Source organism: Helicoverpa zea, chromosome 5 (genome assembly GCF_022581195.2).
Source record: "Helicoverpa zea isolate HzStark_Cry1AcR chromosome 5, ilHelZeax1.1, whole genome shotgun sequence".
NCBI lineage: Eukaryota > Metazoa > Arthropoda > Insecta > Lepidoptera > Noctuidae > Helicoverpa > Helicoverpa zea.
Window position 1 is genome coordinate 5,386,357 of NC_061456.1, and position 72,089 is coordinate 5,458,445.

General features: G+C 35.1%; 2 protein-coding genes across 3 annotated transcripts; one reads left to right on the forward strand and one right to left on the reverse strand.

Moving 5' to 3' along the window:
* Nucleotides 1-11,855: 11,855 nt before the first annotated feature.
* LOC124630334 (elongation of very long chain fatty acids protein) lies at nt 11,856-41,878 on the forward strand. Its single transcript, XM_047164196.1, has 9 exons — nt 11,856-12,014; nt 26,435-26,580; nt 26,842-26,949; nt 27,027-27,107; nt 28,396-28,452; nt 30,761-30,866; nt 32,999-33,135; nt 33,937-34,092; nt 40,243-41,878. The coding sequence occupies exons 2-9, from the start codon at nt 26,440-26,442 to the stop codon at nt 40,387-40,389; spliced, it is 933 nt and encodes a 310-aa protein (XP_047020152.1). The 5' UTR covers nt 11,856-12,014; nt 26,435-26,439; the 3' UTR covers nt 40,390-41,878.
* A 2,888-nt stretch (nt 41,879-44,766) lies between these two features.
* LOC124630744 (mucin-2-like) lies at nt 44,767-52,703 on the reverse strand. Of its 2 annotated transcripts, XM_047164722.1 has the most exons (4): nt 52,614-52,679; nt 47,987-48,241; nt 46,021-47,132; nt 44,767-45,927 (listed from the first exon to the last, which is right to left on the reverse strand). In XM_047164722.1, the coding sequence occupies exons 1-4, from the start codon at nt 52,654-52,656 to the stop codon at nt 45,313-45,315; spliced, it is 2,025 nt and encodes a 674-aa protein (XP_047020678.1). In that variant the 5' UTR covers nt 52,657-52,679; the 3' UTR covers nt 44,767-45,312. The 2 variants fall into 2 exon arrangements, with proteins under 2 accessions (XP_047020678.1, XP_047020679.1); XM_047164723.1 differs by having other exon boundaries at nt 44,767-47,132; nt 52,614-52,703.
* Between the last annotated feature and the right edge of the window lie 19,386 nt (nt 52,704-72,089).

Genomic DNA, 72,089 nt, shown 5'->3' on the forward strand with positions numbered 1-72,089 from the left:
TATAAATATTTTTATTATACTTTCGTCAACGTAGATAACGTCCTTCATTAATGGGTAGGTATATTTTAGTTATTAAAAAATGCAGTTATACTTAAACGCATTTTCAGTCAGTATAATATAGAGGGATCTTTTTACCTGTATACCCATCTATCATCTTTTGAATCAACCGCAGTACTAACCAGTCATACATACACGCAGAGACCTCTAGTACCAGAAGATTTAATAGAGGAACTTGGAGTGTTTTTAGTTTTGCTTACAATATTACTTTTTACTATGGATATTCCAATTCGTATCCTTGCAACGCCATCTAGGATCGAGTAGTTAAAGTATTTAATTTTACTACGAAAGGTCAAAAGATGGCGCTATATGAACAGTCTGTTATATGCTAAAGTGCTGCTACTGCCTAACAGATGACGCTTAACGACCAGTTTCATGTATAAATAGTAAAATTTGCGAATAGGACTTGCGCTTGACCAGATTTATCTCCTGTTTTCTCAAATAGTTGTCATGGGTCTGGGGCTAGCTAGGTGCCTTTATACCTAATGTATACTCTTTTGCTGTGAGTACTTAGCTGATAATGTTTTACTTATAGATAATTTTTAGTTGCAGATTTTATTTTTTATTGTCAGGTACGGATTAAAAAAAATAAAGACTGTTTTATTTCTGTTGAGTATGTAGTTTAGGTACATACAATCTTCTACAGGTACATACAATGGTCTTGGTCAATAAATCAAAAATATCACCTCATCATTTTCTGGGAAAGGACGAGGAAAAGACATAGGTACCCAAATTATAGCTATAAAATTAGATGCCTTACGGCGATTACATCATTGTGTTTGACTAATTTGCTTAAGCACGGTAGGCATCGTTTCGGTATCCTCTAACTGCCTGGCATACCTTGTACAGTAATCGGTCACTTATAAAATTAAATAAGACACTGGAGTGCTTTAAAGTTACGGGTTATTGGAAAAAGCTCGATTTTCATTGTATTAAATCACTTGACAACAAAATAAATGTGTACACCTATATGGCTTTCAAGTCAAAGTGTAAGCTCTCTACTCTGTCGCAATACGTAAGCTCAGATGTATTTCGTTACTTTACAGGGTACTTTGTAAGAATACTATTGTTATGTATCATAGCTGGGTGATTCCGCGTGATGTGCTGGCTGCCTGTCGTCGCTTGAACCGTGAACAGTTGCGGGTAGTCCTACATAGTTAAGGGCAGTGTTGGGCTTGGAGCGGCGGGCGGTAGTGGATCTGAGTCGTGCAAGTGGGTGGACTATGACCTTTGATTTTCTATATAGGACTAAAGTCGAACTCAACGGACAAGCACCTTTATCAAATTAATATGTACCTACCTACCTACCCATGTACAGTTTCGATCTTCAACCTGTCAAACAAATCGCTATTTAGACGCGATGATGTCATCAAAATATTAGCCTGAACCGAATGTTTTACTGAACTTTGCTCCTCTAAAGTGAACTCATAAATATTAATGGTTACATAATCAAAACCTTTATCATCGTGATTTTGATTTTATTTAAGTACATTGCGATGATTTGGCACGTCTCGTGTTTATGTACGTGAATCGAACAGATTTCGAGTATGTACCTACACATATTATACACCTAATTAAGTAAATACATGACTTATCAAATCAATATTGATGGCAAGCCGATTACTTTTAAAAATAAAAAGGCTTCGATTAATACATAGTTTCGTAACAAGCAGGAGATGTTTGATGCAGTTGACCCTAGAACTAGGACGGTAAAGGGTGAAAATTAAGAATTAAGCTTTTCTTAAATTATGTGACATTAATAGATAAGAATGTGGTACCCAAGTAGGTAAGTGGGTGCGGTTTTAGTTTTGGATTATCTTTATTAATTTTAGTTAAGCTGTGCGTATAGGCAGGTAAATCGGTTATAAGTACCTATTTAAACCTATCTGGGACTTGTATGCGGTAAGTAGGTAAAATATACCGGCAAGATATGTAGTGAAAAAAGCTTTAAAAAATAACTATACCTAAGAAGAAACGTGGAAAGATAAGTTAGTAAGTATGGTTTACCTTACCTTATTCTACTAACACAAAGATGATGTTACGAAAATACCTACTTTTCAAATGACATAAAATATAGATTGAAAGCTTTTTAAACCTGTCTGTGGACCAGGTGGCAGTAAGTCACCGACCCAAGAACTTGCTAATCTGTATCACGCCGTGGACTTATCGATCGCGGACTTTCATCCTTATTTGAAGCAAAATTCCATCACTCATTGTGTACTCGTGAATTTTATCGAGTCATTTCAGTTCAAAAATGCATGGAATGTTGTCATTATCATTATCATCTCAAAGGAAAAAGTTACGACCCAATAACATATTTAAGTTTTCCTAATGTAACTTTACGTTTAATTTGAAACAGGAGGCAATAAATTCCTTAACAATAACTATTAAATACTCGAGTAGGGAAGTACCTTTATCATCATTTAAGATTGCGTATGAAAAGGCAAAGTTTCAGTGACGTAACGCCATTAAACATTACAATATACCTAATAAAGTAGGTACAATGTTTGTAAAGAGTGTGAATTTAACACCTGTCTCAGCAAATATGACCGATTGAGTTATATGGATGTGTTTAGTACTGGAACAAATTGAGGATCGGTAAAAGTGTGAAAATTATCCGATAAGACGTAGGTAAGCAGGTATGTAGGTATACCTACATGTTCCGCTAGACAGAAGTCTAAAATATCCGAACAATAATCTTTTCAACGATGTTTTATTCTAGTCATGAGTATGTCTGCAAACCCGCTTATAGAAAATCAATTTCCTTGATTTTCTTTGAATTTAATTTACTCAAAACTTTTTTTTAAGTAAAATTTTCTAATAATATTTATTTGAGTCTTATTAATTTTTGCAACTCAAATATTTATTTGAGTCTTATTAATTTTTGCAAAGCTAAATAAAAATTAGACCTCTTTGTTAACTCTCTTTTCATCACTTCCATTTTCAATAAGTTTTCAGTAGGTAACAATTCAAGGGGTACCACCTGACCTATCTTACACATATTAATCAAGATTTATTTCGTTCAATTTCTAGCTACGTCGTGGGACATATGCAAATTAGGTACATTAGATGAATGCGTGAGTGATATCGACGTGAAATGAAATGCGTGAATATCGGAGAACCATTCACCAATAAGCCTCATGACCTTGGTGAGAACACCGCGTGTGCCGACACGAGGACTTTGGGGTCAAGAATATAATATCTGTTACTGATCTGCTGAATCATTCAAACTTTTGACTCAATAAATTAGAATTACGTTGTCTTTCGTAGCTCGCCTCACCTTAACTTATTTTAAAAAATGTGCGTGTATTTTGTTACTTAGATACCTACTGTTTCTTTTATAATTCACTATTCCAATGAAAATAAATCTACTGTTTCGTGTGTGACGTTTTGTTAAGTGGAATAGTAGTTATCACACATGGAATAAAGTGACAGAAAGATACACAATTCTTATAGTACCTACCCAACAGGCAAGTCGTTTGTAAACTTGCTTACAGAACCTGACTAAACTACATAAGCGCCCGGTAAATTGTAGCTTCATCATCTTACATTTAGTATGAGTGAGAAACAGTAAAAAGTAAAAAAAAATACTTATATCCGCATTACCTACTCATGTTAAGCCTAAAAATGAAAACATAATTCGAGGCCTTCAAATGGAAGAGAATTCAAAATTGTGTAGTTTAAAGTATTAAACATTAATTCTAGAAAATGGTCCTAGCAAACCAGTAAACTCCAACTACGGAAAAACAAATTTAAAATTCATAAAGAGTCATTTTAGGCCGCTGTCTAAATTGATGTAATTTTAATCGGCTATATTATATGTTTAGTCTGTAAGCATTACCTCAAATATATGACTGAATCTATTAACAAAACAAATACCTGTACCTATTTCTTGTAAGTTCTGATCATGCGTTAAGTCTAGAAGTTTCTGCCATTGAGGTATCCGGTTTTCTTAAAGATCCCATCTTGAATACCGAAGTTTATTTCTAGCTGTATCTTGGTTGCGTTTCCTACTTAGCTTTAGAATCAAGGAGCCACCGTTACGGTACATGTGCAGTGAGCCAGTGATAGCATTTACATAAAATCAAGTTTTAGTTATGAGAACTTCAGTAATAGGGTTAAGAGTAATTTAAATAATAGCGGTTAAGCCAGTGAACATTGTGGTATTTTGGAAAAACTTGACATCTATCAAATATCAAAAGGTTTTTTTTGTTTTAAGTTGGCGGAAGAGCTGCAGCTAACTTTTATTTACTTTATTCCTTGGAATTTCGATATTTGATCATATAAGCTAAGTTTTAGTTGCACTCATTTCATTATCATAAGTAATTATTGCTCTACCAATTTAAAATAAATGACATAACTAGCCAAATAAACCTTAGGTCATAAAACTGAGATTTTTCCTAAACGAGGTAGGCGTGTATTTATAGTAGAGGTGACACAAATGCCCTTTCAGAATGTAAAGAGAATCATCATCTACCTAACCTTTTCCCAATTAAGTCTGGGTCGGCTTCCAGTCTAATTGGATACACCAGAGCACCAGTGTTTACATGGAGTTACTGCCTATTTGACTTCTTAAACCTATTTACCCGGTCAACACGATAGCCCTTGTTAAGACTGGTCAGACCTTATCTTTCAGTGAGACAATAAATATGGCTGACAATGATGTTTCCAAAAATCACGCCCCTTTTTGACATTACATTATGACCCTACTTAAAATGTGGGTGTATAAGCGTATTATACTTATTTTAGGGAAAACAGCCATGATATTATGCTTCTGTGCACCGATTTAAATATAAAAGGTCGAGATACCTTTCTCATTACCGTATTACTCATTCATAAGGGTTGGGCTATAGTACCTATGATTCAATACCACTACCGGTCGTTGAGTTTCTGAGAATTTCAGTGTCAAATGTATCGAAGTCGGTTATACATATTACGTACATAAGTTTTATTTTTATATCAGCAGCATATTTTGTGGGATTTGCCCGCGATCCTCCATTTACCATGACTCAATGTCAAAGTAGCTTCCTCAAGATTTTGATTATCACAGACATAAATCAAGTTTGAATCTTACTGATATTTCCAGGAAACCGAGACCACAGGAAACTTATATTATATCACCTTTTAACCTTCTTACCGAATGTACGCCTACTTAGTTCGAAGGAAGACTTTCATCAACATTCATTTCCATTTTACAGAACCAATGTTGGTAAACGCTCGCCTATGGCACGAATTTGCAATGTAACTCTTTGTGCGGGAGCTCGGACAATTTTGACATTTTCCATGATCCCTATAATAAATTAATTTAAGATATTTTTAATTTGAACGTTGTGCGCACCTGTAATTAACATATTTACGCAGGACTTATTACAATTGTAAACTTATATATGTGAAAGTATTTGTAAATAAGTTGTTGGTGTGCCTTGTAAATAAATAAATAAATCAAAAGTTGTTGTGCAGTACCTAAACAAAAAACCTTGAATTACAAAATAAAAGCGCTCATATTTTAAATTATTTGTAAGTAAATCTTCTTAAATTTAAACAAAAAAATACAGCAGAATAAAATACGGAAAAACATAAAAGGCCATACGGGTTAGTTTTGTGGTTATTCTAACAATCTTGTTATTCTTCCTACTCCTTAAAATGAGTTATGTATTTGATTTTCCAAAAAGTTAAGGAAGCCAGATTACCTAAAAGATTACTTAAACTACTAAATAGTTTGTACATAGTTATACTACAGCTCATGTACCTCACAAATAAACAAATATGGCTCAGGTTAGATTATATGTTGCTACATTACCTAAGTTCTAATAACAGATTAAAATATATTTAAGACATCGTTTTACAGGTGCTGAAAATAAGAAAAAAATACGCACTATGAAAGTAGGTATAATCGCAAAAAATAACCTCTTAGCAAAAGTAAAAAGATAATGACTTTCGACTTATCGTAAGTCACTTAGAAATATTTATAGACTCATTCAATAGTCGCATGCCATATGACATTTTTGCTTGTTTTCACTCTTTAATCACTGAACTTTGTACCTCAGGCTTAACAGGTCAAATCCTTGAGAATAAAGGTCAAAATTCAATATCGAATGTTGACATTGACCTTTGCCGTGTTTTGTACTTTAAAAATTAAACCTTATTGGAAAGGCTTGTGACTTACATTGTGCATCACTAACTGGTTTCGTCATGCAGGGGAGTGGTCATCGGGAAACTTTTACTAAAAGCCACTGAAGTTGCCCTTTTATAATCAGATAAATCTCTCTATTAAAATTACGGAAAAAGACGACCTACAAACTACAGAACAGAAACAAAACAGACATGAAAATACTCGTCTGCATTATACTGATTCTATTTATTTGTTACGTTTAAAGTTTGTCACTGTCTTTAATGCAGACTTTTTGGGTCTAACTTTCAGGAAAAAGCGGATTCAGGGCAGTCACACACAATATCGCCTTCCTATAAAAAATAATAATATCAGGAAAACAATTAGTTACAAATATAAATAGTTATACGAGTATTCTGGCAAGTGTCACAAGACGCAATAAACTCTAAGAAGAAGAAGATTCGAGTATTCTGGCCCTGATACACTAATTTCTCGAAAAGCTGCAATAGCTGCCCCAGTTATAATAGTTTGTGCTATTGCTCGGTATTATAAATAAAACTAAACCCCATTATGTTTCCTTTCATTTTCATTATGAACTTTCTTAGAATCGTTACCAAAATGTAGAAAACAAGAACAAAAAAGGCCAATGTGTGCGCTACGATCGATTCTCTACCTGGGTTTTGTTTACAAATGTGTTTTGTTTCAAATGTTCGATCATGTCCTATTTTTAAAAATCGGGTATCGAAAACCTGTCATTATTTATAACTAGCTTCCGCCAGCGGCTTCGCCCGCGTGGTGTGTTGATAAAAAGTAGCCTATGTGTTAATCCAGGGTATCACCTATCTACATACCAAATTTCAATCAAATCGGTCCAGCCGTTTTTGCGTGATTGAATAACAAACATACATCCATACATTCTCACAAACATTCACGTTTATAATATATGTAGGATGTAGGATGTAGGATGTAGGATGTAGGATGTAGGATATGTAGGATGTAGGATGTAGGATGTAGGATGTAGGATATGTAGGATGTAGGATGTAGGATTCAATCGATTAATCAAATCGAGACAATATAGATGTGTGGTATTCGGTCACCTTAGGTTGAATTGTCTGATTCCACAGAGAAGACGTAACGTGGGCTGTGGCTTTGCGTAGCAGGCCGTACGTAGCATATGATATGTGTATTATAGGTATTACTTCCTCTTCTTATCTTGTGAGAGAGACTAAAAAAAGACCTATATTTTTTTTTGTCATAATTATTAATATAACATTTTTTTTTTTTTTTTTTTATCTCCACAAATTACATAATAAATTACAAAAGATGAGTTGACAACAATTTGGTAGGTACAGTTGTAATTTGTAGGAGATCTGGAGTCTAAACTAAGCCGAAGCCTGTATCTTAGAACTCCAGGTCCCCCGTTACATGAAAATTTATTTTATCCTGATATGTCATGTAGCATCATCGGTTTGAATATCTAACTATATCAACGCAAACGCAAAACGCTTAGCAGTACCAAAGATTTTTTCATCCCACCATCTCGGAAAGAGTAGTTTTACCCTTTGATATCTGAGCGCAAAAGCCGTTTTTATCCTCTAGAGCGGCAAAGTGATTTGAATTTAGAACATCGTGTGCAATACTCCATTTGTGACAATCTTGATAAGACTTTTCAAAAAAAATCCACATTAAACAAATAAAATGCTGCTTAAATTAATTATTCAATTAATTAAGTAATTTTTATTATTGTTTTTACATAGATTTTTAACCTCGTTTCATTTTTAAACTGAGTTTTCAAATAAATGAACTTTAATAGGTACTTCTTTTTAATTTGATACTCATAGGTGTGCGCCATTTTGTTTTTTTGCATTTAAATAGTAATTTCCTCGATGAGGTGGGATGAAAAGTTACGTGTTGCACTCGAGTGCAAAGATTTTTCACCTTGTGCTCTTTTGATTCCCTCGCTATCGCTCAGGATTCTAATTATTGAAACACTCGCTACGCTCGTGTTTCAATTTTAGAATCCTTCGCTTGCTCGGTCATCAAAATTGAGCCCGCGGTTAAAAAGCAACTTTGCACTCTTGTATAACAAATAACTATTGTTTCCTCACTCAAAGATGAGAAAAACATTAAATAAAAGTAATGTAGTAGCGTTGAGTTCAACAGCTATTTTACGTTATATCTACTGATCACAGCATTTTTTATAACTTAATTAAAAAATCAAAATTAATCTAAATATCGTCCTATATAGATAATAATTAAATAAAATTATGCTTCTGAATATAAATATTTAAATACATTCGTACAAATGGATAGAACAGAATTAAAGAGTAGTAAAACGTTAGCGTAAAAGTTGGCAAACATTGTCTTTGAATTAAATTTAGTTCGAGGTCGACACCTAGCTATTTTTTATATCATGCATGGTTTCTAAGGTTATCGAAGTTCATGGTTTTTGGGTAACGGTATGTTAGTGAAGAAATTGTTTGTTTTGGTTGATTAATATTATAAAATGTAAGAAAAAAAAATATGATTAATTAGAGGTCCTAGAAATTAGTTTTTTGATCTGTTCTGTATGCATTTTTCAAAATAAATATTATAATCATGTGCAAACTGCATTCGAAAGACCAATGGCTGGCCTTTCAAAATTTTTGCGCCACAGCTGTAACTGATTACTATTCCTTTTTCATTTTTATAATGTCAATATGTATAAGTAAACTATAAAAAAGTTATAAAATAAAATGCAACCTTGCAGCATTACAAAACTTCTAATTGTTGTGAAAGCCTTTGTAATTATTATAGCGTATAGAAGTTTATTGCGAAGGTACCAGAGTCCATCTGTTTATAGGATTTTTTCAAAAGAATTATATTGTACTTGTTTTATGAGGCCTATTCTACCAGCTTTTGATCCAACTGAGAAGCGCTTCCTGTTAAGAAACATTACAAAATAAGTAATAATCTGATTATCATTTTATTGCACTTATATATTATCTATTTTTCTGGCCAACTAATATGTGGTTGTTGGTAAATAATAAAGAAATGGCTACAAAGGCTTTACATTCACGGATTGTTAGAGCCCACAGGTACTGCATACAATTGTTGACATTTACGACAAATTCACATAAACTGAACCAATTGCGATAATTTTGTATTAGAAATGTCAGATTTGATATTGCAGTTTGTGAAATAAAAACCACAAAATAGACCCGGTTTTCAAATAACGAATATTAAAATTAATTACTTTGGCTATTAAACGGTTCAATTTAAATACAGCAATAATTATTTTAAACGTAATCATCAATCTGAAAGGAGGACGATCGAGTCACTTTGAGTCACACACTTAACTGTGAATGAATTATTATTTTACGTTGTCCAGAAGATTTAAGAGTATTGTCCTTGTTTGAAGCAGATCGAGAAAATGTCAGCAATTTGTATCAAAAGAAAAAGGAACCAACATTCACGTCAGTGGAAATAAAATTGAAAGTGCGAAGGTAACCTTCCTCACTGTGGTAGCTGTCCAAGATGAAACTGTGACGTTTAAAATTTGAGAAATATTAAGAAATATTTTTTTTTATAAAGGCTAGGCGTGAGAGCAGCTGGTTCATTAAACATTCCGTATAAATTAACTATCAACAGCTTAGCATGGTAAGCATAAGCAGAGGTCTCATATAAAACTATTTGATAAAGCATATTTTAATTTCTACAGCTGACTGATATGACGGAATAAATTAGGTGAAATTAGGCCAAGTTCGTTCACAACGAGTTAATTCTACGGCCTATGCCTTCAGAGTGTACTAATACCCACTAATGACTGACATTGTCTTTGTGGTTTCATCGACGTATATATAGGTGCCGCTGCTAAATATCATTTTTTTTTCTAGTATTGATCCAGAAATCATTATTTTCTTGTGTTTTTAAAAGCTATACGTCATTAAACTTTAGAACCAGAGGTAGATACAAAAAACTCATTTACCTACTCAAATATAAACGACAAAATCCTCATGTCATAATATTTATTAATTTTATTTGTATAAGTAATAAGTTAACTATATAAAAATCTTTTGTTTTGAATGTTGTAAAAGCTGATTTCGCGTAAGTAAATACTTATTCATTAATGTTTCTCTTTTTAGATTCTTAGCTGAATACCAATAGGTAGATAATTATTTATACCTTACAGTAGTTTGTAAAAAAAGTAGCTCATCTCTCTACTTAGACGCGTATCTCGTTTCTCGAAGTATTTCGCTATTTAAATTCTAACTTTACGTTATAATGCGCAATGTTTTTGTTTATTAAGTTTGCACGGCAAAACGGCTAAACCGGAGCTATTACTTTTAACCTTTTGCTTTACTTTAAAAAATGATAACAAACAAGCTTACTGTTTATTTGGCGGTTATTTTGGGATCTTCTCGATTCATCCACACAACCTTTGTTAACATATTCATGTTTATCCGTAGAATTATGAGTTATCGAAACTTTACGAACATATTTCTGTTCCATTATTATTATTCCAATCTTATGTGTAGGTATTGTTGAACGTATGTGGTCGAGTCAGTAAGTATTAAAAAATGCACCCACTGTGGAATTTTACTAGACTAGGCAGGCGATGTCTTTAGCATTTATTTTTATCGCAAAAAAGCCCAAGTTGTTTACAACTTATTGGCGCTTCCAACATATAGTTTGTCGTTTCAGAGATTTTTCAAGAGTATAAAAATATTCAAAAGCTTATTCCCACGAAGTTAGTAATGAATAGTATGATCTCGAGTAAACACATAAATAACTATCGAACTAGATAATTGAAATAAATTAAAGAACATCGTCTTATGATATCAATTAGGTTAATGATTTTGAGACAATTGCTTCTGCGAGGCTCAAGAGGCCCATATAGCCGTAATAACTTCAGAACTTATTAACAATGTAGATGTCCTAAAAAGCTATTTATATTTTTGCAAAGGACATCAAATTAAAATTTTAAATCTAAATTGTCTTTCCAAGATTAGTATTTACAGTTTTGCAAAGTCTTGCCTAACAATACAAAACCTTAGTTAAGAGTAACAGAACTCTAGTTGTCAGCAAAACTTGATAAACCAGAACAGGGTTGCTTCGAAGTCATTGACTGGTTAGCATACCCAAGGTATAACTATTATGTCGCGCGAATAACTATTAAAGAGGCGGAGAATGGATGGTGTACTTTTAGTAATTGTATTTTAATTATCTGAAGAAACTGGCTCAGTATCCATCAATTGAACACAAAGAACAAATCACTGTTTACTTTTTTGTATCAAGCTCATACAGGTTTTTAAATAGAGATCGTTTAAGATATACTTAATGTGCACCGATACGGAAATTCTGCAATATTTTCATGTTGAACTTTTCAGGTTGTCAAACAAAGAAACTTCATTCAAGACACCCACACTTTGTCTCTGCACTAATAAAAAAAAACTGCTGTCAAACCAAGGACGTATGCGATGACAGTTGCATCAAACTATTTACTAAATAAATAAACGCGAATGTTATGAAATAATTCAAACGTAAATGCTACAGCCGACTGCACCGAAGAGGCTCTGTTATTGTTATCGATACCTTAGTTGATTGATGTTCACAGATAAAGCACGGCGGACATTGATGGTGCGAAGCCCTTATCTTGAAGTCTGTGACGTCAAGTAGTTCTGTGATATATACGGGCGGAATGAGCGCGCGCGAACATTACTAGTGTAAAAGTGCTCCGTGGATGCCCACTGGCCACGCGCTCGCAGTTCGCGCCGTACTCTTGCGCACGTTGCTTTGCTATAGATATACTGCATTGAATAACACCAGTGTCTTTAGTGAATACTTGTGCTGGAGCGATAGATAGCCGGTAAGTTGTGATTAGTATAACTAATACAAGCAACTATAAACTTAAATTCGTATTTCTCTCAGCAAATAAACTATGGGACAGAGAAAATTGCAGTTTTTTACCGATCCTAAAATTATGAAAGACCGGTAATAGGTTGTGAGAATTTTCCCGGTCATAAAATATTTTAACTAATAATAACAACGACCATTGAAAATGTCTACACCTTTTGCGGTTGCATGCGGCGTGAAAATGTAAAAACTGCTAGTTGCTAGTAAAATCAATGTTTGCACAAAACTAATAAGTAATTTCAATTTCTTGACCATATATATACTTACTTAAAGCCTTTTTAAATAACTATTTTTACATACGTTATGCAAATCTACAAGCAGGATAGAGACTTTATATAATAGCATAATATAGAATATATAACGATTACAGATAGATTCAATACAATTAAAAAAAAAAACAAACAAAAGATATAAGAACGCAATAGTAATGACGGAAGAAAAACAGCGTTTATTATTGTGTGCACGAAGATACGTAATTCCTATGTTGCAGTTACAAGGACCAAGAAGTTTTCTTGAGTATTTTTATCTATCGTTCAATTATCACTGGATAATATATGTGTGAACTAGAAAAGTCAATAAGAAAATCGTTTAGTAGTTTCCGAAGCGTCATGTCTCTTGACTTATAGCATTATCAAGTTCAGTGCCATCTCTAGCACCCATCCTTTGTCGCTTTGAACGCTAATAAAAGACCTGGTCACAGAAAATGATGAAGAAATGTTACTTCGTCTATGCGTCAGCTTCGTCTGTGAAAAATTGGTAGGTGCGGTCGAGTTAAAAAAAAAAACTTTTTGTTTTAATTTTGGTAAAAACAAGTCAAGATCAATTAAAAGTACAAAAATAACGATCTGGTTAAAAAGTAGTAACTTGATTTAAATATAAGTAAGCTTAAAAAAAAAAAAAAAACAAGATTACCTTAAAATGAGAATATGTAGGTAGGTATGTGCGGTCGTTACATTTACGTTGCGGAATATATTTATTCTTTGAATGGTATTGCTACGAAAACTTGATTTGTATAGAAGCTGCGCATATTTTTCATAGTTGCGGAGGCTTTTATTATTAAATCAAAAGTTCTTTATGATAATGTTGTATGCTTACGTTGTCTTGAAAACTCGTAGAACATGTAAATTAGTTCTTATTGCCCCAAAATACATGATTATTCAGCTTTAAATGACTGATTTCAACGGTAGATATATTAAAATAAAACCATAAGGAATCGTTAGTTCAAAGCTATTCTAGAAGCCAGTTCCACCATCCAACAAAAAAAAATCACGAAAACATTTTTTCCGTTATAATAAGGAAAATTTCTAAAGGTAAACGAGATCTTATTGTTTCAAAGTATCTGCATTACAGGACGACGTGTTTACTAACTGGCTTTGTTTGCGACAAACAACTATCTACTTATAAGTGTAGGAAGCGATGGAACAAAGATTCCTATTTGCGTCTCTCGACGACTGATGTTGACTTGTTTAGTCCGAATTCTTTACGTGATTGTGGACAACGGATGTGTAGTAGCTTTGTTGTTTCCTTATAAGTTCTGAGATAAATCTCTGTTCCCTGCAATAAAACCTCATTCATTTACTCATCATCCTCCGAGCCTTATTCCCAATCATGTTGGGGCTCCAGTCTAACCGGATTCAGCTGAGTACCAGTGCTTTACAAGAAGCGACTGCCTATCTGACCCCCTCAACCCAGTTACCCGGGCAACCCGATACCCTTTGGTTGGACTGGTGTCAGACTTACTGGCTTCTGACTACCCGTAACGACTGCCAGGGATGTTCAATGACAGCCGGGACCTTCAGTTTACGTGCCATCCGAAACACAGCCAATGAAAAGTGTCTAAGATATACTTAGAAAGTACATACAAACTTAGAAAAGTTGCATTGGTACTTTGCCTGACCTGGGATCGAACCCGCGTCCTCATACTTGAGAGGTTGGTCCTTTACCCACTAGGCCACCACGACTTTTTTTTTTGACTTTTTTTTGACCTCATTCGTTTACTCACCCGGATAAAAAGTACTCCCTTGAGCTCTACACCATCTGTGTACCTTTCATATAAATTGGTTCAGAGGGTTTTAGTTTGTCAGTATGGCATGGATAGACAGATGATGTTACTTTCCCATTGATAATACTAGAAAGAATTTTGCCGGTATTTACAGAGTTATCAACTGAAACCTTTCAATAATTTAATAAAGACACTCATCGTCAGTCTCCCGTGAAATAACATATTTAAACCTTTAAAACCTTGTTATAATAGTTATAAAAATCGTTGGTCATTTTATGAAACATTATTTTTTTTGTAAAATAAGATTCAAATCTGTATAAATTCGTTATATTAAAATGCCGAAATTCAACCGTTTGCAAAAAAATGCTCAACGACCATTATAAAAAAAAGTGTTATTATTTTCTAAATAGCACTGAAATTATTTTTTTATGTTTATGTCCTCATTTTCTTACAACTGTTGAATAAATTATTATTTTTCAACTGTCTGAAACGGCGACTGTCCGTTTCTATTTTTGCTTTATCGTGGGATTTTCAAAGATAGTAAAACCAATCTGGGTCAAAACCGTATCGAATCCTAGGTTTTCTATGTGAAAGTTTCGTGTGTAGTTTTCTTAGTACTGGGAACATTATCATCAGTCACGGCTCTTCATCTCAGCCCTACGCTTTGACGCGATACACCTTTCGATCAGAGATTTATTTACCCATGACTGCGCATTTATCAAGTGCAAAGGAGTTAAGTGTTAAGAAGACAGCATTGAATAATAAGTTGAGCAAAAACTTCAGCCATGCAAATCAATATTGACATAAAATCTTTTAACAACGTATTATTTTTATCGATCCGTGCGAGATTACAAAATTTCTCAAAGGTGATGGCGATCTTCACCTTTTGTTCCTGACCTTCATCTCGGGTCTGTCTAATGTCATGCGGTATATTGATGGTGTATGATAATCATTTTATACATGCATATATTATCTTATAATCTATAATATAAAAATGAATCGCAAAATGTGTTGGTAAGCGCATAACTCAACAACGCCTGGACCAATTTGGTTAATTCTTTTTTTGTTGTGTTTGTTATTGTCAGGAGAAGGTTCTTATGAAAAAAAAATAGGGTAAAGTAGAGAAGTTAGTTGACGGGAGCGAAGCCGCGGGCAAAAGCTAGTACATAATATATGGATTTAGACATAATGTTCGAGGTTTTTTCTCGTCTTTATTATATCTAGGCTCTGTCTATATTTACGTCTGTACAATTACTTTCAGTAATCCCTTGAATGTGGAATTTCAGCATTTTTATGCTATGACAGGTTATGAACAGCAATACATTTATTTCCTGTATCATTAATTGCTTCGGATGACAATAATTTTCCTTTTGACTGATGTGATTAAAAATAGATTTTCACTTAGGTATACATAATTAAATTATTTCTCTGTCTTAAATTGTTTCCATTTAATACGCAAGACACTTAATGTTACAGGTGAAGCACAATGTTATTTCGAAAATAGGTACATTTACTGACTGAAAATTGCAGCGATTTTACACATTTAGATACTAATAAGTTAGTCTTTGGTTTCTATATAGTCAAATCCAGCTGTTTGAGTTAAAATATTATATTGTTTTCGCGATTGCAGAAAATATGCAAGAATTAACTTTAATGTATTTTATGTGAAACTTGGTAATTCCCTCGGACTCACTTGTGTCCTGAATATTTTACTAATCTGAAAATAATAACTAATGTGCGAGGTTTGCATTAAGTATGACATTGATTGATACAAAATCAAAGTATGTAGGAATGTACTTATAATATTTCTTTAAATAATTCCATATATTAAACCAAAAAGATGTTATCATATACTAATAATGCGTTATTATTTATAATGGTCAAGGCTTCTGATTTCGTTATACATACATTTCATTTGAATACTTTCCATATCGTTGAATGTCTTGTTGAGTGGTTACGATAAATATACTTTAGTCCTTTTAATGCGAAACAGAACATTAGTAACCCTTTATTGTTTAATTACTGTGACTGTAATTTTGGGCATGAAAATATGCTAATTATTAAGAGCAAATTCGTATCCTGTAATTACCAGTTGGTAAATTAATTAATGGTTTACGGGTCCCATTTTCGGATTTTAATCTTACAAACTTGGTTCTCAGTTGCCTATATTATATAAATTTAAACAAAAATTACAAAACAAAGTACAATAAAATATAACAATAATTCTATACAATAAAATATAACAATAATTCCATGAATATTTAGTACCCATTGATACACATTTTAATTAGTTATCGTTGAATAAATACTAGATATGATAATTCCGCAGACAGGAATTAAGAGAAGAGTAAAAATTCGTCATTAAAACCCAGACTATTAAATATTTACAATAGCATCGATAATTTTCAACTACTATGTGCCATTAAGAGCGTCATCAAAGAATGCAGCAAGTTATGCTCATCATAAAAATACGCAGCTCATTGATCAATTCCCACGGAATGTTTTAAGTTTCGAGTGATAAAATCAGATGAAGTGTTTATTCTGCCTAAATATAAATTAGTTTTGTTCAGATAAAAGTATTACAGTGGTTAGCAGTTGTATTTATTTGTTTTAAAAAAACTTTGTTCTAAATAAAAATCTTATATGAAGTCTGTATTTATTTTCAAGATCGAATCTGATCTTAATTATTTCTTCTTAATCTGTCCACGTTATCATATGACATTAGTGTATTCTTTTCTTTAATAGGTACTCTTTTAATATCATTTAATTACCACAAGATTTAAGTGATCAAATATCAAATGAATTCTCGGCATCAGAACTGATAATTTCATTTCGAAATATTAATCGCAGTAAAATCCACAACATTGTTTCATAAGATGTAGATCAGAGTAATGATACGGAATATGAACGTTAATATATTTGATTATGATCGTGCTTAATAGGTACAGTCAGGAAAAACATTGGATTCTCTTTCCTTACTTATCTGTGCTCGGAGCTTATATATTATTTTATCTGTGCTCGGAGATTCTAACATCAGGGTTCTGGTCCAAAGCAAATGTTTAACTTACATATTGACGTCTGTTTTCTTTTTGATTTATTTAGCTGGTTACACAAAATATATAGTTGGTATACATAGTATAGTTTCTTCAGGGTCTGAGTGAAACTGCAAAAAAGTTGCATTTTATTAAAATAAAATTAAAAAAGCATTTTAAACAGACAGATAAAAAACTGTTTATTATTATTTTATATTTATGAAAACTGTTTATGCTGTCGTGTAAACTGTTTATTCTGACCGTATTATAGTGAGAACTTATCTTACTTAACGAGTTTAAGTGAATAATCTAGACCTTGCTGATTTTAATGGTTTCATTAGTCACTACAACGTATAATTGCCGATGGAAATTATAATGGCGTTTTATGACGGACGGAAACTTGAGGAAAATGTTTTTCCAAGTCCGAAGGTTATATTGACATGACACATACATTGTGATAACATTGAACTTAGCTTGTGTTGACTGAACTATTATACGAACACCGTAAGTGTTTGCTATTCTCTTCGAGGATGGTTTTAGAACTGTTAAAAAATCTATGAGATTAAACGTCAGAAAAGACATAAAAAATCACGCAAAAGTATCATTTCCATCCATGGTTGTACAGACCATTTTTCCATTTTCAAAACTGTGACTTTTATTTTAAAGGAATTTTCTTCGTTACATTGTAAACGGGGCCTTCTCCTAGCATGAAAGATAATACGATGTGCTCTAAATATCCCGTAATATACCCATCATGATACGAGATACTAATCCGTGGTGTATTGGGCTCAGTTGCTTCACCGAATCTGATTGATAGATAACATGTGAAGGTTTAGAACGCCAGCCATCTGCTCGTATCTCCTGATTTACACATAGCTGAGTATGTGGTTGTAATATTTTATGCCTGTTTACCTTTTGTTGCTTCTGAAATGTGAATTTTACAGTTATTTGGGTATCTTTGTTATTAGTTGAAGGACTTGGAAGGAGGTTGTAAAATCACTATATTATAATGGCTTTGATTTTTTGATTTACGAATGATATCAATTTCAAACTTCATAAATGTTCGAATTTCAAATAATTTTGAAAACAGAATACAGCTTTACATTAGCACCAGCCAGTCCTATTGGCTTTCAAGGAGGCTGGCAGCAATAAAGGAATAATGACGAATGATATTGAACTTGTAGCGCTGAGAGTTAGGCTGAATGCTTGCTTGTCTGTGTCAAGTGCCGTTGCCGTGTCGCAAGCGATGCAAGTGCTCGCGTCTCGCAACCGCTCAGTTATTACGGTGTTGCAACTGGAAGCCGCCCGCACCTCTCGCTCCTCTACTCTGTTCCGGAGGCACATTTTTCTTAAGTTCGTTTTTATGTCTATCGTAAGGTATCGCTTAGCTGGGCATATAGTATGGTCTTTTGAAAATGAATTCGATGTTCAGATTTGAGATTAATAGTGTTATTATTTTATTTATCTAGATTTTAGAAACGAAATTAATGCTCAATTGATGTCAAATAATCGTTGCAGTATTTTAATATGACATTATTAAATTGTTAAAATATGTAACAAAATTATAAACTTGTCTAAATTATACTCGTAAAGCTAGATTTTTTGGATCATTAGATATTTTGATACGTATCTATTTATCTAAAGTTTTATGAGCCTGGTTTTTCAGAGAAATATAATAAAAATTGTAATGATGTAACTTATGTGAAGTGTAACCAACCATAGAGTTAATATATTCAGAGTAAACAACAAAGAGCGGGCGTCGCATTAAGCGTGCTTTATATTCCGCGTGTCTATGCTTCTAAAAATATAGGGACAATGACTCAAAGACATTACGCTATGATTATTGTCCGTCCTTATTTTATGCAAACGTGTAAAAAATATGTATAACGTGTAAAGGTCGGTGTCTTCTGCCCTGTCAACTAAGCGGCTCAAATATTTAAAACAATATAATAATAAGTACAGAATTGTACCACCAAAGGAATAATTTTGCGAAAATTATTATCTGTTTATGAATTTATTTAGCATCGTGGCATTGATATAAGTTTCCATAAAAAGTTTCGCAACCCTAACGATTCTGTTTACGATATCATTTCGCAAAATATCGTGCAGGTGTAATTTTAATTTTTTTTTTAATTAAAATTTAACTTCGCTAGGGAAAATAGTACCTGAACAATTTTATGCACCAGTTTTCAGGACAGGTCCGGATTCGTAACAAAACATGTTTTGTTATTTCTGTATATTTTGAAGGTTATCCTTGTTCCATTCTAAAATATTTCAAAAAGTGACTCTAGGCGCTCGTTGAATGGTTTTCCGTAATTATACAAGGCGATTTGTCTGGTGGTGACCGAGGTTAATAACCTAAGCATAATGTAGTATGTACTTACATATACCCAAGAGTTTATGCAAAATTAACATTATCGTTTGTAATTAAATATAATATGGACTTATTTCATTTTTAATAATAAGTCCTTATGAATATTATGTTTGACGTCATAATCCCGGATCTTATTTGAAAACATGCGTGTTTTTCGTAGTGATTTCATGTCTCATAGATTAAACAATTTTCTTACCGTATATTTCTTATGTTTCGTGATATTATTTCATTTCATATTATAATTATTTTCCTTGACTCGGTTTTTGCCGACTACGGATACATAACCTAAAAGTCCAGATGCACAATAGATCATTAATAGAGTTATACTCATGCATACCAAGTGTACGTGGATACAATATTAATTGATATCATTAATTTTAATTACATGATGAACATATAAATCAATTATTCTCTACAGTAACAAAGAATACAATAATTGAATAAGTTCATTATAAAATACATTCTTGAACAGTGAGCAATGGATTAAATAAATTACAAACAAAAAAAAACCGCATTACAATCGGATCATCCGTTTGGGAGCTACGGTGCCACATACACACACACACACACACACACAGACACGTCAAACTTATAACACCCCGTCGTTTTTGCGTCGGGCGTTAAAAAACTGATTATGCTTATAAATAAATTCACTTTTGCAGCTACCTAGTTTTCAGTCGTAGGACAATATGTTTTAGAACATCTTCATTCAAAATAACTTTAAGATCGGTCCAAATTAATAATTATTGATGTGCACCAAATAAATCAATGATTACAGTACCTATCAAAACTGACATCTTAAAATAAATTGAGGAAGTAAACAAGACTCATGTTAAAACAATTTTATTTTTCAAAATATGTTGGACCACATTTTTACGGCGGGACTTTTTTGAAAAATAGAAATACCAGTTCGAGGTTTTTATTGTTTTTGGTGATCTCGATATGTAGCAGGACCTTGGGAACCTCTGCAATAAGTGGAATATAACTTGTCAGTGCTCCTTTCATAGTTAAAAACCGCTTCGAAGTGGCTACGACTGCTTCTCATATAGGATTTATTTTTCTTTTTCTGTGATCTGGTTTTTGAACTCGCCAGCTATAAATTCTTTTGGCCTTACTACAAAAACTTTAACCACTGTTTTACACTTGTCTAAAAAAAATGTGGCTCCAAAATGAACCATATGTCAACGTCATAATTTGACATTTTTTTAGACAAGTCTTAAACTGACGTTAAAAAGTTTTTGTGGTAAGACGGTTTATGTCTCACGAAACCTCTTTGGTTAAAAAGAACAAGATGAGGTTTATCTCACAGACGTGCACTTTGTACATTAAAATTATATTACCCACGGCGCTAATGTTACATGCTTATTGAATCTGGTCATAATAAATGTGTATAATATTGAATGTATTAAGAAAATATAAGTTATGTTTTACAATCACGATATTATAATGCACTCGTAATGACAATATACGTAATATCGACATAGTAGTTTTATGTTTACAATGTTTTGAACGACATATTACCCACGCCCATTCACATGTACTGACGTAAGTTTATTCCTACTCGACAATTCTATTTAATTACAAACTATTGAATGAATAGATATCTGCTATTAGTAAAGTATTAGTTATTTATAAACTGAACCAGATTCAAACTGGCTAGATACAATAAATGCCTAAGAAGGTACTTCCATTGTAGTGATTGTTTTACAGCAATTGTAAATTCCGAATCACCAGTATTGTTTTGCAGTCTTTTGTTTTGCCATTTATGCAATTAACGTAGCTTCAATGATGTTATTCATCTTCGATGGAAATAAGATGGGTAACCGTGACCGTAGTCTTTGTTGGTCGCGTAGAAATTGCGCAAATATTGCGTTGATGGGATTGGAATGGTTAAAGTCACGGTCAAAACAATAATTAGAGCTTGGTCGGAGTCAGTATAGCGTAGACAACAGGGCTGCCAAAATATGCAATTTATTCGAGCTGCTCAAAGTAAAATCAATTGCGTTTAATTAGCATAATTTATGACCCGTAAAATGCGGTTTATTTTTATATAACAGTAAACGTCTGATACATTGGAAATACCATCACGTCAAGGTTTGTAAATAAAGCTATCAGCCCTAGGCGGCTTGTTGGTGGCGCGTCAACGACGTCGTGTGTATGCTGCGCCCGCGCCGACTACGCTTTTGTCAATGCGTAATAAAATAGGTGCGCACTGACCGTGGCATGCTCCTAGCACCTCATATACACTTCAAACTTACGCGTAGCGTTACATATGTTTAAACTAAATAATATTTATAAAAAAGTGAAAATAATTTGGATAAGTTTCCTTGATATATGTGACTGAAAAAATCGCAGGTCTGTGATCCATCAGAGTTATTGTTGCTATTATAAGCACTATGAGCTATACTACTATGAGCACTATCTGAGTAATAACATCTCTTGGACGATCTGTCTACATTGAACGGTAGGTATACTGTATTAAATTTTGTAAAAGCCGAAAACATTCGGATCGGTGCCGAAGGCATTCGGTGTTTAGGGTAGGTTTTTTAAGTTATAGTTTGGTCAAAATTTGTAGGGAAAGTGTAATTTAATTAAAAAAAAAACAATAAGCAAATGTACGAGTATTTCCTGAAGCTGTAATATTTTATACAAATAATTGGAAAGTGAAGGGTCAAATTTAAGTACCCACTTGCTATACAATCACTTACATACTCGTAATTCCATCCAAATTAAATTTGAGAAAGAGATTATCGTTTAAGGTTAATCGATTGTATTCCTTGTAAAAAGAGATAATTTCATATTTATTAAACAATCATACATTTGTAATGTTTCTCTTCAATGAAAAAGAAATTTTAACGACCCGTTATTTCAATTTTCTGTCTGTATGTATTGGCTCTGTAATTCCTCCTTTTTATGATCCACAAATGTATTAACTGAAATTTAATATGAATGTGATTGTAATGGCTTTGCAGTTTTTTAAATCCAACAACGACTTATTAATATCTGACAGGCAGATGGGAATACATTTTTCAATCATACTTCATCACGTTTTAGGCGTACCTCTGTTTTTGTTCCAGAAGTTTCAAAAACTTAATGGAAAATTTATTATTGTTTTAAGTCGTTTTGTTTACGGAAGACTTATGATAAATATAGCTGAATAAGTATGGTCCAATATTTTACTACTTGAAATGTCACAGCGTAGCCATAGTTTGTTAGAACCTACCTACCTACCTACCTATCTACTGTTATTGACCCGGTAAGTTCAAAGTTCACTTGGACCTTATGCGAAAATATAACGGATAGTATTATTCAAATCATGATTTATACTCGTGTCTTTGCTGAAATAATAATAACTCTTTATTGGGAGTTGTAGGTACCTATAAGTTAATTTTGTGTTTTTAATTAATTTAAAGTTTCTTCTGTTGGACTTTATAAATTGCATGTATTGCAGGATGTTGAAATATTAGCCCTTTGTTTTTTAATAAAATAGTTTTCCTTTAATAAACACAGTAATTTACAGTTCAGGAAAGTTTTATTTTAAATAAAATAGTATTAATTATAACCTATTCATAGAACCTAAAGTGCAATGATATCATAAAATTGAATTTTATTTGTTAATAAGATAAATTCCAACTTGTTTTGTTTTTATTATTTTATTTGTACGATTAGTCTTGCTTTCCGGTTTGTGTAATTTTCCACCAATACAAGGCTACACTTAATTTATATAGTAATGTACATATTAGAGTCCGAACTTACGCGATCTGGCTATTAAATAGGACGCATTCATTATTTTTCGTTGTAGTCTATGCAGATGAGCCACAGTTTAAATTCTACGAAACAAAATATAAAAAATTCGTTCGAGGAAATTATAAGGCATTCTGAACCGAAATTAAAAATAAATTCTGATACTTTTATAACTTCTTTTATTTTATTATAATTTGTGCCAACAGTTCATTGATCTTATAAAATAATAGCTGAAGATTGATCTTATAAGATCACAGGTTATTTCTTTAAACCTTTTTTATCTATGATCATTCTATCAAGGTCTATTTTATTCGGTGTTTAATACGGTACCAATACAGAATTGTCTTATGATTAATGATACACGCGTCATATTTACACGTGTCTTCCTAGATGAAATAATGATACGAGTAAATAATAGTATCGAGAATATAATTATCTAATTCTAGATATGCATATAATTACTCATCTGAATCTACTCATGCATATAATTATTTGATTCGTAGTATGAATTTATAGGAACGGAAAATCCGCAAAAAACATTCATTATTTTCATTTACAAGATGATAATTTCCTACCTGTGTTTGCTGTGTTGGTAATTTAATTAATTTACTTATCTGCTTGAGTCATCAACCTCGCCTGCTGTCAGAATTTGATAAGAATCGCGGAACCTGAGTAGCTATGCTCAAGCTTTCAAAGCTTTGCGACTGTGACAAGTTACATTAATAGCAAATATTTCGAAAATGCCGGACATTTATGTATACTTGACATTATGTATTTCATTTATTCGATATATGTATGTATCTACCTTTTCTTTTCGTCAAAGGTTGAGCAGCATCCGATATTTCCGGTTAATAATCGAGATAAAAGTTCGCTGCAGATGGCGTACTTTTTGTGACACTTGATGACATTTGTAAGCTTTTGTCTCATGCATTCCCAGAACAGAACGTACCTTCGACTGTAATCTACTGCGACTACTAACCTGAATGTTGTGCATCTTCCGAGAAATAAAACAATCACAACGTCCGTTTCCACCTGCGGCCATCCTTTTATCTGTGTCGACATTGTCTGACGTCAGTTTCACTCGGAATTACCGCAACTTAATTATTGTGACTCTCCTTAGCATTCATTTACAAGGCTCAGTGAAATTGTGCACCTTGAAAATTTCGTTCCGATACTTTGTCTACACTGATTTAATAACAGGTTCAGTAAGTGGGTCATAGTCCAATGGTTAAGGTGATATTTATTTATTTATGCCCTAAAAAATGTCACATATCGTTATCAAGGCGACGAGGTTCGCATAAATACGGTTTTTTATAAGTGAATCCACGTATAAGCAATTAGCCTTGGATTGGCTGTGTGAATGGTTTTCAGATGTTGGTGAATCGATAAACAATCGAGATGAGATGTCGATTCATTGTTCGATAAATATTTCAATACGGAAAACATTTGGCATGTGCGTCATTTCTGCACTCTATTCGGATCGTTACTTTGCTCCGCCACGCGCAGCCTAGGTGTTGAGATGACCGTCACAAATGTAGGACGAGCAATATTTTGTGCATAAAGCAAACATAACTTCTTTCAATACACGTTAGATTTATTTGTAGTTCGTATTAAATATTGGGACACCTTGTCACAGATACCTATAATGTGATTAATAATATTTACCCATACCTAAATGTGTTTATTTTAATTTCCAACTATGATCGAATCCATATACTTACCCGGTAATGAACTTGAGTAAAATAAACTTCACAGAGTACTTTATAATTGTCATATTACGGATGCATCTGAGTAGTCGCTAAATAAAAATATCTCTTAGCTGTCGAACAATGAATTCGTGTTTATTTTGAATAATTTATTAAATGTCATATAAATAAAACATGATGAAACTATAAACTAATAGAATTTGATATTCATGTGCGGTGAGCACTTTTAATTTAATTTCACCTTTAAATAATATAATCAATTCGTATGTCTGCGCGGATCGTAGCTAAGATTGGGAAATGACAATAGCAAGATTACCTTGAACGTCACATTTTTAGAATTTATAATACACCATCATAATTCACAAGTTTTCGAAAAGGCCGCCGAATATTATAATATCAATAGAGTTTATTACTACAACAATGTGTAAAACAATCAATAGACGCAGAATTTTCATATTTTATGAAATTATAAATGGTTAGCCTTGGCTCGTTAGCAGATTTATGTTCTTAATTAATTACTTAATATATTCTCTTCGTAGTAATTTGTGTAGTGAGTATAATGCCTATTTCTGTTTGCGGTTAGATTCACTTACGACATTTCACTGTTTTAGAAATAACTTCCAATTAGATTCGGCCTTAAATCAGTTCCATTAAAACACTGCAAAGCCTACTTTGAGCAATTCTTCTTTCGTTCCAAATGTTGTTATTAATTTAATCTGCGACCTTGTCAAGTATGCGCGTAAGTGGTGCACATAGCACAGGTATCAGCTTAATTAAGTAAATAAAATGCCACATAATTTCACAACAAATAGTTTGACAACTTTTCTCTGTTTTGAAGGATGCTGATATTATAAAGAATAGTCGGCTGTGTATTGGTAGTTTGCCTAGAAAAAAAAGATTTGCATATAAATCGTAGGATTTTCTTAATGGTTATAGAAAAATGTCGTGCAGCATGACTCTTAATAATCAACGAACCCGGATGATACTTCGGCATAATTTAAAATATGGCCAGGTCATTAATAATGCCTAATAAAGAAGGTTAAACCGAAAAACGCCCACTAACTTAACCATCGCCAATATTTCCCATAGAACATCTCATATCTAAATTGGTTGATGATAAGTTGTATCTAAGTAGCGTTTGCATAATAACCCGTGATTAACTATGTTTAACCAAGGGTTGGTTTCAGTTAATAAATTGTTTAACATTTGAGATAATTGTATCGCTATTACTTATTCACTCTCAGCTAATTTGATATTTAATATTAATTTGGGCCCAACATGCGTAGCTGAGACGATTGGCGAATCGGCTCGGCACCCGGTCCACCCTGACATTCGGCAAACTTGACGCTCGACAGTAAGCGGCTAAAGTTACTATTGTACCAAAAACCGCTCATTCTGCAATCGCAATACCGTGTGCTCGCACCTTAACATTAACGTAATCCAAACAAATATAAAAAGTGTTCGTGTTTAATTAGTGCACTTGAACGTTTTGTCATTATGTTGTGATTGTTGCAGTGAAAATGGAGGCGCTGAGTAGGCTTGTCGAGGGCTACCATGACTTGATGGACAACAAAAGTGATCAGAGGGTGAAAGGCTGGCTTCTGATGTCGTCACCCTTCCCCACGCTCGCGATATGTCTCACATACGTATTCACAGTTAAAGTAAGTATTTACCTGTTTCCGTACATCTGTATTATGTCAGCATAATGATCGATACGTCACAAGAATCGATTAGCAATTGATATAACGTCAAACAAATTAAACATCATTAGGAATGTTTTCCACTGGAAATTGCCACCGTTATTAGTACTCGTTGCGTAACAAATTATAGTTCAATTAAAGAACATGGCATTTGTATGGGCCGGACAATCACTTGTTTTGACATATTGTTTTATTGCATCTCATGTTTTTTTTTTCTGTCAGGTGTTGGGGCCGAAGTTGATGGAAAATAGAAAACCCTTCGAGTTGAAAAAAGTATTAATATTCTACAACTTGTTCCAAGTCCTTTTTAGTATTTGGCTGTTTTATGAGGTAAATGTTCAACAGATAATTTGATTATACAAACTTTATTTGTGTGTGCGATTATTCACTGGAGTTTTATTTTATAGAGTTTGAAGAGCGGTTGGTTCACGACGTACAGTTTTCGGTGTCAGCCTGTCGACTACTCGAGGTCTCCTGACGCGATGCGGGTAAGAGAACCTTCGCTCGTCACTTTCCTAAACCTGTTTACGCTCATGGGCAGTGCATCTCCAACTGGACTGTACACTAAGCACTTTTTAATAGACACCTGTCGTACACACCTTAGGTTATCTGCAATTCGAGGCGGGAAGACTTAAGATTGATTTCGAACCTTTTCAGATATCACATTGATCAACATAAAGACCATGCATCTTTACATTTATGATATCAAATATTTATTATTAGATTCGCATACCTGAGGCTAATGGCATTTTAGTTGCATCCTAACCAGCCTTTACAAAGTTAAAACTACCTACCATTAAGGCTGTGAAAATTTAATAGCAATTTATGGTGATTATTTATACATAAGCAATTTAAATTGACATTGCATAGTATGAATCATTAATCCTTTGTTCTAATCAGTCGATTTGAATAGTCATGTGATTACATTAGTCGTACTTTGTCGAGTGTAGTTCAGGAGCCGTACCTTACCATTAAGTATTAGGTGCGGAATATTTTTCTTGCAACTCATTTGCAATAATGAACTCGATAATGACATCTCGTAAGTGCTCTGTCTTGTGCAAGTACAGCTGACAAGAGAAATAGCTATGCAGGTAGTTTCAATTACTACCGTACTTGGTTTGTGTAGCGATGTATATTACACTGTAATGAAGTATATATTGTTTTGTTGACGGTGCTCCGTGCTAGCATCAATTAAGGCGGGTTGTACATAGGCGCATGTGTTAGGTGAGCCGAGGTTGTTTGCCTTCAAGTTCATTCGCATTTGTGTGTAATTACCCTACTGATTGCACCAGCAATTTGTGTTTGTAGTCTTATATTTTAAAAATATATAATGAGAGCTTGCGAGATGCATATTGCATATCATTGCATATTTTTTGTAGTTTTATTAGTGTTTAATTGGGCAAAATATATATGTTAAATATTTGTATTCGTATGCAGTGCAAGTTGAAAATAACACATTCCTAGTCGGAAACAAATGCATTGTACTAAACGATTGGCAATAAAATGTTACGTATGTCGTATTAATTTACCTACCACATATCTAATTGATTGGTATTCTTTTGTGTTAAGTATGTTATGTCGAGTGCGTCAACAGCCTGCATACCTATGTTTCTCATTAAATATCTGATAAATTGTACAATTCACTGTGTATGAAGTAAACAGGAACCCATAGTAGCAGCTTAGTCGCAAGCATAATTTCCTTATAAGGATATGTCGTCTTATAAACTATGAAATTGTGATTTTTCATCGTTCTAAAAACATTTCTTTCTTTTATAGACAGTCCATGGCTGCTGGTGGTACTATTTCTCGAAGTTCACAGAGTTCTTCGATACGGTAAGTTTTTGTACATATTGTTAATTACAAAAAATCATCAATCCATAAGCTTAAATCGATAAAAAACATAAATAAAACGTATTGAGAACTTGAACTTGTAAACCGGAAAGTTTTTTATGAGGCCCACGGAACTATTATATAATACATAGTCGATTAAGGAAAATCCTATTACTCTTTTGGATGAAGGTGTCTATTTTAATATGCTAATAAAAAGGCATTTTAAAACTAAGTTTATTATACCTACTGCGAAGTTCAAAAGTTAACAAGCCCATAAATCTGTTAATATGCTTGTAACGTTTACGTAATTGTTAAGTTTGAGATTCAAATAGAATAAAAGGCAAATTATTTTGTCAAATAAAGGCATGTTTATTGTGGCTCTTGTTTCAAGTTTTTGTTACTAATAAAAAGACAGCGAACCTTGTATATGCAAATTCATTTAGTGAAGAAGTGATTAATAAATGACCATGTCCAAAAATGCACCTAAGTAATTTATAAAATTTTTGATGCCGTAAAAGTCGCATAAAACATTTGACAACGAACAAAAACCACGTTTTCGCCACATAAAACAATTGTTTTGCAGCAAAATGGTGCTTAAAACTTGTTATGATTGCAAAATAAAGTGCTATAAAGTCAGGGGCACTATGCGCGAAGCCTTAAGTGTAATAACAGCCTTCGTCAACTTGAACCCTTGAAAATCTAGTTTCGTTTCTTAATAATGGGCAGCCTCGCTGTTATAGGCATGGTTTTCCTGGCTACCATTTGTCCACTGTCCATTAGCCGACCGTTTTGTTGTATTTGACTAATCAAACGAATCTTGTGATAGACACATGTATGAATATGTTTACGGAGGTTCGTGAAACACTTCCTTATAAACAAATCTCTGAATATTCTTCTATCGGTCTATCGGTCTTATATTTAGTCGTTTGCCATCGACAGTCGACACCCCAAGAAGAAACTGGAAATTCAAACCATGACGCTTAAAAAAAAATGGAAAATTTTCTTATATCATTCAGCATAATATCTTCCTGAAAAAGATAATAATATAATGGACTAAGTTCAAGGCCGTACCCTGACAATCGGGTGTGTTTATTTCCGAAACTGGTACAGACTGGTTTATTAGTTAAAATACGCATAGGTACATACATAATAATACGCTCCAATATTAGATTAACTTGTTTACTTACAATACGTGCTAAATTTAGCGTGCTATATGTATGTATATATGTGTATGTATGTATTTATTTGATGGGATGTTTCTCGATTCGTCGTGGTTAATTCGCGTCGTACGTTAATTGGACCTTGACTTCAAAAGTTTGCTATCAATAAATATAAGAACATGTTCACAGACTAACTGAATATTTGTTTATCAATTATCTACTTTGTTAGTCGATCAATGTAATCATATAAAGCTCAGAGAGATGCTCAAACAGATGAGTCTTTAGAAAATCAGTTTTGTGATTTCATTTTTCCGGTTTCCAAGGAATTTATCATTAGCGGTAGATAATAAAGAATAGCTCAAACCGGATCTAGGCGATCCTGTTCCTCGTCTATACAATCAAGTTTCAAAATGGGTGATAAAAGTGGTTTCGAATAGGCAATCCACATTTTATTCAACGTGAGACACAAACGACTGCCATATCTCACGAAGAACTGGCCATTTAGCTTGTGAACTTCTTTTAATTAATTTTATACATTCCTTTGTGACAAAACTTTATTCAATTTCAAATTCAAAAATTTTGGATACGATGATCATCATTCAATCGCATAAAACCTTTTTTATGAAAGAAATAATGGTTGTTTAATAGTTTAGTCATCGTTTCTATTACTGATGATTAGTCATGTAGGTATAATAAATTAGCTGCCTTAGTGAATTTGAACACCTGTGAAGTAGGTTTATTCAAACAAATAGGTAAATATCTTAAATCGATTTCATGCTTAGATCGTGCTTATCTTTGTAGTTGCAAGCAAATCTTGTTAATAGCACTAAACGCTATTTCGATTGATTGAACTGTCTCATAAATTGATATGATTATCAATATTTGTATCATATGTCAAATATGTTAAGTAGGATATTATCATATATCAGGATTTCAAAAAGTAAATCGGTCTCAACTGCTAAGTAACTAAGCACAACGTTTCGCATTGCAAAGATTAGAAGTCGATAATACTAAATTAATAGAAACCATTTTCAATTCAATTCAATCGATCGAGTACCTATTCAATGAGTTTCCTCATCTCTCACCTAAGCGATGTTTGACGTTTAGTGATGTGCGTAATATTTGGTCAATAATATCGATACTTTTTCCAGATCTTCTTCGTGATGCGCAAGAAGTTTGACCACGTGTCGAAGCTCCACGTCATTCACCACGGGATCATGCCCATGTCCGTGTGGTTTGGAGTCAAGTTCACTCCAGGTCAGTACAACACTATTTACCTAATATTCGATGTTTGCTCAATCAACAATCTGTGTGATTCCAAAGTTCTGTTTGATTTAACTGAATCAGTATTCAGAGTCCACGAAACTGTCGAATGTTCTCACCTATTTGAATTATACTGCCAGTAACAGTCAAATCAATTCCTTTTGTTTTCAAACAGAATTTTCAACTGTATACTTTTTTTATTTAGATATTTAAAAAGACCGACAATATTCACGACGTTATTATTAATTCAGAATTTGTACATTCCAATTTTGAAAATGTGAGAATGTAACAGTTATAAAAATGCCAAGGTGATTGACTACATATTTATTTTTAATTTGAATATTGATGAAATGTGCGTAAATATTTTACTACGTGTCACTAATCTGCAGTTTGAGATTCTTTCTAGCCTTAAAATATAAGTAAATGCGTAGTTTTTTATTAAAATATTTACGGTTAATCGCCTTTAACAAAAAAAGTTTCGTAGCGCTTTAAAACGATAGATTTTACGTCCTTTTTTGCTTCATAAAAGGATAACTAATTCTTTATCAGATTCATCTCAATCAAACCGATTGCAAGAAAAACAGCGGTGTTTTAATTACAAAGTTTGCAAAAGAAAATTGTTGGGAATACCGATACGGCTGTTAGTAATGACTACATAGATCCGTACAAGTCATGATTAATTTTTTGCATCAGTAATAGTCGGTTATTTGTTACAAATGTTCACATAATCCGCATGCGCTGGGAAAAAAAACTATAAACACAAGTACTTTACTGGGAGTTTTTATCAGACAAGTCTAATGTGGGAAATTACCGAGATATGTAAATTTTCTACAACCTCCTATTGTATCATTGGCTCATTTTGTTAGAAAAAGAAGCAAAATCGTGAGTTGCAACTTAAATTTTGGTGTTCGCACTTTCGCATTTTGGGTTTTCCACCGAAAGAATTTGATTTCCTCAAAAAGCTTCCTCAAAAATTTGGTTCGTGTCACGAAATGCCATAAAATTCCCTGCATTATTTGCTTAATTTATACTCAACATAACGGAGAACGGAAGCACAATACGTGATAACAACGACTGATTTGTACCACAAGAATTAGATATCACTGATTTCTTTAAGGAAAAATGACTCCCTGGTTTTGTTTACAAATTCCTGCACGATTATGCAACGGTTCATAATTTATTGTATCCTCGTTGAAACTTGAGCTCGTTACTTAACATATTCCCGCTAATTACAATGAAAAGTTCTGTACATAATAAGCTCTTAATGAACTGCAAATATATAATAAACAAAGAATGACATAATCTATACACTGTAGTCGCATACTGTTTGTTTACAATTTTAGAACGTACTTCATAAATTGTTCAGTAGAGTTTGCACATTAAATAGAAAATTGTATTTAATTTGTTTGCAGTAAGACCGTGACTGACGCAACTGGTAAAGATACACTCTTGTAATCACGTAGTTTTTTCCTCTTGAGTCTACAATTCCGTATAAATTAAAACCAAACTTCTAGAACGGAGATGTCTACGAGAAATCGCGTCCATAACAATAATATTTGACCAGTATTAAAGTGACATGTGTATGTACGTGCTCAACACGGACAAGGATTGTTTGTTAGTCTGAATCCGTAACAAGGATTATTCTAGAATTACCTACACTAAAAATATTTCACGTATGGCCGTATGCGAAGTATTAGGAAATTAGTCTAAGTCACCGTTTTAACAAACATTCGGAGTCGTTATACCGCTACGAACCGGTCAGTATTTGTCTTTAAACTAATATATCTATGGTATTTACTAATACTTTTAACAGTTATTTAGAATGCTAGGTTATTAGGTTAGGTCTAGTATTATTAATTTTAAGTTCGGCTCGATAAATGCTTGTCAAATAAAAAACATCGTCAGCTAACGGAGGTGGGCAGATGTTTGATGAAACCTACTAATTTCGGTCATGAGCATTTGCATCTATATTTTATTTCCACTAGGGTTGACAAACTTTTTGCTAGGTAAAGCCTAAGCAGCACCTACTATTTGGTACGAAGCATTGATCCATCATACTTACTTAGGTGATTCCTCCTCTCCTTTCTTACTTCTTTAAATAACTCTTTGTGATTATTTTGTTACAGGTGGTCACTCCACTTTCTTCGGAATGTTGAACACATTTGTACACATTGTGATGTACTCGTATTACCTGCTGGCTGCCCTCGGTCCTAAGGTCCAGAAGTACCTCTGGTGGAAGAAATACCTCACAGCACTACAGATGGTGAGTTTTCTAAAATGGAATCCTTGATTTAATTAACAAAAGAAAGATGATCTCCTGTGGATTTGTCTTTGGCCATATTAGTCTCACGTCATTGTAAATTAAAAAAAATATAGAATACAATTCAGAATCAGACCAAGAAATGAATATATCACTTTACCTTTGTTTATAATTTCGTTGGCATTTGTAAAAGGTGCCTATCTCAATTCGAAATGTAAATGGTAAATGAAGCAAGAGACAGACTCTCCTTGACATTATAATTATAACCGCCTTACATAAATTAGATAATACTGAACAAACTATGATTTAGTATACGATTTTGATAAGTCGGTGATGGTCGAATAGCCCCAGGTATGGTTTTACGTTCTGTCCAATGTCAATGTTTTGCAATCAGTTGAAGTCGAGCGAGTGTGTACCCTTGAACGTCGCCGACATACACATGGCATGTATCGTGACGTCACATGCCATGCAGGTCTATTCAATAGCTCATTATAAACGTCACCCTTCTCTTCCTGCTGCTGACGTAGCTTCTGAATAGCGGATTTTGTTATAACACGCCTTGCAACATATCCTGCGGTAATTGTGGTTTTTGAGCCGAATTATTTTCTCAAGACCCAGCTCATTAGTTCATTAATAACCTACATCAGTATTTTGATGGACGGAAATTGGCTAAATCATGTGATATTTAATTTGAAGGCTGGTGTAGTCATTACTTATTAGGAGACTGGTGTCAAAATGAAGATAGATGTTCAGATTATTCGAGTTAGTGTACCTAGTTGTAAATATGACGTGATATTGCCACAGGTCCAGTTTGTGCTGGTGTTCCTTCACGCCTTCCAACTGCTGTTCATCGACTGCGACTACCCGCGAGCGTTCGTCTGGTGGATCGGCATGCACGCCGTACTCTTCTACTACCTATTCTCAGACTTCTACAAACAGGCCTACCGCAAGAAAGCCAAGGTACGTTCACAATTACAGCTTTTAGCTACATTAATCAAAGTGACATGTCAAATCAACCATTCATTGTCATAACAAAATTGACACTAATTGTAACCAATGCCTATTCTAAATAGAAAACCTTGAACATTTTGCAGCATGCAAATATAATTGTAGTGTTCGCCCTACCCGTGTCTCTGTAATTACCATCCGATAATTAGGATATCGGCTCGCTTGCCCACATAACGTCTTACTCCCGTGCCACACACTCTCCCGGTTTCCCGCCAACTGGCCATAGAGTATAGTGTGCACTCTCCGCGTCTATGCGACAACGAGACGACAGATATCGGTGATAATACAGTACACTACATCCCTTCCTTTGTTTAGTAAAAGCAAATTAAACTCCGTCACTTTGCCGACATCAATAACCAGTCTGGTGATCAGTCGATGGACACCGATATCCCGCCTGTTAGTCCATGTGGAATCAAACAGTCTCAAATATTGCTGCACGTTCAGCCAACGAGCACTCATCTTGCTTGGTCCGATTCAAACAGTTTATTATCGAAATCATCTACTTATATATCTAGGCAATGACATATTCAGGTAGGTATCTCATGCTCGAAACAATTACGAACACTTGAGATCCACTAGCGGCAAAATCAAAATGAATATAAAAATAGATAAAACCAAACTGTACCTGCCTATTAATGGAATATAATAAATCTTCATACTCCCAGTGGTTTCCTCACATTTTACTCTAGCTACCTACTCCTTTCCCTTTTCCTTCAAATGACCAAGTATTGCCTTTGTCCTTGTCGGGCTTTGACTGAATAATTTTACTTCACTTACTTGAAAAACAGTTTCAGAATGCATTGTCCCAATGTAAGAATTTTATTTCTAGCTTCAGAGTTGAAACAATAATGATGAAATGAAGTTTTTCCTGACGCTTCGTACTTGCGATTAAAGCCCCGTAATGACTTTTACGTGCATTTTACTAGCGTAGCGTTTGCTAGTGTTTTATAAACAACCGGACAACTTTGAAATGTCACTACAGTCGAATCGTTTTACACTGACGATTTATGGAAATTATTACCTTTACCTTTTACTCACACATTACCTTACCATTACCACTTTCAATAACCTTACCAACAAGTTACCGCCGCGCCGTTTAAAGCAAACCTTTGAGTGTTACTCAAGGACTCCACGACAGTGGAACGTGACTTTCAAGTCCATGCCAGGCCCTGCCATTTTATACTTGCACACAACATATACGAATCCTCGCGAACCTTGCTGTTCACACCTCGTAAAGCTGTACAAGACTTGCACACAACATATACGAATCCTCGCGAACCTTGCAGGTCGCACCTCGTAAAGCTGTACAAGACTTGCACACAACATATACGAATCCTCGCGAACCTTGCAGGTCGCACCTCGTAAAGCTGTACAAGACTTGCACACAACATATACGAATCCTCGCGAACCTTGCAGGTCGCACCTCGTAAAGCTGTACAAGACTTGCACACAACATATACGAATCCTCGCGAACCTTGCAGGTCGCACCTCGTAAAGCTGTACAAGTTCTCGCCTCTCAGGCATATAGGTCTATAGGTACATATGATAGTTCTACTATCTAATACTTTCGCGCAACCTTACGATTTCTCACGGACCTTACTGTTAGCAACAGTGGAACGTGCCTCGCAAAGCTTTACGAATATAAATATAATAGTTCTACTATTTAATACTTTCGCGCAACTTTACGATTTCTCACGGACCTTACTGTTAGCAACAGTGGAACGTGCCTCGCAAAGCTTTACGAATATAAATATAATAGTTCTACTATTTAATACTTTCGCGCAACTTTACGATTTCTCACGGACCTTACTGTTAGCAACAGTGGAACGTGCCTCGCAAAGCTTTACGAATACAAATATAATAGTTCTACTATTTAGTACTGCCGTACGATCTCTAGTTTTTCGAACATGTAGGTACATAAATACATAGTAATTATGATCACACAAACGTACGTACCCGGTTGACTTCCGCAGTGGGCTCGTGAACTAGCAGATTTCTGCCAGTACTTACACATACATAATGACTAAAAGTAGAATTTAATTTAATATTTCAGAAGTTTTTTTTTTATTGATAACAACATAACACAATAATTTATACGGTTGTACCTAAGTGGTAAATTGTGTCTACAAATGAAATACCTTTGTATTTCCAATCTGCTTTTCAACGTGTCTAAGTGCCAGTATACCTATTATACAATGTTTAAAACTTAAACGGTCGAAACGCAGCTCTCCTGACGGAAAATATATCTCGTTTACTCATGTTGTATCGTTAACTATTCTAAAAATTGTACTACTAGGGGAATTACATTTAATCTCGATGACAACAGAGCACTAACAGTTTAGTGCACTACTAATGTGTTAAGTAAAGGTAGGTATTCCTATTAGACTCGGAACCAACCTACCTAGCAATCATGTTTACATAGTTACAGATCGCTTGGACCAGCCACCGTTCACATTTAATTTGACACCCCATTGCAAAATTATTTAAATTATTACAAATGAAATTAATAGCAAATGCTTAAAGCATAATATGAATCAAACTCAACTAATTTTGGTAACAGTTTCCTTTTATTAATTGAGAGTGGAATATTTCAAAGCTTAATTCCTTATCTCAGCATTGCAACAAGTAATCCGGTTTTCAACCGTATGGATCAGCACTGGCACTTGCATGCTTCTGCAAATACACTCTCTAAAAGAATTCTGATATACCTAAGCTTCGAACGTTCTACATCAATGAGTGTCCAGGGGCGCAATTCTACAAATTTAACTTTAGTGCTATGTGTACGTTACGATTATAACGTAGGCACCTATAAAGCCGTTGCTTTATAGTTACGTTTAACTTATCAGCTTTTTAGGATTTTAGTTAACAACTACGTCGTGCAACGAAACGCGCTTTGACAGATGTCATCAGCTTTGTAATCTGTAGCTGTGACATTCAGTGAAACTACAAAACACAAACAAACACCTTAACATAGAATAGAATCCATCAATAGAGACTCTCAACTACCGTTCCTCCTCCTTTCATCAAAGTGAACAGCAACTCACAAACAGCGCTCCCGTCGATGCACAATTCCCCCTGTAGAAACGATCGCCGACCCCTCTACAACGTCCGTCCACCTATAGATTGGCCGCAGGATTCCCAATTCATGCGCCCAGCAACGCCGAATAGAAACCTAGAACCTATGAAGTAGGTACCTACTTAGTGAACAACCAAGCGCCGCAGATAAAATGCAGGTGCCACAGGACCCAGGCAGCTCGGTGCCGCTGCTTTGAAAATTTCAAAAAACTGTTCGGTCAGCAGGCATCTCCAGGTTTCACAAGTGGGTGGCAAAGCAACAACAACAATCAGTATGCCAAGAACATTTGTATCCAACAACTGAGAAGGCTACACATTGTACCTACTTCAAAAGATAGATGTATTAATCTCAAATCAATAAATGGATTCTATTTCATGTCTTGGTTATGTTATTCTCCCAACAACTTTCTATGTAAGTTTATTTAGTTTACACTTATAATTCTTGTTGGGCACTGCAATACTGTAAAGTATAATTTACAAATAAATAGCAATATTACAATGAGGGCTACTCTGTTAAACTGCACCAATGTCAGTCAATTGTGATACCAATTAAAATCCACTCAAGCCTGAATCTTGAAGGTTATATTTTAGAAGCACAAGCAATCACCAAATTATGAAATCTAAATCATTAGACAGTACCCAGAGTAAGTATCTATATTGAGACTCCTTCCATGTTTCATTCTTTTAAGATTTTGTCACAGATGTGAAACCCCAGTTAGGTAAATAAAGCAGCATTGTCCCAACAAATCTTAATGGGAATTAATTAAAGTACAAAAATGCTCCATTGCTTAGTTCCTTAAACTTTTGGTCTAAGAGTTTCATATTCACCTAAAATACTCAAATTAGGATTATGAGTTAGGATGTTTACCAAAGATTCTATCTATTGAATACCAAAAGTTTTGATCCACATTTTCCATCTAATATTGCTGTTTGGTACTGTTTTCCTGTTCTGCATCTTCTGAGATATCTCTGTTGTAACATAACAACCTCTTTAATACTGCAAAACAAACTAAATTAAAAGGATTAGAATTATATTCAGGGTGACTGAGCAACCGTTATAATTAACATTAACTAGATAGGCAACCCACTGGAAGCGTTGACGGGTTGGAATGTTGTACATATGTGCATACATACCAGTATAGCTGGGTAAGTACTTCAACATACATAGTCCAACTTACAATGGTCCTTCAATGTGCTATTTGTTTAACTAAATACCTAGCACATGTTTGTCATTTATAGAACAGTTGACTAAAGGTACAAAACCACCAGTTTGTTCTTGTAATATCCACTATATTGTAAGCAAGTCTCTTGAAGTAAGTTGGTACCAGAACAATGTAGCAAGTAAGTAGTTAACTAGACTCTGGGAGGGAAGCTAGGTTTGGAAGCTTATATTATCCAAACCACCAGCACAGAAAATCTGAAATTAATCAAGATTTAAAGAAGGTACTCGTCCAGATTAACTTTCAAATACTTAAAATTACTCAATTCAAAACAGATTATTTAGTAGAAATAACTACTTAATTATTGTAGTAGGGAGTCGCTTACAAACTCAAGGTACTTATAATATTATGCACTCAGTTCACCAAATATTTCACTATATTACAAGTTACAAATTAATTTGAAACTTTCAGTCATAATTGCATTCCCAGTTATTATTTCTTTTGCTTTATATAACTTGGTTTGTTTAATTTATTAACTTCTTAAAATAGTTTGTGTAATAATTTTCTCTTATAACTTCCTAGTTCAACTTGCATTGTATAACTTTCTCAAAGTCAACCCAAAAAATATTGTAAACATTTCTTTTTCATGTTATTATCGTATGTATCAATACATACAAATTGTAACACCTATTATGTTTTTAAAAAGAGTAACCATGGAGTTTCTTGCCCGTTCTTCTCCATAGGAAGCTACTTTTGGAATGGGCAACTAGAAGCAAACTTATTTATAATTTTGACGTTCATAAGTGCTTGTAAAGGCCTACATGAAATAAATGATTTGATTTGATTTGATTACTTTTCACACTTTTATAGTCAATGGGAACCAAAGATTATTTACTTTATGATAGGAACTAGGAACACAATGTAATTTATCTTTCATAAAGGAAATTACTCCCACGACAGGTGTTTGGCTGTATGCTGTAATCATAGCCATCATGTAGCATCACAGCATTAAAACGATTTACTGATTCGCACCAATCTTAAAACAAATGAATGTTCTATGTTCAATTGGTGAAAAATGAATTTCATACGCAATGTGATATTATGATACAGGCATTCTGGAAAACCCTTATGTGATGAATATACAGTACAATTACTAACGTACAACTTACTTATATGCTTCAAAGAACACACAATTAAACTTTCCAAGTAAAACCTAGACATGAGCACTGGTGTGAGATTCTTTAGTCTCATACAATAATTTATAGTCGAGTCGGTGACTGGATACCATACTAGCATCCTTACTAGAAACTTTAACTTGCACGTTCTTTGGACAGACGGCCAATTTGTTCAGATTTCGGCTGTTTAGGGGGACTTCTAATCCGCAAACTGAACTTACCATACCTGCCCCTTCCTTTCTTTTCAATTCAAAAGAAATAATGTTCGCTACTTACAGACACACCGCCAATATCATATTTCACTCGTCGCCAAATGTAGTGTTCGCCCTACCCGTGTCTCTGTAATTACCATCCGATAATTAGGATATCGGCTCGCTTGCCCACATAACGTCTTACTCCCGTGCCACACACTCTCCCGGTTTCCCGCCAACTGGCCATAGAGTATAGTGTGCACTCTCCGCGTCTATGCGACAACGAGACGACAGATATCGGTGATAATACAGTACACTACAATAATATATCTAAACATGTCAAACAAGTACACATTAAGATTTTTCAAAACCAATTATCACGTCCCATGTTTCACAATGATTAATAAATTCTTTACGGCAACCTATAAAATCAATTAACATAATCAACACATCGAGTCTGACAACGTAGTGACTGTGACTAATCGTAATGTTTACTTGCAGAAAGAGAAATCCAAAGTGAAGGTGGAGGCCGAGGACTTGAAGTCGGAGACGAAGGAGAGGATGTTGCCGCTGCTGAACGGCTTCGGGAACGGGTCGGCGCTCGGCGACGTGCGCCAGAGGATGGCGGGCGCAGTCGCCTCGCAGTGATCGCCTACTCCTTACCTTAGTCTATATTCTCTATGAATCTCATCGCGCCGAGTGAATACACTATGTGTACTCACATAAATTCCTTTAATTACAGAGTACAGACTAACCTTGTTACGGGTGACGCGACAGTCCTGCCACAAAGCCCTTACAAATTGCAGTTGGCACGGAACGTGCATTATACTGACCATAAACTAGTTGTTATTATTGACACCTAGTACTCATGCGTCAGTTATTATGCACAACATAGACTGCAGTGTCACTTATAATAATATGTTAGCGTTATCCTAGAGTAATTTAGGAGTATCAATAAATTGGTTAAAGTACAAAACGGGAAGCTCGAAAATTGCCCGCCTTCAGCCGCGGTTCCCGACGGGGCTATGAGCTCAATTAGTTATAAGTTATTTGTATACGTAGCTCAGTAGTGATAGTAGTTGTAATTTATTCAAGCCGAATACTGTAAGTCCCTAGGATTCTTAGCAATAATGATTCTTGACTATTTATTCGGGTGTGGATACGGTAGGACTAAGAAAGGGCCAGTATTTTCATTCGTGGTTATTAGGGTTTTTTTAATAATGCCTTCGCTGCCGATTTCAAACATATATGCAGAGTAACCTACCTATCTGCTCTCGTGTTGAGTTTACACAGTTCGTCCAAATCGATTGAGTATACACGAGTTCAAGTATACAGCAAACTGTGTGCGAAACTAATAGACATATAAGTACCTGCGTCAACGTAGTGTGTCGTCGTAGCACGCCTCTTAAAGAACTGAGATATATTGAATGATCTGTCGTGGTGTTAATGAGCAAACATACATAGATCGCTTGACGTTTAGAGACAACTTTGTGGCAAAATGGCTGCGATGTGCGGTCTCTCTATTGATACTACTGAACATATAGAAACAGTAGTGTTATGAATTTATTAGTTTGCTCAATATCCGGGTAGGATTTATAGAGGCCCTGTGAAATTGAATTGTATTGGTAACATAATTATGACGATGACTGTAGACAACACTAGCAGGTTTTTTTTACACATCTAATTTTATTTGATTCAGAAGCCTTAAACTTATTATAATAACCATCAAAGCATTTTGTTGTTGTTTGTGACTGATTGATGATGAGATGCTTTGAAAATTGGTTAATACACCTTCATGGAGTAACCGAAGTATTATATATTGTAATTCAGCTGTTAAACATTTTGTCTACAAAAATCAAAACCCAAATGAATTTTGTCTCCGCACTGGTACTGTTGAAAATGATACTTTCGAAAAATATGGTTCAATCAAAGTATCAAATGGTGAAATTTGTTGGATATATAGATATATATTACAATATCCACGTTTCAGTGTTTGCTAAGTTTACGTGAATCAAGGCTATTCGCATTATGTATATGTATATAAGTACCTAAATCGACATTCTGTAAATATGTTAAAGGGTAATCGTACATTTATACTTTGTGATACTTAAGTTAATAAAAGAGAATTTAATATTAATACGTTTTGTTTTTTATACCTTTCACACTCCTAAACACCTCATACTTATTTTCTGCTCAAGTGCACTAGTAAAACTAATTTTAATCTCGCGAGTGAGAGCGACAGTATTATGGCTTAAAAATATTTCTTCTGTAATCGTGTATCACCGTCCTTATATTATTTATTATCCTTCTATTATGTAACTTTACCGTAAAAACGCTAAATATGCATAAAAAGCGGACATTCGCATTCTTGCGGTCTAAATCCTGTCTGGGCTTACCATCTTCAAAGGTCAAACATCTTCAAAAAAAAACATTGTGAGTTTCTCATTAGATAGGCACCTACTAAATATAAAGATGATAAACAGACAGGTATCTACAAGAAATTGATGATAAAAGAGCGGTTTTCCCCGAACGGTCTTTGTCTCGTCTACAAGAGATCGAATCATAATCTGTTATTTTTTATGATGTTCATCAATATTCGTGTAGCTGTCTATAGCGTCGAAAAACACACATAGTTTATTTTATCATTTTGTGAAGGATTGCCAAGTGAAACAAGTTACAATACTAGTTAATAGTTGTAAGAATAGTATAGTAAGTTAAGTTAGTAATTAAGTAATTCGGGAACATTTTTAATTCCGATGTAATTTGTCTTGGTCTCGGTCTGTATTCTTCAGCAAATAATATTCGAGGAAAACCAAACTATATTTTCTTATTTTCCTTCTTCATTATGATGAATTTCAATAATAAACAATGAACTTGAATTTTGAGCTTATCATTTGGAAGTTATTCTGATTTAAGTAAGAGATCTATAGTTTCATCAAAAAGTCTTTCAGAACCTATTTTTTAATTGCTGGACCATTATAGCGATGTATGAAATAAACCGACGAATATCAAACCAGTCACCTATTTATGTACTTAATAGGCAGTTTTTTTCTTATAAAAAGTGTTGTTTATTTCCTTGATATTTACCTACATGGCACACAAGTGTAGACCCGAGTTGTGAGAATTGAAACCTTAACAAAGCATAGTTAATTGTTCCAATTCTATCTTGTTAAAAACTTATTTTATCTAAAATTAACTTTTATAGATATTATATCGTTACCTAAATTATTATTGATTGGCCCAACAACTTTTTTTGTTAGCATAGACAATGAATAATCCTTAATTGATATGCGGTTCGGTTTTGATTAAAAACGTTGTGGGTGGATATCAATACCTACCTACTTCTTGTTTTTAAGGTGTTTGTTTACTATAATCATGCTCATATCAAAGTATAAATATGGATACTACTAATATTATAAAATATTTAAAGAAGGTAGGTAGGTACTCAAGTAATCAATAAATCAACGCCTCTGGAATGGGAATGGTAGATAGATAGATAGATTATGCTTTATTGTACACCAAGAAAAAAGAAAATTAATTCTGAAAAAGATACTTACACTATACAAAACTAATTATGTTAAGACTCATACATAAATACTTTTACGACGAATACTACTAGCGCCATCTGTGTTAGAATACAAGGAACTAGCGTTATATGGTAAAACCGCAGACGAGAAATAAGTAAGGCGAGTCTTATTTACTTATGATGATAGTAACTTAACAATGGAACTGGTTGAAAGCCCGATACGACTTCGAAATAAGAAAATAATGTTCAACGTTCATGTATTGGTTTAGCTACTCGACGCCAGATGGCGCTGTCGGGAAAGAGTATTGTACAAAATATTTTTTTTGCTCAGCTTAAGGATTCGATAGTAACAATGGGCAGGTATGTATGTCCATAGGTGTATCTGATATGAGCAACTTCCTATTACATACACCAGGCAGTCATTCATTTATTAATATTCTAATTCGTCCTTGATATTAGTGACTTAAAGTAAATACTTTACTGAGGGGAAATCTCCTACTTGAATTTTTATAAAATGTAGCCAAAATCTGACGATATTATCGAATCGGACAAATACCCATCATGGTTACAACCTGGATTCAGTTTACAAAGATCCGTCTAACAAAAAGTTACCTTACCCAATTTGGCATTCAGCATCCATCTTTTGATTAATAGTCGTACTCTCGTAGAGCACATAGGTATTTGTCCTAAGCAAGTCTTTTATTTTGCGTTTCTAATCGTGGAAGTAGGTGTTCCGTATTTTCTGGTTACATGCGTAGGCAAAAAGCTGTAGATTATGCATGTATGTAGACCATTATTATATAACGTGTGAACGCATCGGCGATAGTAAAGTCATTAGGTGATCTATTGACTTCCTTCGCACGAATAAAATTGCGTTCAATGTGTTACCTCTTTACTTACCATAATGGCTAAGTTTTGTTCGATGTGTAGAAGTTGCCTCGTTTAGGACATTATGTTTGATCTGATTAGGTATACAGATGAAACCTGGATAGCTACGAAGAAAGTTACAAATGCCAATAAGGTGTGACCTACTTGTGACTCTCAGAAAAATGTATGGAACATTTTTTGCCCGGAAAATGTGTTTTCCGGAAGGAATTGTGTGATAACTACCCTATGTTACGTAGCGAGGTACTTATGCCAACTGCAATTATCATACTCAGTTTTAGGTATTGGATTTAAAATGTAGTATCTCATATTTTCAGAAAGTGAAGAATGGACAAAAATGTTTAACCCTTATGTTGGTACTTTAGATGAAATTCCTACGCTATTCTTAGGCAGACAATCATTTACACACATTTCACCTGAGCACCTCTTTAAAAAGTCATTAAATAGTGTGTAAGGTGACTTAACTGCGGTGTTTAGATAGCTATCCGCGTCACAGCATAGTGTCGAAAGCGTTCTTTTGTTTGTCTGCATATGTGCAGTGCTCGACTAAACGTCTAAATTGTTCACCGGTTCTCACGTGCTTTGAGAAGTGACACAAATTGCACAAGCCATTGTTTATCAAGAAAACTTTATTTACAATGAAATATTTTACAATCTATCGTCATAACTTACTTTCTATTGTACATACGTAGATAAACGTAAATCTATATCAGTAAACACCAATGCTGGCAAGTGACAGTACAACTTCTACTTGCCCAAATCCATAATCGATTGTTTGTAAATACTTATACAGTAACAAACGACTATGCCAATAGAAACATCAATAATAATATCACAAATAATTTAGGGTAACTACTGGTAAGCCTCTTTAGATATAAATAGAACTGCATTTGTTACATTTAAGTGGTATGACAAATCTGGGATCCTCCTAATAAATATTATCTTCAAGTTTTATTTACAAAAGTTGTACTTTGCTGCTGCCGTTTTAAGCATTTACGATTAAGCAGTCTTAAACCTATATCCCTGCATATAAACTAGACAAAACCTTTTCCACTCAATAAGGTCATCATTGAATTCAAACATCAAAAAACTTCTACTTAGGAGTTGATCTAAAGAGGCGACTAATTTAATGGCAGTGATTTAAAAATACACAATATTTATTACGCTCTTGTTTTAGTTTTACCAAATTCTTCTATATGGTCATATTCTGCGAAACCTGGATCGGAGTCGTAGTACGCGTAATCATAACTGTTGTCTTCTTTGTTGTGAGGAGGGTTCGCGAAGTGCGGGGCGCGGGTGGTGGGTCGCGGCGCAGGAGTCGACGGCGGCGTCGGCGGCACAGCCACGCGGCTCGGAGGACGAGGGGGCCGGGTCTCCGGCACTCGGGGAGCAACAGTCGTTGTCGGCCCAACAGATACCTCATTAGCGGGTGCATAGTTCTGGTTCAATGGTTGATAGTCAGCCGGCCGAGATGTGGTTGTGTAGGTTTGGAAATAATCAAAAGTACGTTGAGTGTTCACTGTCTGCGGTTGAGGCGTTGTCGTGTAGATTACTTCGGGTGCTCTTGTGGTCGGTGGTGCTGTAGGCGAAGGTGCAGGCCTGAATGGCCTTGGAGCTGCAGTCTGAGCCGATGGTTTAGGAGGAGGTTGCGTTTTGCCAAATTTCTTGCGATCTTCGGGTAGCCTGTTGCCACTCGCAGCAATATTGAGGGAATGAGCACCAGCCAGGAGTTCGCGGTCGTATAACTCGGGGCGGTACTGCCCATCGTCTTCGCCCTGAGGAGGATGATATTGGCCGTCATCTTCATCGTCATCTTCAGCAAAGTTGGCAGATTGAGTGTTAAAGGCGAGGTTAGTGTTATACGCTACCGTGTTCAAGTTGAGCGGAGGTTCGGGGCGTGCAGTCGAGTAGGTCGTGGTCGGAGCAACAGTGGTCGAGGGATTATTGTAATAGGCTTGTTTCGAGTAAGGCACAAAGTTGTTCTTTTCAGGTTCATAAGAGACACTATTAAAGTTTTTATAAGCTGGCGTGGTCGTGGGGAAAGTTCTTGCAGAAACGCTGTAGTCAATAGTTGTTGGCGTTTCTCTTACATTGTCTCTGTTGTTTTCTACTCTATTATTGTAATTATTGAAGTTCTTGGCACGCGCGAATTCGGGGTCTCTAGGAACATCAGCTACGTTGAAACTATTTCTAACTTTGAAGGGTCGATTCTCGTTCTGAACATTAAGTCCTGGAGTTGACTGGGCGTCATAATTATATAACTCTACGAGACCATCCTTCTTATTAAACCGTGGAGCGGCGGTGGACTGGGACTGTGAGTAAGTGGAAGGTGCGCTACTGGGGTAAAATCTGTTACTTTGCTTAGGAGTGACTCGGGGAACTTCAACGTATTCATCCTTGAATTGTTTGTATTGCGGAGGTACGTTGGGAGGTGGGGTGATCGTTTGCCTATTTTGAGAGTTAAAACGGCGGTTAAAGTTTTGTTGGGGAGGCTCAGAATACTGTTGTTGTGGGGCAGTGTTCGGTGGGAAGGTGGTGGGAGGTGCCTGTGTGGACACATAGATAGGGCGTTTCCTAACCAGCTTGCGTTTAGAGTGTGCATCATACTGTTGGAGCGGGATGGCGGGCTGCTGAGAGGGTGGGGACGGGGCGGGGGTCGTGTACTGTGTAGGAGGGAATGTGCGTTGCGTAGTAGGATAAGTGCGTTGGGTGGTGGGTCTTCGGAAGGATTGGCGTTGATAAGGCTGTTGGGACGACACAGGGGCGGGAGAGGATGCGACGGAGGATTGCTCATCACGGCCACGGTCACGTTGTCCACTGAAGAAGTCCGAGGAGTGCGCAGCGCGGAGGTCGTAGTCGGGTCGGTTCGGCGCGACATTGTTCTGAGATAACCGACGGTCTCCGGTCTCGGCTCGCTGGAGACCGAATTCAGCTTCATCATCGCGATTTCCATAAGACGACAACTTCTTGGTGTCAAATCCTGTTGTAAACAAATATATTATAACACACATACAATAAATAAAAGGAACTAAAACTACATTTACAGTGAAGCTTCAGCTTGCTGATTTACTGAAACAGGCGCCAATTTGCAGTCTAATGAAACAATGATCTACGTTTTTAAAAGCTTTAGAATGCAAGCGTTCGGCTGAAGCTTAAATGTTTTGCAATTCATTACCAATAGTGTCCACTACTAGTGCAGGAGACGCGTCAACAACCCGTTTTAGGTCACAGGTTATTTATACCAATAATTTTCATAAGGTATAATTAGTCATCTCTGCACGTCGACCTTGTATTCCCTATTACTTCTACTGTAATTTCCAAAGAAGTTACGCAAATAATAATAACATGAGTTATTATGACTGATTACCGCCCACTGCTTAATCAATACACATAATTGTTTATCTATACAAACTCTTTGATGAGTTGAAATCGCCTCTCAAATTACTCCCATACAGAGCTGCCTACTCCAAATTCAAAGGTTGTATTTCTAAGCGGTTTTTAATAACTTGTAAGTTATGTACAGCTCTAATTAATTATATAGCATTAATTACATGCACTCACAAATACCATTAATCAATGTCTTAAACATCCTTTGTATATATGATTTGAGTATCTAATATGCTTGTAAAATTAGTTTCTCCCACGTTTTCAATATCTTAACTTTTGATTTGAAAATGGAATTAGTTGCCTATATGGCACTTGCACAGGATCATAGAATGCTATATTAACTTTGTACAATTGTATTTATGTACCTACGAAAAAAATACTTTATTACTTTGATGAACTAAACAGTGATATTGGTGAGCGTAGTGTTAGTTGCAAAAGCTGGCTCACCGGATCCGATCCTGTAGAGATCGAACTGACCGTCGTAGATATCGGCAGGACAGGCCAGCGGGTCGTCGTCTCCCCAATCCGTGCAGGTCTGTGCTTCCTGGTGGAACAGCGTGCCCGGGGGACAGAAGAACCTGAAGTCTCGGATGCCTCCGCCTGCGACCCTCACGCACACGTGGAAAGCCTTGCAGCCGGATTTAGCGTCCGCGTAGTATGCGCCTAAGATTCTGCCTTTGCAGTTGAACCTTTCGGCGCTCCCTGGATGGGATGAAAATGTACTTGTAAGGATTACAAAATAAAAGTTAAACAGGGAGCGTTCGGTTATGCAATAGACTGAAGTGTACGTGCTGTATTCATATTTGAATACTTTGTGTAGGTACTTTTTGTAGCCGTGTTGAAAAAAAAATATCCTTTAATAATAAAAACTTTTTGACTTTGACTATTTCCCTTTTTTTAGATGAAGTACATTATTGTACTCGTATTATAGAAAAAAAAGTCAAATCATTAAATGAAATAAATGATTTAACTTTTTTTTATAGGTAATATCTATGCACTTTTATTTCTACATATTGCTTCAGCATCTGAATTAGATGATATACCAACAAGTTTTTATGATGTTATTATCAAATTATGGGTAATAAATCTAACAACTGACTTGGATCAAATAAATCACTTAATTGGTGCAAACCCACATTATTAATGCATGAGTTATTTGATTATTATAATTACCATGTTCATAGACTAGCTTTCTTGTTTTTTATAACTGATTTATATCTTTGGAAAATATGAAATGAGAAATGAGTTTCACTTCTGTGTATGCATTATGTAAGTCTTTTAAATCGGAATTATGCTTTAAATGACCATAATTTCAGATGTATTTAATTATTACTCAAATAGCATTACCAACATGCAGTTTGTAAATCATTAACGCCAAATTACTTTTTTGGCAATTTACTGCTAGGAAGAAATGCATTATTTTTATATTGCCACCGGTATTAAGGAAACCAAGTCAACACGCGTTTTAACATTCTAAAACCCACTACAACTTTGTTCAGCATACAGATTTATGCAGATAACAATAAATTGCAGTGGCTTTGGTCGTTCTGATGGCAATGATAGTCAGTTCTCATCGTCCAAGGCGACTATTGTGCGAACAGTGTCACTTTAGGTAAACCTGCAATTTCTTGCGACTAACCCGTCTAATGAGACGAGTACATTGCGACATTATAACGTGAAGCACGCTAATCCCGGTGAATGTAGGTAAGATCTGCGAAAGAGCGGTGACCTGCACCATTAAACTCTAAGAGCACACTGGAAACTTTTAGTCGGCCGATAGTTTGCGCTCATAAATCAGTGTGAAGATGAATTATAGTAAGAACATTACAAAGATCAGGTATTTAGCCTGCACACCGACTGAAAACTTTGAATTAGAATCAAGATTTTGTTACAGAAAAAAACATTGACATCCATCGGGCCAACTGTCGGGCGACTGCTAAGTTTGTAGTGTGCTCTTAAACCTCTAAACATAAAACGTGGTTCTAACATCACCGCAATTAAACCATTTTATTAACCATAACCACACATTGCAACAGAACGCACAGTTTCTTCAGATACCGATTAATTGAATTGGTTATTTATTTCGAAAGACGATGTACAAAATGGAATGTGTTACGGGTAATGATCGATGCCCAGGTAATTATAGTGAAGAAAAAATAACGTCTAGTCAAGTCCGTAATTGGTATCACTCATCGCGGCTAGCGTGACTGACGAACTTCCTCGGAAATTCCATTTCATGTTGAAGAAGGTTATATTTTTATATCACTTTCCAAGGCATTAAAGTAAATTTTAAGTAAGTGAGAAAAATCCACAAAGACAGATACGAAAACGAAATTGTTAAAAAAAATCTTTGGAAGATTGATAAAAAAATTACAGGTGCGCGAAGTATGTATTTTATTTGTTGAAAACCAATACATATCTATCAGTATATTATTTTAAGTTTTTGCCTGAGTGTTATGGCTTTGTTTCTCGAATAGTGTACGATTAGACTCCGCCGCATAGTCCCGAACGCACTTTACATACAATGTGTTACCACCAATTCGTAATGGTAAGCGCACAATAATCTCGGACGCATGTGCGTATTACTTAAGACGCGCGAAATAATACACGTGTTATACGACAATAATACGCGTGTAATACTATACTGGAGACCGTTTATGGATGCCTATTTCAGACTTTGACAATAGAGTGACATATTACAGCAAAAAGTCTTGACACGTTTACGGGAAGTCAATATACGCTTGTTACATAGCCCATAAATAAGTAAATGTATGAAAATTTGCTTTGCTTTGCGTTCCATGCCTCCAACCTTGCTACGAGAAAAAACACGAAACAGACAATATCAATTGTCTCAACTCGAAAGAAAAACTGATTCATTAACAGCAATTAATTCTGTTCTACACCTAAAACAGTCACAGTCCAGTAAAGATCAAATAACAAAGGTGGATTCCCATGCGTGTGGTATACTTGGTCCGTGGGAGGGGGCAGTGGGGTGAGCGATAAGATCGCGGGCGCGCTTGCGCAACCGCGCGCGCTGTAAGGTGCCATAGCATCCTCTACAAAAGGTCACACCACTACCTTATGTAAGCTAATAACGTCTAACTTTACTACGCTCACAAACAAATGTTGATCATTTTTTAATCCGCCGAGAGGTCAAAGAGCAGACATTACCGTTTAGGTAATTGCGTACGTGCTTTATGAGTTATGAGTTACTTCCCATTTCTCTGATACGAAATTTGTTCCTCTTTTAAGATGTTACCTAAGTCTGAATTGTGCCGCGAATAAAAAATGTAATCAGTCTTTAGAAATCTGAGTGGTTGAGACGGAAGAAAGACGTGATCTGATTGACTGATAAAACGAAGACAATGCATGACAGATAAAATTAATCAAATTACTACCGTTTCCTATTATACAACATCGTTTGATTAACAGATAGGACATTTTACAATAACCGAACTGCATCCAACGTGATGGATGTATTTCGGTAACGTCGAGAGCATTCATTTGTTTCTACTTTCGTAAACATACAAAGCTGTTAGTTTGATGTGCCGTGAAATTACATTGATGTCGTAATTACGTATCAAGTTTTTATTGGCATAGCAGATGCTATCAATGTCACAATAATATGCAAACGCATTGCTACACCGGAAATTTCTTTGTTTATTTATTTACATTTGCAACTCGGCTCAAAAAGTGCTACACTCAGCGACTCGTGCTAATGTATGCGATGATGTAACTCATTGTTGTGATGACTCGGTGAAATATTGACAGGTGATCATTCATTCATATCGAGTCAATAAAATATGCTGCGAACACAGAAATATAAGTCGATAATATTTATACTTTCGCTTTCATTCATACTCTAATACAAGGTAAATGTTATTTTTCTCACGCTTTGATTGTTACGGTTCAATACATTAGATTTTCCACACAATATAATGTTATGTGGCAAAAACGTTATTAGTTCACACTGTTGCAAAATGTTCAAGCAACGCAGATATCTAATGAGCTAATACACATTGAATCGACAGTTAGAATGCAATTATCAAAAGTTAATCATTCAATTAATTTAATCCGATTTTCCGCGAGGCTCAAGTGGCTTGTAAGAGCTCTCTATACACAGAATATCCTACCATAGTTACTATTTAACCTGGTTACGGTCTCGAAGGGAAGGGATTATATGTCAAACACAAATATCTAACCACAAACGGGGCCAACAATTGCCCAACTGCGATCGTAGGTACGAACTGCAAGCGACCCTTCAACCACAACCCGAACATGTCTGCATTGATATTTGCACTCGGGTAAGTGCCCAAACACATGAACCTTGAGTCGACCCATCCGTTCGCCGGCCGTCACGCCGCCCTAGTTCTTACGGAGAGCGGACCGTGGGAATATCACTTATGCAAATCCGGGGAATCGATTATCGTGGCGATGCGCGATCGGCGCGGGCGCAGCGGCAAATGGAAAGTGCATCAGTTGCGCAACTGACGTGCAGTGCTCGCAGCGACGTACGAGACCATCTGTAATGTGCAACCTGATGTTTGTGTTATGCGTCTTACAAAATGTTGAGTTTACTTTACTTGTAGGACAAACTTTATTGGTCATTGTTTTCAATATACTATCTATGCGATAACGCCGGTTGATTGCGAAAGTTATGAAACTTTTATATTTGCACTTTTGGAAGGGTGTTTTCCTGAATAAGATTTTTTATAGAAAATAGACGAAACTATTCATTTTGATTATAAATCATTTATGGCCACATTTTCGTGCATGAAAATTACATTTCCAAACAATAAACTGGTATATTTAACTTCCGACGCGCCCGGACGTCCTGCACATTAGGCACACTCAAACTACGAATACTTCCACATAAAACGCACGAGCCCGACCCCGAGCACTAACACCAACATCCTCACTACAGACGCAGCATCAAAACACAACAAACCAAAATGTGGAAAAATCACACAGAGCAACATTACCAATTGGCGAAAACAACACGAGTGAATAATTCCGGTCACTTCCGATATGGCACAGTAGACAGATGCGGGTCACACGCGTGTTGTCGACTTACCCAGGACGGGGAGCAATGTTAGCAAGATCCACAGAGGGGACATGTTGTCGCGAGGTGCGTCGCGAAGGGACTGCGGCTGGGTGCGCGCGCGCCGCCCGCCCGGCCGAAGGAGGGGAGAACTGAAAGCTCGCCGCCCGCCCCGTAGACGAACGCTGCGTAGTCACAGTTTAGTACGTTAGCAGTTTATCAATTTTGTTAATGGCTACTAGCAGCTTCGTTTACACTTATTTCCTTTGCAATTGAATGTTTTTAAGAATTTAATTAAATATCTTCTGATGATTCGAAACTTTTCTACACAAGGTTTTCAACTTCGTTTTTGAGCATATCAGTTTATGCTACTATATTTGTATTACACTTACACACGCAAGTATATAACGAAGTACCTATCACTTGAACAGTTACAAAATTAAAAAGAATTTGTTTTAAGAAAGTAAAACATGTGTTTATCTAACAGTTGTGACCGCTCTCATTCATCTCATGAGACTGTGGCATTTGCCAGTGAACCGGACGCGTGATTTATTAGACTCAACCGATGTGTATCTCGACGAACTATTGTTTTGTTAGCTCATTACTCATAAGTTTTATTGTATTACGTCACGACCCGCCAAATCTATTACACGGTCAGACGATCTATTGAGAAAATCATCAATTATGTGACTTGGGAGTTGTCCCTAATTGCGAGACTTTTAATATTATTAATTATACAAGATAATACACACTTGCATGAATCTGATTAAATAACGCCGGCACATAATAGGCGTGAGATACTCAAGTTTTAGTTGTAGTTCTGTTACGATTTGGTACGATCATTAGTTTTGTGTCGAGATAATCAATAAAGGGAATGTAGCAATATAGTGCTTTTTTATCGAAATTGCGAATGTTTTAGTCCATTAAACTAACGATGAAAATGCTATTCAAAAAAGCAATCGAAGCTTCATGTAACTTGAGTATATCGAATGAGGAATGCAATAACAACAAAGAGTATTTACTGTCGCTAGGAACACGCATCTATAATACGACTTTTACTTTCAGAAAAAAAATAGATCTACCGTATGTATATTAGATGTGAACCATTACACTTACACACACATCGACAATGTACATTATGTAAATAAGTTCTTATAATAAAGGCATAACAGTGTGATTACTGTTCACGTCTTCATCTCCATACATTTGTAAAAGTAAATAGTAGGAAGTCTTTGTAAAGAGCAACTGAATGACTGTATTATTGAATTTAAAGTTATTCAATGGTTTAAATTGCTCATAGAAATTGTAGTTTATTTTTATATTGCAGTGTATTCATTTCCAGTTATTTTTTATTCTGTCTTTTCTTCTTATTCCTATCGAATTAACAAATCCTTATTTTGTTTCAAATCTACTTGACGTTTTCTTCCGCGGTGTCGCAAAAATGATGAAAGTTTAATATGCATTGTATGTTAATTTATATGCATTAAGCACGTTTGGGTTCAATCAAACTCAACGAGACCTTAGCTTGTTGAAAATAGACAACTTAGGTACTAGATATACTAGTGGCTAGCTTATAATAATTGCGAACTATAGAGCATGGTAAAAACTTCTTTATATTTGGAACCGATATGGTACTATTTGCAAGATTTATAAAATCAGCTTCTAATCATTATTTTATATATGTTCTGTTTTCAATTATAAATCACGGACCCAAACTACTAACTATATGAAGTGTATACGTACTTGTAATGGGTCACGGAGGTTACCGCAGTCGCTTCCTGTTAACTCAGAACCATGTGAGTGAAGCAATTTGTGAGGCGGGCCGACTATTAAGCAATAAACTCGTACTTAGACATGCGAAAAATAACTAATTTCAAATCTAAATGGATAAATTATTTATTTCTTATATACTGTTTGAACTTTTCAGTGGAACCTTATTGACTTTAACCAGATTTTTAAATTCTTAGTGTCAAATATAATCAACTTGTTGAACAATTTATGAAATGTATGTAGAAAAAAATTACAATAACAAAAGAATATCCATATTTTTAATAGATTTTTGGTACCTCTAGTTCTCCCACTATTACACAAAATATTTATATTCTTGCAAATAGCATACTTCCATAACAGCACCTCTTACATAAACCGCATAACGTGTAACGCAGTATTTATTTTTTCACAGCATCCTCACACGCACAACGAGCACAGATGCATATCATCGGCGTGGGACACCATACCAATTGTGCCCACACTTAATACCTAACACCCCACTGTTTAGCAGATGCAAGCCGACCATGAAGAACAAAATAACTAGCGGAGATGCCATATTGGAAAATCTCCTAAGAAAGAGGCGCGTGAAAATACAGGTGTGCGGGGGACGAGGAACGTTACTATCTTCGCCTTTATGCGCCTTCTTTGGACCCGACCATTTTTTGTAAAGCCAAAAATTGTCGATAGATTTTTCAAAGAACCTGAACGCCTTATTAGTTCACTCGTAACTGATTGTTTTGGTAGGTCAGGCGCCTTCTTCTAGGCAAAATAGCTCACCTACCCGCATTATGGTATCTCCGCTCATCATTCCTTACTCCGTGGAGCCGATGTAATTAAACAACACAGCATATTGTTACTCGATGATTCACGGCTAAAACTTGCCATTGAGCTAAACAAACAGCGATTTATCGAAGAAGGCGTATGTTTTAGGAAGACAATAAGTATTTAGATAGTGACAAGGATGCTTTATCTGTTAGTATCTGTATTTAATCTAAGCGCTACGCCTTCCTCTTTTGCGACTGTGAGTTTGTTTTAGGCAAAGTAAAGATCGTGGATTAAATCCTGAAATTCATTGTAAAAAGTGAACCTTTTCATAGAATCGGTGGATTCCAAATGTTTGACTATATATTAGATTTCAAAAGTTATAGTATCATTTAGCAAACCTATGATTCTGATACCTGATCCTGAGCCAACTCTCTTCATTAACATCAATGGAACATAAATTTTAGATTTTTCGCCGAACACATTTTTCCTAATGCCTCGTTTTTTGGCGGTTAAGCTGCTACTAGACCAATTTTCTGTAAAAATCCAGATGCCTTCAAGATATAAATACTTGAAATCAAAAATCAAATCTGCTATAAATAGAGTGTCTGCAAAAGTCACTGCACGCATAAATTAGAGTGAACATTTGATGGGAGCACGAGGCAGCAGCGCTAAGTCGTGAAAGATTCCCATGAGGTGTCCTGAGTTGCCTCACCTGCCTCGTTCCGTACACGCGAGACCACTACCATCTGTTGTAAAGTCGCATTTACATGATATGACTAGTTGTCATATTGTTTGTTTCATCATTATAGTCAGTAGCCGAAGTTATAATGTATAGTATTACAGGAAATTTTATTAATTATTAACAATTTTAAACCTGTACATTATCTGAAAAAAAAAAAAACTAGATCTATATTTACATTAAAAAAAAACTTAAAACTAATAAAGTGTGTCGAAAAATTGCTCCTATCGCTATCACCCGGCAGTGTACCCAAAAGGCAAGGTTGCATTGCCACGTTGAATAGCAATGCTTAAACGTTGGGAGAAATAAAAGCCAGCCCTTGGGCCACGAGAAGTGTCAACAAGGCGCTTAGAAATTTCCTTGGCAAGCGCGTTTTGCCAAACTATGACAGGGATTAATTATATTTGTGTTAATTTAGTCTATATCAGAGAGAGAAAAATGGGTCTAAAATGTCTCAATTTTGTTATAACAGCAGAAGCTATATCAACCCTGAATATCATCCATTTTAATTCAAACCACTTGCCTTAAAAATCAACTTATTCGAATCGAGGTTCTCATAGTAGTGAAGCACGAACCGCGACATGACACGACTCCACGACGCGACGCAACGCCCCGCTTGTGATAAACTGTCGCAAGTCGCTACCAAACTCTAATTATCTCACATATACACGGTTATAGTAGAGCTAATATTACGCTTAAATTACGGTCATTTACTACCATATAGTTTGAATCTTTTCATCATAGACCATAGATTAGATTACTGTCCTTTACTTCCAGATGTATATGTCACCGGAAAATAATAGTAACCGCGAATTTATACTGTATTTTCTAGAAAAATGAATTTTGTAAGATTTCAAACAAGAAATAAATTGTATTATTTTACGCCCATATTTTAGCTATTCATAAATTTCTAGGAAATGTATGAATTCGCAATTCTTATTATTTTCCGCTGACTTAAATAGCCCTACCGATTTTTCTGCAGTTGACAGCTGTCAGTTTTCAAGGGCTTTACCACGAAGGAGAAAAGACTAGCGGAGATGCCCTAACGCAGGTAGGTCACGCGCCTTCAGGTAGGTCAAATACGTCACGACTACGTCACGGCAGGCGTGGCTGGACACCGCCCATATACCGTCCTTTACATCAAACTGACATCTTGTCATAGTTGTATTTTTACCACAATTTCAACAGATTTTATTTGTTACTCGATTAAAACGATGAAATGCGCTATCATTAATTGTAGAAATTGCTCAGGATCCAAACTCAAACATACCATAGGATAACATTTCACGTGTAAGTAATATTTTAACTTTAAAACATATTTTTTGCTAGAGACATCTGTCGTCGAATAGCTGCATTTCTAGAACCTCTAAGTGAATTTGTATTATTTTCGTATCAATCTTGTATCAATGTATATTATTGGTACCAATTTTTGCCTTAAAAAGCAGCTTCATTTTTCCTTGCATCCTGCAAGTTTTTTTATAGATTATTTACAAACCAAAACCAAAACATATGATATATTATCATGAAAATTTTATATTATAAAAACACCATCTTTCGGTAAGTAGTCGACTTACGTATATTTGAAGTAAAATTGTGTTCATCAAGACAGAGAGACCCGTTACAAAATTAAGTGCTACCAGACATCGAAAATGCAATCACCCATTCTTAAAAAGGGTCTTATTTAAAAAAGCTGCAATTATCTTAAAATTAATCATAACTCTAACTATGTAGATTTATTTATATTCATCACTAGCCGTTTTCCCGCGGTTTCACCCGCGTACCGTGGGAGCTACGAGCCCGCACCGGGATAAAATATAGCCTATGTTACTTGCAGATAATATAGCTTTCTAATGGTGAAAGAATATTTAAAATCGGTCCAGTAGTTTTTGAGTTTATCCATTACAACCAAACAAACAAACAAAGTTTTCCTCTTTATAATATAAGAATAGATCAGCAATGTTTTACATAGGTATGTATATCTCTCTTGCCGTACATATTTTTTGAATGTACCTTTACTCAGAGCAACATCCGACTCACATAAAGTCTGCTACTTATTTAGTGGATGCGCCGTTATGATACAGTTGTGAAAACTCTAATTTGATAAACACTGTCCCTATAATTTTAATTCCCATTTTTCTTGCTGAATTTCGTAATGTGGCAACATCGAAAATAACAACAGTCATCGCAGCACGGTTCTAGAACAAATAGAACGAGTTTTCGTGCTTGTGATGCCATAGTGGCTAGTAGACGAACTAACACAATGCCATAAGTTGATACTTAAATTACACCATGGGGGTATTTTAGACCCGTGGTGAATAAAAATGATTTTTCATTGAGTCTCCGTTTAATGGTTCCTAGATACCTATTTCATTTCTGGAGGAGTAAATAAATTGTTGTGGGGCAAGTTCTCTGCACAAAATAATACTTATATAACAATTAATTTTCTAACTTTTTATCTCTCTTTTTCTTCGTTCATTTCAAATGAATGCTTCTTTAAACTTTCTAATTGAATTACTATTTTAAAAGAATTATTAATTTTGAGTACCTATTTACTTTACTTTTGAGTATGTCACTAGTGGTCGATGTTAGTTTAGGGTTAGATTTTAATCATCCTATTCCACGCTAGATGGATTTACAAAAAATGGGTGGCTTCCCATAAAAGGCGTATATGGGTGGAGCACGGGTGGAGACAGTAACGTTCCTCGTCCCCCGCTCACCCGAATTTTGGCGCGCTGCTTTGTTAGGAGATTTTTCGTTAGGGCATCTCCGCTAGTCTTTTCTCCTCCGTGGGCTTTACTGACTAACAGAAATGTCAACTGTACTAAAAAATGGCCAGACCATTTTGAATCTTTACACCGTGGATAATGACGTTATAACTCCTCAGAAATGCATCGTATTTTTTACAGCAAAACCCTATGTAATATAAAGTACGGAAATATAAAACTTTATGTTCCTATTCTATTCAGACTCGCAGCTTTCGCGACGTAAATAAATCTTTTAATACCTCTTTGTTTAAGGCTGTGGTCGTCGTTTTATGAGATTTTACTCTTTTGTCTGTGTATAGTATTTCCTAGGTTATTTTAGGCTCCGTTTTCAGTTTCCTTGTGCGAGTCGATTGGATGAAATAAAAATGTGTAAATCAGAGAAAAAAAAATCTGAATGTTTTTATATCAAATATTAAAACAGACTTAAAGCATAGAAGCGCCTTAAAATCATTAACATAGAAGAGATCATATTCATACTACTTCAACGAATAAAACTAAGTAGTACACATTGACTATCACATACAATACACTTATAAATTTTACTTATCTTATTATTAATTATAGTGCCCAAAAATGGCCAGATAAAACCAACAATTAGGTTCATTTAGAGGTCAACTTTCAACTCAAACCGTCCCGTACTGGTCACGATAAGTCATCATTAATTAACTGTTCGTCTTTTGTTTACTGACCGCTGATGACTGAAAAATAATTAGCAAATAATGAACTTTATGCCATTGTAATAAGAGCGTGTATTTGTCACCAGGTTGCTTCATACGAGGTGTATTGTCTTGCGTTGGCCGTCTGGTTATAACAATCAAGACAATGGACGAATGTGGAGATGAAGCAAACACCAACTCCTAGTCTGTTATATGTATGTGTGTGTGTGTCTCGTTTACTTTTCAGACACAAAATTAATTGAAAAGGAGAAATAGGGACGTCGTCATTTGAAACTGTTCGTCTTTTTTGGTATTGGTAGATAGAGACCCTCTCTTCATTTAGTTGGCGTTCAAAGTGTTTATTATTTGCAAAGCCTGTATACTAAAGTGTGACATTTGAACAAAGTGCAAGTTAACCAACAAAACTAAAACTCCCGCGGGTCTTTGCAAAATGTCACTTTCAACAAAGCCTTGAAATGCATCGGTAAGAAGACACGTTTCCAAAACATTAACGTTGCAAAACAAGAATTAAAAAGCAAGTGATACTTATCTCAGTTTTCGTCTCGTCAACTTATCTGCGTCGTGTCAAATAAAACGTGATAAACCGAAAAAAGAACACGAAGCACCCCCATTAGTGTTTATTTTTGCATATAAATAACATTTCGCGAGAGAAATCTCAAGAGAAATGTTACTGTTATAGTTTAAACACATCACATTTCTAACTATCACTTTCATTTCACAATTTAACACATAGACGTGAAATATTAACACATTTAGTGACCTCTGTGGAATTATGTCATAACATCACATAACGCACGGTGAGCCAACTAAACCAGGAACAGAACATCACTAATTAATCATTATTCAAATCGTAATTTGACTTAATTAAAGTTTTCTTTAGGTCTAATTAAAAATTTTAACAACATGGAAACGATTTTAACCTAGTTACATAATGGTGGTAATAAATTACTTGGTTTAGATTAGTTTGGTTATGGTATGTGTGTGCGCAGATTGGCGTGCATCGAACGGGTTTAAGCTTCGTTTAAGGACGCAATCGTGTGCCGGCTAATGTCGCAAACGGAGCATCTGACCCATGGAGAATTAAATGACTAGCGGAGATGTCATAGCGTAAAATCTCCTAAGAAATTAGGGCGCCAAAAGGTCCCGTCTTTTCGGTTTTCGGGTTCGGTCGACGAAGAGCGTTGCTAGCTCCGGCCTCATACGCCTTCTTTGGAATGCACCACTTTTTTTAACCAAATCACCAATCAATCACATCCAATCTTTAACAGGTGTGTCCTACAAGAAGGCGCCTGACCTATCTGCCTTATGGTATCTCCGCTGATCTTTCGTTCCTCCGTGGTGTGACCCGTATTTTATCTCTTTAGCTCTAGCCGACCTGCATACGAAGAAGCTGCGAGCCTTCTACGTGTAAACGTGGTACAGGATCCGCTGCCAACTTTCGTTTTCTTAACTAAACTTGCACACTGTTTGCCTCGCCTTGCTGTATGAGTGAAAATTGTGAAATACATATCCTTGTAAATGCGAAAGTAAGTAGGTCTTTGCAGTACAAATATTGAACCTTTTAATGTACCTAACATAACTTAGACCATTGAATTGTTTTTACGAGTATTCCTCAATATGTAAGTGAAGCTGCGGGAAAAAGTAGTTGCACGTATTAGGTAAAGGTCAATATTATGGTAGGGCCTTCAATGAATACATTCAATTAGTTTATTAATCAATCGAATATCATTTGCCATGAGTTTGACATGATTAATAGTAAATCATTAGGATTGTATGTATGAACTATGTACGAAGGCAGCTTGCGTAGTACTTCGCGCGTTGATGTCTTTTTCAGGGAGTTACTGCAATGAATTCAGTAAGACCAAAAAATATTGAAATGTGGGCTCTTTATAATGTACAACAACTTATTTACTCTAAAAAAACCCAAAGATACTTAATTGCCCTTCTGGGTGTTTTACAAGATTATTTATCAGATTTCTCATATTTATTTTTATACCTATCTCTATAACACACAAGTAATTTGTGAAACAGCGAAGGTCAGTACATACTTTATTAAGCACTAACTCATCCTTAATTACATTTCCCACGTACGTAAAGTGCTGTTTTTATCGCCTGATGATCATGCGGTTGACAGGATATTAGGTACAATGTTTCTATATTAAAACGTGAAGAAAATTAACAAAATAAACTTTACTTAAAACCACAGCAGTTTTGAATGTATAAAATTCAGGAATGTTGAATACTATTTGCTTACAATCAGATATGACAAGTAAAGAATATAATCTGTAGGCGGATAAATAAATAAGAGTACACTGCAAACTCTTAGTCGGCCGATTGTTTGTTTGGGCTCATGAATCAGTATGAAAATGATTGTTAGTATGCACATTACAAGGATCAGGTACTTAGTCGGTATCAGACCGACAGAAAATTTTGGTTGCCGGCCGACTGTTAGTCTACAGTATGCGGGTACTCGCACAAAGATTTAAAAAATTCAAAATCCTATCAGTATCATACATCTGTAGGTAGCAAGTTTTATTGTTTGAAGCAAGAACATTTCTGCATAATTGTACAATATGAGGGAGTAATAAAAGAAGCGACACGTTTTAACGTTGTGAAACGTGCGTAGAATGCGGTATAGTACGGGATAAGCCAGCCAATTAATTCGCGGAGATGACCGCAGTCCGGCTTGTGTGTACTTGCGGTATGGATTATGTATTTGACGCTGATATAAAAACAGTAATTGATGTAAATAAATACATAGTATTTCTGTTTGCTAAAACTTTTAACAGAAATATGAAGCCGACTTCAATAATAAACCTAAAACTTGTCGTAAGTGTGACAAATACTATGCAGAAAACATCACAAAAATCGGGTCAGTAAAACGTAAAATAGTTGGACATAAACATACATACATACAGTCAACTAAGTACATACGATTTTATAATATATTTATAATATATATTTATAATATATCGGGACACCATTTTCACACACGGTCGGTTAACCCCATGGTAAGTTATTAATTAACTTGTGTTATGGGTGCTAACACAACTGATAAACTACATATAGCTACATATACACATATTGATAAATACATATTGTAACACCCAGACCACGATCAACAAGCATGCTCATCACACAAATGTCGACCGAACCGGGAATCGATTTAATTCCTGTCATTTATTACATATTATTTTAATAACTTATATTAAAGTTTAACTAATGTCAATGAAAACTAAACTCCATCGTGGGTGTAACAAAAGTCGTGAGTTACGCCAGTGAGAATAGTTTTCGTTTTACGTTCGCAATAAATTGTAACGTGTGTTCTGTAATGCCCTGAGAACTGCACGCAATTAAATGTCACGTAGGACATGAAACATCGCCTCGCCTCGCAATAGAACTACTCAAATATTCAGCTTTATTCACTACTAGCCGTTCTCGCGCGGTTTCACCTGCGTCCCGTGGGAACTACTGCCCTTACCGGGATATAATATAACCTATGTTGCTTGGGAAAAGTGTAGCTTTTTAACAGTGAAATAATTTTGAAAATCGTTTCAGTAGATTCGGTGCCTTTAAATAAACAAACAAAAAAATCTTTCGTATTATATTAGAATCTATACTAATATAGAGGTTTTTTTGCTCCGAAACTACTGAAGATAAAAATAATGTTTTGTAAAGAAAGCTAACAAAACTATTAGATGTTACACTTTCACTAACAGAACAGCAATGGGTGGATTTTTAATTACCCGTTGAATCGTTGTATGCAAGTAAACACAGCTGAAAGCGGAGTGCCAATGGATGCAATCTTAACACTTCCTCTTCCAAATAATTCTTCACGCAAACACGCCAGTTTTAAAACTCGACTGCAATAATTATTGTGAATACTTTTTACGTAAACAAAGATGAATAAAAGAAACACTAAGAATGTGTGGAAATCGTCTTATAAGCGAAAGTGTATTTCTCTAGAAAATTAAGTTATTCTATTCTAAGCAAAAATCAGAGAAAAACAATCGGACCTAGTATAGTTAACACCTGCAAGCTTTATCACTTTCGTGTAGGACTTAAACCTACAACTTCACACGTGGGTGTCAAACAACACCGCTTTTATAGCATTGCACACAAGTATTCAATACTCGTGCCGTACCGAGAGCACTTCTAACAAACATGGAACTTACGACGCTATAGTTGCATCAGATCGCCGCGGGGTAAGCCGGGGGTCATCTCACGAGCATCCGCGATTCTGACGCATCGCGCCATAAACCCGAGGTCGCACCGATAGCGGAATGTGACATCAAGATAACCTATGTAGTAATCTTTTATTGTAGTAACTATTAGCCAGGAATGTCAAACAGAAGAACTTTAATAATATAATTGAATGTTTTATGACATCTTCTACAGTGTGCGTACAATTTGAAGGGCCAACATGTCAAGGATTTTTGCACGCATTTGACACGGTCGTCGGTATTTAATTAAATGGAATCTGAAGAGTAATAAATTACGTTGATTCGAAAAATGAATGGAAACCTGTTTTGAATGTTATTTTGTATCCGATCCGGTTACATACATTTACATAACATTTTGATTAGGAAAATGATTCCCTTCTAAGTATATATAGATTGTTTTTAGGCTTTTTAAATACATATCTTCTTTTCATTATAATGGACTCAACCAGTATGTTGTAATTTCCCACTTAGTCCTAATGTAATGCTATGTGTTGATCTTAATCGTTACTTAGGAAACATGCGTGCCGATTGCCAACATAACAAGTTTTGTAGGAATCCTCAACGACATCGAATGTGCAGCCTATGTGGCTGCACATTGATGAGGAAGAAAGATAATCCACGTATGTCTGAATAGCTCTTTTCCAGTTTCAATTTTAAATACAGGATATAAAGAACAATGTCAGGTTTCGGCCCACCCAATCAACTTTTAAAACTGAATTCTCACGTACACAAAGTTCTTTACTACAACAATTTACATATAAAATACTAACTTCTTATAAAATATTTAATTGTTAACTAGAACTTTTCAAAAAAAAAATATCATGTTAATAAGTAATTATTAAGTTTATCGAGTTCAGGTTTTTCGTTTGAATAATTTGGAATAATTTGGTTTTGAGAAGTTCAATGCAAAAGTGGAAAACATAGAAAAGCTTCTGACATTAAACTACACAAAAACCTGTAAGAATTTTCACTGTACATTAAATATTTTTATTGAGCCTAAGTTACTATGGACGTCTGACATTGTTCTTTAATCTTCACATGTAGGGTCGTCGCACACATATTAACTCGGAAAGGAATCGTCACTGCATTTACTCGATTGTTCAGTATTATCTGAATGAAATTCACTACTGTACGGCAAGCTAGGTAATCGAACTTAGGACAATAGGTCGATGCATATGTGATTAGTTTCCGAGTGGCTAAAAAACTCATTATTGGTAAATATATATGATTGTAAATAAGTAAAATCTACGGCTATGGTTCTTATATTTTATTATGCATTTTGGACCGTCTCATTTTGTAAATTATCAAGTAAGCGTCAGCACTTAGTGCATGCAGATTGCTAAAATTATACGCAGTTATGCCAGGATTCAGTTTTACGAAATGCGTTTATACTAATATTATAATGTTCCAATGAGATATAATCTGTGGTGAGCTGTAAATATCTCATGTTTTTGTGTTGATCAATTTATCGTGCATTCTTTAGGTTTGCAGATATATAGGTTTACATAAGATAGGCTACTTATATCTAATTATGATCTTTGTTCAATTAAATTAGTCGATGTATATCGTGTCGTATTTAAAACATAATCACACACTTCAGTACGACTTTACAAACAATAAAATTGTAAAATTCGAGCGAATTAAAAATAATTGGTTTAAATTCCGTGGTTCACCTTCTAGTAAATTGTAACGTTCCTATTGTGTGCAGTTTATTCGTTCCAGTATCTTCATTACGTGAGATGACCTCGCGGTGACCTTTACATAGAGGATGCTCACATTCCGACAAACGTTTTAAAGGGTATATTTATGTGGAAACTTAGCCATTGTTTCGTTTTTATTTAAAAACTATTATTAGTTAACGTAACGATAGCTGTATAGTTTGATCGATAGACATAATATGATGGTAACTATGAATTTTAATATTTTATAGTCTGTAATTTTGAGGGTGATAAGTGTTTTATAATAATAACCTTTTCATGCATATAATTTTGTTTTAAGATTTGTGATAAAAATACTATGATAAGTAACGAAAATATCAAATCGCGGTTCTACTGCAGTCCCATTTTCTGATTACTATCGTAATTCACAGCACCCTATCATTAATTCGACCTTGACATTAAAAAGCCCTCCCATCACCAACTTAACCATGCAATCCAAATTCAAACTTCGAAACAACACTTATCACTGTAAACTAGATAATGAAGTAATTACAGTAACACACGAGCTCAGTTTTATCACGTATGTGGTGCAACACAGATTCTCACGCCCCCGCAAACGGCACATAATTACGCGGCCATCATTAATCATGATGTTCGAAAATTAACCGCAGCATCCGCAGGTAAGGGTGCGTCTACACGGTGCATGTAGCTGGAGCAAGTAAATAGCGCAAGTGACACGAGCACGCGGGTAGGTATTTTGCTTTGGTGCATGCGAGAGTCGCTGGACCCGCACGTTATTAAAGTGCCCGTAACCTTACCCCTAAACAATATGCGCATCCAGCGACCCGCGCATGTACCAAAGCAAAATACTCACCCGCGTGCTCTGTTGCATGCGGCCGGGTCACTTGCACATGTTAACTTGCTCTAGCTACATGCACCGTGTAGACGCACCCTTAAGTCGCTTCGTGCAGATGCGGCGAGGAAAGCGCAGTTGCTCTTCAATACGTTCCGGGAGATGGCGATTGTCGGAACGGTGCAACGGTGTTGAAAGCAATGACCACGGTAGGTGTATGGAACGTACATATTTTTTTTCCTTTTGAATTGGAGGTTGGAATAGGGCTACAAATAAATGTTTAAAACTTAAAAGCTAATGTGGGATAATATTTCAAGTTTGGAATATTTTGAAAACACTTACAAATAAATGTCTAGACTTTGAAAAATTTTCGAGATCAGATCTTTACTAAAAGTAGGTTTAATTTGACATAATTATTATAATCTCCTCTATACATATTTTTTTGAAAATGTTTTCGTAACAGTAGTCGAATTATTTGTCTAGAGTATAGTAGATATACGGGTAACGGATCAGAATAATGAAAAAGCCTCCTTAGTAACCTCCATTCTCTATTGTTAAGTCGCGGGATGTACTACAACAAATTTATTGGTCGCTATCAAATTCGCACAGTTCGCCAGCACCCAGTTAGTTCGCTAAGAATGGAACCAACTACTTAATGTATGAATCCTAATGAGAGGTAATGAACTGCGAAATTATGCACAGCTAATTTTAAATGCTGTTTTGATATGCATTGATACTAACTGGTTTTGCATTAATTTACAACCATAAATAGAAGTTTTTCCAACAAAACGACGAACAAAAAGCTATAGGTATTCTTTTTTATCTGAAGATGCGAATACACAAATAAACTCGTAAATCAATAGAGAACGTAATAATAGTTTACCAATAGCAATTTGGTGGTTGCATCGCTACTAAAATTAATTATACACGAGTATGTAAGGCCACGCATGTGATTGGAAGGGACGGTTCGACGTTGGAGTACAAACACACTGCAGACTTTTTGGTCAGCCGATAGTTTGATAAAAATAGAGGCGAAATGTATTGTGACATGTAAAATTGTTTTTCACCATATTTTGTAACATACATTATTTGCAAATAAATAATTTATATTCTCTTCTAAAAAACAGAAGGAATGAGTTTGGAAGTGCGCACATAACAACGATCAGATATTTGACCAATATAAAATCGACTAAAAACTTTGATTGAATTCACAATTTAATTAAAAAATATGTATATTTTTCCAACCATCGGGCCAAATGTCGGCCGATTGTTTAGTCTCTAGTGGGTTGGCAGGGTTATTGAATGTTTATTCGCTTGAAGGTGCAAACGCTGTAATCAAACACATCCATTGTACCTCTCATTAGGACAAACAAAAACTGTATAATATTATCTATGTAGCTATTCTTTAATTGTTATAACAATGCGCTTTGTTACTATGGACACAAGTCATAGACAAAGATGGGATAATCGTGAATATTGTCTGTTGATAGTCTTTAATGTGTGAAGCGGGAAACGAGTTGAAAGGTACATGAAAAAAAAACCACGCAGTTTCTATGCTCGGTGGAGAACAATCCAATCGTGAAAGTATGTGGGTTTTGTAATGTAAAGATGTATGTGGTACCTACTTATTTGTTTCTCTACAGAAATTATCCAAATGAATACTCAAAGGTTCCAATAAACTGCAAGATCGTTGTTCAAAAGCTCTATTGTGTTCGAGAGATTTTTGCAAAGCAATAAGATAAAAGAACAGATTGTATGCAAATCTGAAGCGTGCAACATCCCACCCATAGAATTGACTAATTCAAACAGGCGTGTCTTTTGATGTTAAACATTGATTCGACACAGGTAGGTAGGTACTGTCGGGGACTCTCGCACCTGATTACCACCAGATTCCTTTAGGCTTATTCATTAGATAAACAATCACTTTTGCTATTACTGTTTTAAACGCAAAAATTCACCGATGGTCAGGCGGAAAAGGCCGCGGTAGTACCAGCTACTGATGATTTATTTCAGAAAATCACAAATTATATTGTATGTAGGTACTCGATCCATGGAAGCGTAATTCCTCAAGCGTATTTTTGCGTAATATTTGTACGTGAGGAGGAGATTTGCATTTGGTTCCATCAATAAACCTGATTTCTTTCGTTACGGTAATTGAAAAGATTTTTTTTAGCAAAAAACAAATAGCGATTTTTTAGTTTTTGAGATGAACCTTGAAAGTAACAAAACTGTAATGATGCACTTCCCGATGCAATTTTAAACCAGTAAACCTCGGCCTAGTATTTTTTGTATGGAAGCTTTAACTGTAGTCATAAAATTCGCCAGTAGTTACTCAAATTACTAATAAACGCTGTATATTGTAGATATCTACATCAAAGTATTGCCTATTGCTCGAAGGCATATTTTCCAAGGTAGTCTTAAAATAGTACCTGTATGCAGTAATACCCGTACAGCAAATAACTGCAGATTGAAGCCACGGCTAGGCTGCGGCTATTGGGAAACTTATTTAAAACTAGTATAGGTACCTAGCAAGCACATCGTGGCATTACTACATCTTATTTTAAATCTGAGAAAATATTGGCTGCAAAAATAAACTTTTTTGACAGTTAATAACTTGCCTGGATCAATACTTATCGTACTCTTAAGAGGAATTGTATCTTTTTCTACCCTAAAGGTTCTGCAATGACTGAAAAGATTTGAAATTATTTCACTTTTGGAAAGAAAAAAACATCCTGATTGATTTATCTGTAGACTGTATTTTATCGGTATGGGCAGTAGTTCCCACAGGACGCTGATCAAAATCGCAGAAAAACGGCTAGAATAGTAATGAACCAAACAAATTAAAAAAAAAATACCTACAAAGTTTTCATAATTAAAATTGCCTATTTATCACATCACAGGCCCTTAAGAAGCGTTATTCACGTTTATGACTATGAGAAGTGTCCAACGACCTTTGCTGTTGGTCATCATATTTTAAATGGCAAACTTAAATGTCAGTGCATTAAGAAAATATTTAGGAACAACCATACCTGCATGGTGTTCACCTACTTTGTTGACTTGATAGTTACAATTTATTGTGTACCCTAAGTTTTTATTGTATCACAGATCTATTATTATGTAAGAAACATTTTAACAGCTAGCTACTTTGGTCCTCATATAAAATCTAGATTTTACATATCGGAGAATTCTAAACCATTTGAGACTTAGCCTAGTTTTATATTCAACAGTTCCGCACATTCATTTGTTTTCTTATAAAATTGAGATTATAAAACTTCTGTATTGAATTAATTTAAATAAATATTAATAAAAATCAAACTTCAAAAACACTTCATTCAAAGATTATTTGTAAGTATATATTAAGCTATGAGGAAAGGAAAAAGCTTCTTCAGAACGTTATGTTTAACCTCGGGATGTCAGCAACAATTATGCCTACAATGTGATCTCTGACATAAATAGGATGATGTGTAGAAATGACCTTATGTCTTACACATTGACCGATTACTTTCAACATTACGACATTAGGCTTTTTAAATCTTCAGCTGGTGAGACAACTATTTGTTTAAACAAGCACTTAAATTAATGAGGTTCTATAACCTAGCACTTGTCATAATTAAATACCTAAGTGCCAAAGCACGTCTCACAAAAATAATAGCGTATAAGACAAATGTGTATCTTGCTACGACCAGTCGATGCATAAGTCAGCGTGAGTCAGCATTTTGTAGAAAGTTTCAGAGCTAAACTTCTTACTTAATAAATTATTTTGTATAACAAATTTTCTTAGGTAAAAATGTGCGTAGATATAAAATTTGGTGCCTTACCACCTTATGCAGGTCACCTTAAGACCCACCGCTACACTTCACAGAACATTACCAAGAATCATTTAAGCTTATGGAACTTTAACTGCCCTGTCGGTTTAGTTTTATTTGATTGCTTACGAGCAGTTCCCATAAACTGCTCGTGTATAAGAGCTATTACAATTAAGGCTCAATTACGCACACGAATAGTACATATTTTACTCACACAGTTATATTATACAAGCAATAATGTTCCAGTCCAGATACTGCGTTCAATAGTTCATATTAATTTACTCTAGCAGAACCAGGCTTCCTTCCGTTGGTTTATACTTCCTACCACAGTGGTATATTCTGTTATGTCTTTGATGAGCTGATAACACTAATACAATTATATCGCTTTGTACATCTGTGATAAACGTATGTAATGAATTACTGTTACATATGTTTATGTTAAGTAAGTAACACATTTTCAAGCTGCTTTGTTAATATATAATCTTGTAAAATAGGATGGCATAAAGTTTAGAAAACAAATGCAACTCGATATTTGCTTGTTGGTGCGATTACAAAAAAAATGAGCTTTTGTACTTAGGTACACTATTACGCAAATGATCTAAATAATTTAGCCATAAAAGGTCGTCTTTAGCGACATGTACAGATCTAACCTTGCTGATTAGTGACCAAGTTTAGAAGATCCTCCCGTATATATGTTCAGAGAAGGTCGACTGCTCGAATTTTGGGCAAAAGTTGAAGGCTTGAGAAACAATGCATTGCAGGTAATAGACATTATGAAAACGCGAAGTCGCGTGCTGCATTCATATTGCAAAACGTTGTTTGTTTCTGACGCTCGTGATGCAGAATAAAACCTTATTCTAAAGTGCTTTACAATGTGAGAGGACTTTATAATTAGATGAAGAAATTACTCTTGCTTTATCGACTATTGGAAGACAGATTCATAATATAATATAAAGCTTGCCTGATCGTGCAATAAAATATATTAGTACAAATTAAATTTCCTCTTCGTTATGCATCAAACATCGCTATTCTTTTGATTAGGCGTTAATAGCAAAGCTTTCAATAGTAATAAGTTAGATCATAAAATACTCATGAATTTGTATAAACAATGTATTCCATGGCGTTACAACATCGATACTTTCATTTTAATCTGCATAAGAACGGGTATTATAGGATTTGCAAAACTCATTATTTTGTAACGTGTTCGCGATCGCCCCTCACTCACGTACGTGATTACGAACCTGAGGCGCTTCCACCAGCCTCTGTTATCCAGTGGCCGTGAACCAAATGTTCTTCACGGTGCATGCCCGGGACTCTGACCACTGCCGACCAGACCATGGCGAACTGAAGCAACCTCTTGAGGAATCTTTGATGATCTATTGTTATTTTTTCATTAGTTACAACACACGTATCGACTTTTGTTTTCTTGAGTTGTAAAGTTCACGAAACACAACATTGCTATTGTAATACACATCAATTTGTACCAGCTAGCAAAAACAACCAATGTTATCTCGTTAAATACTGTCGGCAAATAAAATATTGCAAAGATTATCATTAAAACACACATGGTTTCAAAATTACAATTTAGATTAACAAGTGCGACAAAATTATTGTTGTGCACCGAGGTTCCCATACACGCATTGTTTTAAATGACTATGCACTCCAATTGTGTAAAAACCTCATTTGTTTTGCAAGAAGTTGGGCGGAGCGGAGGAGCCTGCTTTGCTTACGTTCAGCCTCAGTATAACTGTCTCTAATCGAGTATTGCACGTCTAGACTCGAGGAAATGACCATATTTACTCTACAATTAAGGATGGCTCCGTCTACCGCTTTCTGCGTGTATTGCATCTCACTTACATAACCAGATGTTGCGAGCATCGCGAGTAGGCCGGATAATGATCGGCACACAATAAACATGCCATTATAGTGCCTAACTACAGCTGTAAACGCATTCGGAAGTGGTGGATAAAAATCTATGTCAATTTAGCTGTAGGAAGCGTCTTATTAGAAGATTTAAAATTAAAATAATTGCTTATTTAACGTACAGTATGAAGAATATGTAATATATTACAATATGTTTGCATGACGACAATTTGGAAAAAGATGGCCTATCTGCAACATCTTCCAAGGTTAACTAGAGATATGGTATCCGGCATCAAACCACTGTCCATTATTTTTTATTTTCATTAAAACTAGAGTCATATACATAATATTACTTATCTAAATACATAAAAACATAGATAACACTCTTAA

Coding starts and splice junctions, on each gene's coding strand:
- LOC124630334 (XM_047164196.1), top strand. CDS start 26,440: ATGGAGGCGCTGAGTAGGCTTGTCGAGGGCTACCATGACTTGATGGAC. Junction 26,950..27,026: donor GTATTTGGCTGTTTTATGAG/GTAAATGTTCAA, acceptor TTTATTTTATAG/AGTTTGAAGAGCGGTTGGTT. Junction 33,136..33,936: donor ACCTCACAGCACTACAGATG/GTGAGTTTTCTA, acceptor ATATTGCCACAG/GTCCAGTTTGTGCTGGTGTT.
- LOC124630744 (XM_047164723.1), bottom strand. CDS start 52,656: ATGTCCCCTCTGTGGATCTTGCTAACATTGCTCCCCGTCCTGG. Junction 48,242..52,613: donor AACATTGCTCCCCGTCCTGG/GTAAGTCGACAA, acceptor CATCCCATCCAG/GGAGCGCCGAAAGGTTCAAC. Junction 47,133..47,986: donor TCTCTACAGGATCGGATCCG/GTGAGCCAGCTT, acceptor TGTTTACAACAG/GATTTGACACCAAGAAGTTG.